Genomic DNA, 72,089 nt, shown 5'->3' on the forward strand with positions numbered 1-72,089 from the left:
TAGGTGGGCTTGGATCGGCGCAACATCGAGGGCCGAAGGGCCTGTACTGCGCTGTATTGTTCTATGTTCTATGTTCTATTATGAAAGGAGCCTGTGGAGCTGTGGCAGTGTCTCTATTACGAGACCCGAGGGAAGGTTTCAAATCACACCTTCACCTGAAATATATCAAGAGCTATCTGAATGGTGATTACAGAGTACCTAAGCACAGACTGAATTGCTTTTCAATCCAACATTAGATGTGCTTTTATCTATTATATCAATAATCACAAAATCTGATACTTATTTGTGTCAGGTTACCAAGAAATATGTGTTGGAAAATTCGCTTTAGCTACTTTGCTTTTACAAAAGACTTACATCTGTCCCTGTTTTCTCTAACTGAAAGAAATCTGAAGAGGATTTTCACTTTTACGAAAAAAGGGGAGGTGTTTCCCATATAAATTCATGCTTCTTCGATCTACGCCTTTTCAGTTTATGTAAGGTTTCATAATAACGCTCTAATTTCGGATAGTGGGGATACCTGTATCTAATTCTGTCGCTTATATGTTCCTGGAGAATATTTGAAAATGTTGCAGAATTAAAGATTACGATGTCTAAGTAATGAGATTGATCTTTTTTTGTTGCAAAGGGGCAAGTCCTAAAAATTGAAACTCATTATTCTCTCGTGCTATATATTTGAAATAAAGTTGATATCTTCTTCAGTAAAATAACAAATGCTCCCACCTATTACTTGTCAGTCAGCTGATTACCTACTTTGTAACCAAATGTTGTGATTCATCTAAATATTACTCTGTCCTTTGATCAAAGTGAATTTGTGATTGTTGTTCAGTTTATGAATTGTCAGAAACTTGTTTTTATTTTTCCATTCACCTGTTCATTTTGGCCGTAAGATTGAAATGCTTTGAACATATTGGAGTTTATTCATTTAAAAATAAGGTTTGCACATCTCTCACATATCTCACTTCTTATATTATGATTCAAGAATGTTTTCTGGTGGAATTCTAGTAAATTCCAAACATTTGTTGGCTTCAAACAGTTATCAATCTGTTGTTAATGTTTCAGCTGTTACATTGACATTGATTAGGTACTCATTCAGAGAGATCAACTGACAATTATAAACTACTTGCAGGATTATTGAATTGAGAAAAAGATACAGACGTGGAAACATTTTTTAGCAGGAATTGCTTTTTCATTCAAATGTGTAGGCTGTTCAAGAATTCTATATTGCCTTCCATTGGTATTCTTGTCGAGAACGCAAATTTATAATTCATGTGAATTTTAATGTGTTCTGTATTTTGAAATTTGTATCAGATTTAAGCAGAAAAAGAAGAGCAATTAACATGAAAACTTCAGTGAATAGAAAGCACGGTAAATTAAATTGACAGAGGTAACTTTTAGTATTGTCTCTGAATATTCAGTCAAATATTTCTAATGTCAAAAGAGCGAGGTGCCGGAAAAGCACAGCAGGTCAGGCAGCATTCGAGGAGAAGCGGAATCGACATTTTGGGCATAAGCCCTTCGTCAGGAATCTTTTCTGATGATGGCCTAATGCCCGACAGGTTGCTACTCCTGCTCTTTGGATGTGCCTGCCCTTTTCCAATGCTACAGCTTTCCTCACTTTCTCCAAATATGTTTAATGAACACGAACTGAAAATGTTCGCATCAGCAGTTGAACAAGACCAAATTAACACATTTTTTGCAATATTTATAGTGAAAACTTGTTTTCGAACAGGCAACAAATCAGATCGAACAACATCTCTTGCCGTTCGAACTCTTGGCCATTCATAATAAAGAATAACTATGCTTTGAACAACCAGGATGATGTATAACGACTGAACTGAAATACCAGAGGGACAACGATTGCATTTCTTGAAGGGAATGATAACCAGATCCTTCCTGTGATAGTGGGGATTGATCCCAGGAACAATAAGATATTTACCGTGATTATTCCACTGAACAGTAATTAGTTGGTCATGAAGATCTTTGTGTGGCTTTATGTGCAGTGTTTTGCTTGAACATTGATTTCAGTAACATTGAGATATTTTACAAGATTGACAATTGACAGTTAAAGATAAGTTTTAAATGCAACATTTTTTAAAAAATGTCAGTTTTGTTTAGCGAAACACAATTCTAAGTTCATGGAATCCCTACTGTGTGGAAACAGGCCATTTGGCCCAACAAGTCTACACTGACGTTCCAAAGAATAATTCAATCAGCACCATTCTGCTCTCAGCTTACTGGAAATTTACCCCTGACTAATGCACATAACCTACACATCCCTGAACAGAGCGTGCATCTTAGCATGGCCAATTTACCTAACCTGCATATCTTTGGATTGTGAGAGAAAACCAGAACATGCAAACTCCACACAAACATGTGGCCGAGTATGAATCAAACCCAAGTGCATAACACTGTAAGACACGAGTGCGAACCATTGATCCTCTGTTCTCAATGCCCAGCCCCCATGTTCAAGAGGTCTATGTAGTTGTTCATTGTTTCTTTTAGTCCAGATACTAATTTATAATTCATATTGCTTTTATTGTGCCCGGAATTTTGAGACTTGTCTCAAAGGTAAGAAGAAAACGAGGAGCAATTAATATAAGAACTTGAGAGAATAGAAAGCACAGTAAATTTGAATGACAGTCTGTGAGAAACAAAGCTCACTCACTTCAATAATTTCAGCCCAAGACAAGATCTGAAGCAATCAGTTTGTTTATTAGACGCTTAGAAGTGTGGTTCCTGGAATAAGGCACACAGAGTTTCGCAAATAAATATCTTATATTGGACTCACTACTCCAAACCCGGAGCCCATTACTATTGTTTCTCGCTTGCGTTATCCGGCCTTGTGCTTAACAAATTACAAGTTTTACTTGTCCATTTCACCACATCCTGCTGTGGTCCATTGTTATGTATATCCTCCATCACTGCTATCTAAATCCCCCACTTGTAACATTTCTTCCCTTTCCCCAACCATATTGATTCTAATGACCTTTTAATTGAGGTTTGTTTTTGTGTTTTTGCAAAAGTGGGAAACAGATGCTTATAACTATTGCTTGTACAAGCATATCTGGGTAACCTACATCCTCACGGCACCTTATCTCGTTGTCTGTAACATCTACCATTGGTTGCCGGCACGTTTCATTCTTGTATGCACATGTTAGCTAATGCAAAAACAATTATATATTTCCTTCACATAGTTTTCATTCTTGTTGACTCAGCTCTTGGTTGAAACAATTACACACTGGTGTGAGTGCATTTGCATGACATAAATAATTATGATTGCAGAAGTGACACTACTTTACCTATATCCCAAAATTTCCCCCTTTTTCTTTAATTATCATTTGTTATCTTCTACACTTTTCTGTTAAGCATTGCCCCCAAAATTCGCAAGCATCATTCTGGAGATTTCATCCATCTTGGTCTCACTCATCCCCTCATTATTTAATCGACAATGTTCCTCTGCCTGATTCTATTTTAGGGGTATCTGTTTTATTAAGGTTGTCTCAATCAGTCTTTGAGTGAGTCCTCGTATACAGGGAATGATACAACAGCCAATGGCTACCAACACCCTGGCTACTGCTATCAGGGAAGTAAGGATAGAAACCACCACCCCCTTCCATTTTCCAAAACATGACTCACGCCATCCCGTGAGAGATGTGTCTTCTCCTGAATTCTCAGCCAGTTCCTCTGCTAAGGTAGTTAATTACTTAAAGCCCGAGTAATTGAACCATCAGGTGCAGTGTTATTAGGAATAAAGATGCAACAGCTTCCTCCGAATATCTCTCTCATACACACTCACACACACATTTTTTTTCCGCTAAAATCATATCAAGGGCCATTCTGTTTTCCCATGCCATCCTACTTGGCGCATCAAGCTCTTCTGATATTCCTTTAACCGCATCTCTTGTATAATTTATAAATCGCTGTTGATTATAGAAAATGTAATTTATCCAATGTACATTTTTATTAATTATTGCCTACCAAAGGAGAGCTGACTCAAAGCCTCTGCAATCTGATGACGAGCCTTGAACTCATCAGGTACCCTCCGAGGGACTCCTACACAATCGGGATAAATCCTGTCATATTGCTTTTATTGTGCAGTGTCTAACAGTGATCGCTTACTCCTTCCCCTTTTCCCGACTACCTTTTCCTTCTCAAATGCCAGGGTAAATGGAATTACCAATTGTACAATTGCACATATTCCTCTCCAATCCGGTGGTAGAGTGGGTCTCAATATTTTGCCTCCACTGTACCACCACAGATCCGTTCGGGGAGCCTTTGGTGCTGAGTAGTTCCCTCCCTTGTCCGTTTCGGTGACATTCTTAATCTCTGTACATACTTTTAGGTCCCCCAAATATCTAGACTGACTTGTACCTCGTCTATGCACACACGTCGTGTGATTTCTGACTGCAGCTGAAAACGTCGGGGGGTGGGGGGGGGGGGCGGAGGCGCTTTTCAATCTTTCTTCTCCAAGGGTGCGAACATCAGAGATAAGGAGGTACAATTCCTATCATTCCATGCAGTCTTATCCTGTTACAGGGCTATTATACATTTCATGCCCTTCCTGTCTCACTTACACCCGAGTGGAAAGGGAACCACCTGGGCCACTGGCCAACCGGAGGCACATGCATAGCAATTGTTCTTGTTCAGACTTTTTACAGTATACTTTACCCATCCAAACCAGGCGTTTGCATCCCCGTACCCAGTTTCTATTTCGATAGTCTGTTTCAAGTCCTTTGTCTCTATATTTTTTACTAGTTTAGGATCATCGGGAGGGGTGAAAGGTTGTATCTTATTTTCCAGTAGTTCTGGCCGTTTTCCCTTTCCTACGCTAATTTGAAAACAACAGCCCAAGAAATAATTCCCGTTTGCTTGCATTTCTGTCCCAAATGTTTCATCTAATTGTATCTCATAGGTGACCCACCCCGACCCCGAGAATTGCTTTGTGCCATGTGGTTTTCTTTGTCATTAGGTTTATTGGATTACGCTCTTTATCGGGACAATCAAGAGGTGATCAGAAGGTTGCCCTGTGTATTGTGACAAGACTATTATACCAAGTACCACCCCCAAAGGACTTAAGATGTATCTCTGAGCTGCGGTACTGTCTCTGATTATCTACATCCCCACAATTTACTAAGCTACACGCATCAGGTCTATTACTTGCGGATTATCAGACTCAGGGACCGTTAATAACACATATGAAAATTATATTTGACAAAATCCCAATATTAAGAGAGCTCGCATCATAACTCTAAGCATCCCCAACATTCTAAAAATTGTGCTGAAGCACAAAAAAACTTAATACACAATCCTACAGATATAATCCCCCGCTCGCGTCGCCACTGTATAATCAGTTACTCTAAGTCTCTTCAATCTGAGTTTCAGCGGGTCTTGCGTTGATTCGGCTGTCCAGACTTCTTCCTCAACTGGAGATTTCACTGGCCCTTTGATCCGAGTGTAGTCAGTCCAGCCTTTCTCCGCTGTCCTTATTGTCGTTTCGGTAATCAAAGGATCCTGATACAGCACATCTCAGTCCGGCAGCAATTTAGTCTCTGTCCATGATTTTGCTAAGACCCAATCTCCTGGCCGCATGGGATAAACGGTGAATTCAAGGGGCGGAGTCTGTGCCAATAAACTCTGTTTCCTGAGGAGAGACAAAGAGGCGGACAAGCCCAGTATATATTTCTTTAGAACAAATCTTTAGTTTTGGGAATTGTCAATTCTCCGTTCATTCCCAGATCAGGTAATCCAAATATGATTTCATAGGGTTTAGTCCCAAATCTTTCCTTGGGGCTGTTCGTACTCACAAGAGAGTTATAGGTAAACATTTGGTTTCTATTATCAATTTAGAGAGCTGTCGTTTGAGTGTTTGGTTCATTCTCTCAAACCTTCCTGATGATGGTGGGTGCTAGGGAGCATGGAACTCCCAGGAAATTCCCAACACTTTCATTATCTCCTGTAACAATTTAGGGGTAAAATGAGTTCCTTGGTTGGAATCTATACGGTTCACTAGCCCATATCGGGGAATTAATGCTCTAATATTGTTTCAGACACCCCACTCGCAATGGCAGTAGCTAGGGGGTGTGCCTCAACCCAACCAGATAGATGATCTACTATGACCAGCATATATTTTAGTCTTCCTACTCTGGGTAGTTCAGTATAATCTGCTTGTATACTCTGGAAGGTTCTCAATCCCGGGTCTCTTCCTCCCGGGGTCTGTTTTCTCAAGACTTCCTTATTTACCTTTGTGCATATTATACATCCCTCACATATTTGTTTTGCATTTGTATGTATTCCTTTACATCCATATTCCCTAAGATCTAAATCACACAATGTGTGTACTCCCCAATGGCTGCCTTGGTGTAGGACAGCCATAATTTCTCGTATCATCATTTTGTTTAACATTTCCCTTCCATCAGGTAACATCCATTGTCCATCTGCTGTTTTTTTGTAGCCCCTAAATCTTTCAATTCTTTTTCTTCTCTTTCTGTAAATATAGGAGCTTCCGGGGATCAGGGACAGCAGGTATTAGGGAATGAATCAGCACTCCTTCTGGGTCGAGGCCTGCTTCCTTAGCCACTTTATCTGCTAATCTATTCCCCCTAACTTCTGGTTCATTTCCTTTCTGATGACAATTTACATGCACGACCGCTATTTCTCGGGGGAGTAATAGGGACTCCAAGACCCGTTTAATCAGCTCCTCATGTGCTGACCCCTTCCCCCGGCTATTGATCACTCCTCCTTCCTGTCATATCTTTCCAAAAGTGTGCACAACACCAAATGCATATTTAGAGTCACTGTATGCTGCTCCCTCTTTATTTTCAAACACCCGAAAGGCTCTTTCCAATGCGAAGAGTTCGCAGGTCTGAGCTGACCACCCATTTGGCAACCTTCCTGCCTCTACCACCCGACCTTTCGTCCCATCTACAACTGCATACTCATTATGTCTTTTCCCTTCAGTCACCCGGGATTATCCGCCTATAAAAAGTCAGGCCCTGCATGAAGTGGAACATCTCTCAGGTCCATGCGGACCTTAGTTTGGTATTCTATAACGTCAAGGCAGTTGTGCCCTTGATTCTGAGGAGATTCTCCTTCCCATTTCCAAAGAAAACAGCTGGATTGAAACAATTGTCTGTGACCAACACTAGATAATCCTTTTCTATTAATATTGCCACATATTTCAGAACCCGCGAGTCTGTCAACCATCGCCTAGCCTTTTGGTTTAGGATCGTTCTCACTTGGTGTGGGGTGCTTTCTATTAGGGATCCCCCAAATGTAAGTTTCCTGCTTTCCTCCACCAACAGTGCAGTGGCAGAGACGGCCTGAACACACTCAGGCCATCCCCGGGATACTGGATCCAATAGATTCGAAAGATATGCTACTGGCTGTTTCATCCCTCCCCACCTCTGGGTTAATACTCCCAAAGCCGCTCCCTTATCTACGGTAGCAAAGAGCTGGAAAGATTTATCTAGAGAAGGTAAGGCTAACATGGTGCATGATTCAGATCTCTTTTGAATTCTTAAATAGTTATTTTTCCTCTTCTTCACAACTCAGACACTTTGTTTCCTCCTCTAATAGTTTGAGATATAATTTCTTAGTCTGTTGAGCATAAGAATCAATCCACAATCAATATCCCGTTAAACCCAAAAAAGTACGTAATTCCCGTTTAGTCCTGGGCAGCGGAATCCCCACTGATCCCTCTAACCGTTCCAGGCTTATCTTTCGCTTTCCTTCACTAAATGTCCCAAGTATTTCACTTCTCGCTCCACATATTATATTTTGTTTTTAGATACTCGCAGTCCCTGCTGACCCAGGAAATTCAATTTTTTTTAGTGGCTTCTAATACTCTTTCTCTTCTCTTTCCTGTTACTAAGAGGTCGTTTACATACTGCAACAGTTCCCTTGGGGCTGTTAAATTTCTTCACTATTTGTTCTAACATCTGTCCAAATAAATTCAGAGATTGCGTAAACCCCTGGGGGAGCGCAGTCCACCGGTATTGCTGTTTCCGTCCTGTCTTGGGATCGTTCCATTCAAAGGCAAAAAAATTCCTACTTTCCTCCGCTAAAGGGACAAGCCCAAAAGGCATCCTTTAAATCTCTCACACTAAACCATTTGTGGTTATGAGGGATCTTACTTAATAACGTATAGGGGTTTGGCACCACTGGGTACCTGACCTGTTCTATTCGATTCAATGTTCTCAAATCCTGCACCAATCGATACTTTCCATCAGATCTCCGCACTGGTAGAATTGGGATATTGTAAGGAGGCATACATGGCTCCAACAGTCCATCTCTAGAACCTCAATTTCTAGCTGCAGTCTTCGTTTACCTTCTATGGAAATGGGATATTGTTCCTCATAAACAACGACCCCTTTCCTTTTTGAACTTATTTCTAGGGGACGGATCTGTACTTTTCCACGATTCCCTTCTCTAGCCCATATAATAGGGTCTCCCTTTCTCTACACATCTTCTGTCAACATTGCCATTTGTACAACTAATTCTTTTTCCTGAATTCAAATCTCCAGTCCTAAGAGGATAATTAAATCTCTCCCTAGTAAGTTACTTCCTATATCAGGGATATACAACTGTTCTCCTGTGACCCTATCCTTAGGATCTTCTATCATCATAGGTTCAAATACTGGAACAGTAAATCCTTCCCCTTTTACCCCTGAAACAGTAATTGACCGTGTCGACATTTCTACTTTCTTTGGTTTAAAATTCAGCGATGACCGTGCTTCCACCGTGTCGACTAGGAAGACTACCTCTTCACTACAGGGTCCCACCTTCAAGTTTATCAAGAGTTCCTGGTGGCAGGAACCCCTAACACACCTATTCTTCATTAAAATTCATAAGCCGAATTGCTCTTTCTTTCCTGTTTCGATCAGGACACTCCCGCTTAAAATGCCCGAGTTTCTGCAATAATGGCATCCTGCCTGTGGAGACTTCCATCTCTGCCCCTGTCGCCTGAACCCTCTATCAAATGCTCCCCCTTGTCCTCTCCCTCTCCCTCTTCCTCTCTGTCCTACATGCTGCCACCCACCGCTCCGGTTGCTCACTATTCGTTCCATTGTTTTCTTAACTACCTCATCAACCGTAGCTACCACCATTTTTACCTTCTGTTTTTTGTCTCCCATCCTCTCTCTTTACAAGCACTTTCTGTGCCACTCTTAACAATTCATCTTATGGTTTTTCGCTCCACCCTTCTATCTTCTGTATCTTTCTCTGTATAGCTGGCCATGCTCTTGTCACAAAATGTACTTTCAAAAGACTCTGTGCCACTGGGTCATCAGGGTTCATTCTCGAGTATTTCCGTATTGAGTCCCTTAATCTTTGCAAGAAAGCTGAGGGAGTCTCATCTTTCTCCTGTCTAACTTCAAAGGCTTTTGTCAAATTCTGCGACTTCGGAACTGCCTCTCTTATTCCTTTTAGAATCAGGTCTTTCAATTCCCTCATTTCTTCTCGATGCTCTGGGTTTTGATTTTCCTACTGTGGGGTCTCTGAAGGGAAACTACATCTCTCCGTGTCCAGCACCCCCATCTCCAATGGGATGTTCCCTGTCCCATATTTTAATGGCTGCTCCTCGTATAAGTCCTCTTTCTTCTCCAGTAATTGGTATATACAAAGTAGACATTAACTCAGCCCACGTATACAGATTGTGCCCCAAACATTGATCAATATGTTCAGACAACCCTACCGGATCCTCAACCAGGACCTTAATCTCCTTTTTGAATGTTCTGACCTCCCCACTGGTGAGGGTGGCACTTACAAACCCAATCTCTTTGTCCCCTATTGATACCTCCCGAAGGGGATAATTCGTTACGTTTTTCCCCTTTTTTCTGCTATTGTTTTTCCCCCTTAGGCTTTGGTTTAGATACTCCGGAGGCCTCCTCTACGTCTACTTTATCTTTCCTTTCTTTTGTTGAGGATTGAGGGTAGGGAACAACAACATCCCGGTCCACCGCCCCTTCGTCCTCCTCTTGTAAGTCATCCGTTCGCTGTCCCTGTGTGTCTGTCTCTCCTCCTCCCCCATTTTCACCTAATCTGATTTTATGGAGTGTGTGTGTGGGGGGTGGGGGGTGGGGAAGCAGCCAATAGGATCCCACGGGGCGGGGTGGGGCAGAGGGGGAATCTCTTATCTTTACTACCATCATTCCCAAACTGCCCTGCCAACAGGACGCATAGTCCGCCTCCTCTTGAATAAAAGGTTATTTTTTATTCACATACAAATCTAAATACTGACAGACCCAATCCTCGTCGGAACCATATTTTGGCCAGAAGACAGCCGGACAAAGGATTGGTTCTTTGGTCCATAATAAACAACAATATTTAATCATTTTCTTTTTATCTTTTGCCCTTGTACAATTATTGCTTGTTCATTCATGTAACATCCTCCCCAACGGACTTTCAGGTGGAATGTTTCCAGGGACTTTTTCTTCCTTTCCTCCGTGACAGTTACACTGCCTACCCCCCATTTCCCGGGCCCTCGCCTGTCACTCAACCATTACATACCCCTTTTCCCGGCCACCAAGGCAATACTTAAAAGCCATGTTTCTTACCTTGGTCTGTGCACAGAGTTGCCTGGCCCCTTTCACCGTATTTTCTATCGACCTCCTGTCACTGTCTGATTCAGATGTCTCTCTTGTGGGATTCATACCAGTCGCCCAAGGGAGCGGACCAAACCTGGACACAAGACCACTCCTTAATTGGGAACGGGACGCTTCTTTCCACTGTCCAGGTCCAGCCACTGCCCCCGGCGATGGAAAAACATCCCGGACAGCCCTCAATTGTGAAAAACACAGCTCAATCACTTCAATAATTTCAGTCCGAGACAAAAGCTGCATCAGTCGTGTACTTTATTTTACTCTTGCAAGAGGGTGTGATGTCCACTGTCGACATCACACTAATGAATTCAACTAATACACGATATTTATGTAATTTGGTTCCTTTTTTTATCCCATTGATCCTCCCCGTTTACATCTTCCACTTCTCTAAGACCGACACCCATTACACCTGATTGTCTCTTGCCTTATCCGGCCTTGTCTCTGCCAAAATAATTACTTCTGGCCTCAAAAGGCCATTTGACCACATCCCGCTATGGCCCATTGTTAGGTATAGCCTTTCTTCACCATTATCTACTCCCTCCATCTGTGCTTTCCCCAACCATACTGATCCTTATGACCTTTTAATTGGGGTTTGTTCCTGTGTTTCTGAACAAGTGGGAAACAGATGTTTATAACTACTGCTTGTGCAAGCATATCTGACATAACCCCCTCCCCTCACAGCACCTTATCTATTTGTCTGCAGCATCTATCATTCTTTACAGGCACATTTCAGCTAATACAAAAACAATTATGCATTTCCTTCACATAGTTTCCATTCTTGTTGACTCAGCTCTTGGTTGAAACAATTACACACTGGTGTGAGTGCATTTACCTTGCATAAGTAATTATAATTGCAGAAGTAACACTACTTTACCTATATCCCACACTAGAGGTTGCCTAATATGATGCCATTACTTAAATGATTTAAGATTTAAGGGTGATAGGGAAAAGCCAGTGAGCCTGATGTCAGCAGTGGGTAATTTGTTGGGGGGGATTATGAGGCATTGGATCTGCACGTATTTTGAAAGGTAATAACTGATTCGGGATCTTCAACATGGCTTTGTGCAAGCGATATTGTGTCTCACTAATTTGTCTGAGTTTTTTTGAAGAAGCGACTAAGAGGATTAATTGCGGCCGAAAGGTGTACATTGTCAATTTAGACTTTGGTAAGGCGTTTAATAATGTTGTGCATGAGCATCTGGTTAACACGGTTGGTTCATATGAATCTATGGAGAACTAGACATATGAATATAAATTTTGATCAATGGCAGGAGACAGACGGTAGTGGTGGAGGGTTGCAATTTACTGGCAAATGTTTGCAATGCTGAGCAGATAGTCCAGTTTAGAGAGTAATCCCTGAGCACGGTCTGCACAGCTCTGCATCCTGGCTGTTACCTTGTCCCAGTTTATGGTGTCAGGGCTGGTTCTGTGCGGTAGATTCAGACTTTGAGGCAATGGAAATTCCAGCTGATCTGGCAATGTCTTTATTCCATGTTTGCATTCTTGTGAGTTGTCCCATCGTTTTCTCTCTTCTCCGGTTACGTCCATTCCCATGCCTCCTTAATCATATTTTCTCGAAGTTATCAGTTTATTAATTATTTGTTTTATTTTTCTTTTTGTATCTTTCCCTGGATTTGGTTTTTGGCTACCTCGTATATCGAGTGCTGGCATTATGAAGCTCAAAAAACATTGAAATGGTGTGTGTCGGGCTGATGTTCACTTTCCGCTGTGTCCCATGTGGTGTTCCATGTCGGGCAGGGGAATTCCAGTAGCTTTGACTCACGCCTTTGAAACGTGGTCTGTGCCTGTCCACTGAACACCTGTTTTTGTCCCTGTCAGCTGATCGTGCGGTCAGTTACACGAGGAAGCCCCTCGAATATTATTGTAAATGAGCAGGCATCGAACTTGTAGCTCAGGGGCTTCTGACTGTCTCCTGTTATTGAAATGTTAGTGGACCTGCTGGGGATGGTTTGCGGAGATTGTGCTGTGAGCGACCTCAGACATTCAGGGAGGATTTGGTGACTCAACTCTCGATGGAGCATGAGGACTGTAGTTACAGCATCTGGATCTGCAACATGAATAACAATGTAGCAGAGGCTGCACAGAGGGGAAGCTCTGAAACCACGGAGTGAGTGTGTGGGGAAATGGATCTGTCAAATTTGTCTGTGTCTTAGTCTGGGCAAGCATACGTTCCCACTCTCGCATTTACATACACTGATGCACACTCTCCCTTTCCGCTCCACACACACGTATATTCATAATCCTCCTGTCTCACATATGCACACGCACACTCTGCTCTGTCACACCCATGACCACATTCACTCTGTTTCCCTCCTGTACTCACATACACATACCTCCTTAGTCTCACTCACTTATACACATTGTTTCTCTGCCATTCACACAGACACCCTCCTTCACACACATATGCATGCACGTATAAATTTGTGGGGTGAAATTGCATGAGCACGTTTGCATTTGCAGATACACTTTATTTTGTTCCAAAAACATACAATTTGGAGGCAGTCAGTCAATGCTGTATTTTATGAGCTCGTACTTTGGGAACAAGCCCAATCTGACTCCAGGCGAAGACACAGACAGACTCCAAACAAGACCTCTCGCCAGAAATACATTGTCTGGCTGGAGGGGTCACCTATTTTACATCAATAATGCCTGAAGGTATCTCCAGGCAGTGACCTGAAATAAATTCTGCGATTTGCATTTAAACAATCAAGACATGAACCTCAATTCTAAGTGATTCATGATTTAAGAGCCATCCTAGGTGCGTACCTTTCATGCGCATGAGTTGTACAATCCTTATAACTTCTCTGTTTAAGGTAGTCCTCTCTCTCTAATACTTAATGAAGGAGCAGAGCTATGGTAGCTTGTGTTTTCAAATAAACCCGTTGCACTAAAACCTACTGTCATGTGAATTTTGACCTTGTCTGACCCAGTCCCAGCGGCTCCATATCATAGCTTTTTATTGTTTAGCCAATCATCTCTCTTAGCAAATAAATCTTTCCTTTCCACATGTGATCTTCTCGTGCATATTAATGTTTTGTGAAGCACGTTCCACACTGCTATCTGGAAATCCAAATATAATACATCTATGTGATCCCCATTATCCACCTTGTTTGTCAATTTTTAAGAAAGTTAGTCAAATCATTCAAAAATGATTTATCCTTTATAAAGCTGTGTTGACTGTACTGGATTGTGTCTTGACTTTGAAAACATCATGCTATTAATTCCTTCATAACGGATTCTAACAATTTGCCTTCATTACCAATAAATTTTTCATTACTTTTCATTCCCTCGAGAAGCTGGTTATTCTAAGTTCGTGGCTTTCTATAACCTCTACGTTTCCTTTCACAATTCCCATATGACAAGCACAAGACTGTAAAAGATCTGCTCCAATTGCTGTGTAAAAGGCATGAGTGGCTGATTGGACTCATTCTGTTCTTGCTTCACACACTTACTAGGCTGAATGTCCTCCTGCTGTCCCTATATTATAGTCTCGATGGTTTGTATGTTCTGCTCCTGTTCCTGTTCCTGACCAAGCCGTTCAAGATCTCAATGCCCTCCTCCTGTCGCTCAACAACAGGTTTGGGGACTTATGGAATCTCCCTACTCAACTGTCACTTTTCAAGAGCTGAAATATGCAGGCAATTGTGTTGCTCACATTGGGTAGCTCAGTGGTTAACACTGCTGCCTCACTGCACCAGAGATTCATGTTCAAATACAGTCTCCAATTTCTTCCCACAGTCCCAAGATATGTAGGTAAGGTGGATTAGCCACGCTAAATTACCCATAATGTACGGGGATGTGAGGCTAGGTGCATCATGGAAAATGCCAGGTTATAAAGATTAGGTGGGGTGGGTGGTGGAGTTTGGATGGGATGGTCTTCGGAGGATCAGTGTGTTGTCGATGGGTCAAATGGACTACTTCCACACTGTAGAGATTCTTGCAGAAATCTATTGAGGGAACAATCCTCGAGTTAATTCCAACATCCTTTCCTCAGTGAGGAAATTAACTCTGTTCACACTACTCCAGATGTGATCTCACTGAGACCCTATACAGTAGCAGCAGCACTTTGCCAGCCTACTGTAAGGTTCCCACCCAGGTTAGAGCAGTCTCAGCTCTCTGGGGAATACACATCATTGCTGAAAGATCATTGTCCTTCTTAACTCCACAAGCATGACGGGAGATCTGGTGATAATGTCACAATGACACTTGAGAAGAACATGTCAGGTGTGTTGAGATGATATCAATGTTGAGATATGCCTTGCCAAACATCTCGCCTGAATCTACCGTTAATCTCCCCAGAGCCCACGTCACTCAGATTCCACGGAAGCTGGTAAGGTGGAGCTTTGAAACAGCAAACATTGATGAGACTTATTTATCAAAATCAAATTGTGATACAAATGTTGGGTATCTTATAAAACAGGAAATTAGATATACAAATTTGTGGGTACTGTAGTAATAATGGACAGCTTTAAGCTACTTCTGAACAAGTTAACCCAAGTGAATGTTAATGCTGAGAAAATGGATTTCATGACCGTGTATGAGATGGTTTGTTTTGACAATATGTTGACCACCGAGCTAGATATCAGGCTGTTTTGGAATTGCTGCTGTGTGATCAGAAGAGGTCATTAAAGACTTTGCTGTAAAGGAGCTTTTGGGAATAGTAAGCTTAATATTTTGAATTTAAATGACCTCTGAATACAAAGCAGTTTTTTTTCATTTATTACTGGTGTATACCTGAGTCATGCACGCCATTAAGTTACGAGGAAAAAGTTGGGTTCAGTGAATTTGAAAAGTATATTAAAATGATTTAATGAAAGACAGACAATGGCTGTTATTTATACAAACATTTTGAGGTCTGTAAGGACATTCTCGAGATTAATCCCTCAGGTAGCAAGATTGTCTGATGAAGGAAAGTTCCAGAAAGTTTCAGAGAATGAGAGGTGATCGAAATGAATCATTTTTAAAAATATCACACAGAGGGGAGTGATGAACACAGGGGCATTCACAAGTGAGAGCAAGAGTACCGAGAATCCCAAGGCATTCCAGAAGGACATCAAGCAGAACAGAATAACCAGGGAATGTTTGATCAGGGATAGTCAGCATGAACTTATCAGAGGGTGGTCATGTCGAACGAATTTTATTGATTTTTTTTTCAAGGAGGTTGTTAATATGTTTTTTTTTTCAGCAACGCCTTTGATAAATCCTCACATGCAAAACTGATAAAGAAAGTACAATTCCATGGTATCAAGGGTAACCTGGTAAATGACATTCAATTTTTCTTCTAGGCAGGAGACAGAGGGTGATGGAAAAATGTTCTTTGTGCGACTGGAGATCTGTGACCCATGGTGTACCCCAGTGCTGTATCCCTTATTGTTTGTGGCATTCATTAATGAAGTAGATGTGAATGTGTAGGGGGGAGGTAAAGTGTGATAAATAAGTGTATGTTCGACACGAAGATTGACCAGGTGATTTGCAGTGAGGAGGAAGGCCTTATCTTACAGGAAGATAGAGATGGATTGGTCAGATGGGCAGATCAATAGCAGATAGAATGCAACTCTGATAAATATGAGGTGATGCATTTTGGAAGAAGAAACCAGTCAGGGGTTGACTCAATGAATAGCAGCACTCTGAGAAACTGAGATGGTGCTTCTCTGCACAAACATTTCATTGAACCACTCCTTTATAACTAACTGGGTGTCGAAAAGCAGGTGGGTTACATCACTTGTCACACTCCCTTACCATATTATAAGGCGAGGAAATCTTCGCTGGGTGCATTGCTTTTAATTATCAGATGGATGTTGACCTCCACTTCATAATATTATAGAGAGTTCGAGGTGGGTCAAGTGAATGATATATTGGTATATGCGACACAGCAGGAATAATGTGTCTGTGTTTGAATAGATGGTGGTTTGAATAGAAAAACAGTGTATTATCCAATGGAGAGATTGCAAAGCTGAGGCACAGAGGAACCAGGCACCTGGATCATAAAACAAACACGTTGTGTGCACATCATAGGGAGGCAATATAAAATTTCAAACCTTTTGAAAGAGAATACATTCAGGAGTAGGGAAGATTTTCCACAGTTTTGCAGGGTATGGTGAGACCACTTCAGGAGAGCTGAGGGCACAATGACATGAAAAGCAGTCCAGAGAAGATTTACTCAACTGATTCCAGTGAGGAGCATTTATCTCTGGAGGAAACATTGTCAGATTGGCATTGGATCAGTTGGAGTTTAGGCAAATGACACGTGACCCCGTTTAAACCCATTCAAATTGAATGCTGAAACAATATTTCAATTTGTGCGAGAGATTTCCAGAAATGGATGGACTGCTGGAAACTGGAGAATACCGCAGTGAAGGAGTTGGTGATTGTTTTAACCATCTGAAAGGGTTCTGCGTCTGTGGGAACTCTCCTCCCAGAGAGTAAGACATTGAATATTCTTAAAACATATTTGACAGTTTATCGTCTAAGAATTATGAATTAAAGTTATAAGGCGTAGCAGTGTCCCATATGTCCTCTTCTGTTTGTTGTTAGTCTTAGCTGTAGTGGAATAAGTCGCCAACCCCGCCTCAGTCGTGTACTTGTGGACCTACCGCTCTGGTTCCCACTGTGCCCCCCCCCTCCCCCCAAGGGCCACACTAGTTTAAACCCTCCTGAGTGACAACAGCAAACCTGCCTGCCAGGAGATTGCTGCCAGTTCAGGTCCATCCCGTCCTTCTTGTGTATATCTTATCGTCTTGGGAATCCCAATGATCCACATATCAGAAGTGCTGCCTCCTCGACCAGCTCTTTGCCCATGTATTTAACTGTACTACCTTCCTATTCCTAACCTCATTGGCACATGGAATAGTCTTGTCGCACCAAAATTTAAATATAATTTCAGCGAAATTCTGGAAAGACTTTATTTCTTTAAATGGACAGACTTGACAATAAGTACTTAAGAAGGAGAAAGTGAGGACTGCAGATGCTGGGGATCAGACCTTAAAAATGTGTTGCTGGAAAAGCGCAGCAGGTCAGGCAGCATCAAATGAGCAGTAGAATCGACGTTTCTGGCATAAGCCCTTCTTCAGTAATGAGGAGGGTGTGCCAAGCAGGCTGAGGTAAAAGGTAGGGAGGGGGGACTTGGGGGAGGGGCGTTGGAAATGCGATAGGTGGAAGGAAGTTAAGGTGAGGGTGATAGGCCGGAGAGGAGGTGAGGGCGGAGAGGTCGGGAAGAAGATTTCAGGTCAAGAAGGTGTTGCTGAGTCTGAGGGTTGGGACTGAGATAAGGTGGGGAGAGGAGAAATGAGAAAGCTGGAGAAATCTGCATTCATCCATTGTGGTTGGAGGGTTTCTAGGCGGAAGATGAGGCGCTCTTCCTCCAGGCATCGTGTTGCCATGGTCTGGCGATGGAGGAGGTCAAGGACCTGCATGTCCTTGGCGGAGTGGGAGGCGGAGTTAAAGTGTTCAGCCAGGGGCGGTTTTGTTGTTTGGTGCGGATGTCCCTGAGGTGTTCTCTGAAACGTTCTGCAAGTAGGCGGCCTGTCTCCCCAATATATAGGAGGCCACATCGGGTGCAGCGGATGCAGTAAATGATGTGTGTGGAGGTGCAGGTGAATTTCTGATGGATATTGAAGGATCCCTTGCGGCCTTGTAGGGAGGTGAGGAGTGAGGTGTCGGCGCAAGGTTTGCATTTCTTGCGGTTGCAAGGGAAGGTGCTGGGAGTGGAGGTTGGGTTGGTGGGGTGTGTGGATCTGACAAGGGAGGAGCAGAGGGAGTGGTCTTTCCAGAACGCTGATAGGGGTGGGGAGGGAAATATATCCTTGGTGGTGGGGTCCGTTTGGAGGTGGCGGAAATGATGAAGGATGATCCGACGTATCTGGAGGTTGGTGGGGTCGTAGGTGAGGACTAGTGACCCCACCAACCTCCAGACAGAACCCCACTAGTCCTCACATAGTTCGCTCTAGAATTAGACTTGCCGAAATGCATCACCTCACATTTGTCCGGATTGAAAGCCATCTGCCACTTTTCCCCCCACTCTCCATTCTATCTGTATCTTTCCATATTCTCTGACAGTCCATTATGCTTGCTGCTACTGTTATAAATGATGTATCTTTTCAAATACTAGTTATTGCCTGTCTACTGGCAAAGCGTGTTGTGATTTGCCCAAGCCACCAACATGCCAACTCAGCCAACTTGTCACTCATACCCTCTTAGCTTCCTTTGCTGAAATTTTAATCTCTAGTTTCAGAATGAACCACGCTACAATCAGATCTCACGGACTCCAATATTACAACGTTCTGCTTGGCTGTTTCCCTGGAACACACACACACACAATATTACAACGTTATTAATTAGACTTTCTCATTGCATAGTGCAAAATCTAAAGTAACCCAATCTCTAATTGGTAGTGTTATGTTAAATTTCAACTGAGGATTTGTGGGTGGTATTAAATGCACATTTGTCATTGAACATTCCTACTTTTGAGCTTATAATGGAGGGAAGGATATTGATGAAGCAGCTGGAGATGGCTTGGCCTGGGATATTTCGCTGAAGAACTGGGCCCTTGCAATGAAGTACTTGGAGGTGCACAGTGAAGTAGGGCTGAGTCAGCATGACTTTGTCAAGGAGAGGTACCGCTGACACGTCTGTCAGAATTCTTTCAGATGATAATGTGCAAGTTTGACAAAGGAAGGATGTGATTTGATTGGCTAATTGGGACTCTGCGAAATATGAATCTGCCTTAAATTGAATTTTGTTCATCTATTGGTTACAAGTTGCATAAGCAGAGATATAAAAACAGTTAAAAATTAATAAAAAAACAAATTCAGCAGTAGCTAAATGCAATAACGATGGCGGGTGCTCGTGTTTGGGATACCCACCTCCATCCACCTACCATATTCTCTGCTACATTCTCCGCAAACCCACCCCACTCGCATTTATCTCGCCACGCTCAAGGCTCCGAAACTCATGCTGATGAAGGGCTTTTGCCCGAAACACCTGTTTTGCTAATCCTCGGATGCTGCCTGACCCGCTATGCATTTCCAGCACCATGCTAATTTTGGAGTATCTTACCTGGGCTGCAGAGGAAGTTGTAGTGGGAGTGTAAAGGTTCAGTGGTCGTGGCCCATTTATGGACCAACCACATGTATAAAACTATGGCACACCTTCTGCTCAGTGCTATTAAGAGCACGGAACAAAAACTTTTAAAAAGCAGAGCCAAAAAGGAAATGATCTCTGGATTACTGCTTTAGCTACGTGCTAATTGGCACAAGGTCAACAAGATTAAGCTGGTAGATGCGTGGCTCAACGATTGGTGTGGGAGAAATGAATTTGAAGTCATAGGACATTTGCACCAGTACCGGAGAAGAAAAGACTGGTACCAATGAGGTGGTCTTCATCCGAACCGTGCTTGGACCAGAGTACTAGGGGATCGCACATCCAGAGCAGTAGACAAGGCTTTAAACTTAATAGGTGCATGGCTGCACCACCAAACCATCATCTCCCAGACCGTCCATAACCTCATCACCTCAGGGGACCTCCCATCCACCGCCTCCAACCTCATAGTCCCACAACCCCGAACCGCCCGTTTCTACCTCCTGCCCAAAATCCACAAACCTGACTGCCCCGGACGACCCATCGTCTCAGCCTGCTCCTGCCCAACCGAACTCATCTCGGCATACCTCGACACGGTCCTGTCCCCATTAGTCCAAGAACTCCCCACCTACGTTCGTGACACCACCCACGCCCTCCACCTCCTCCAGGATTTCCGCTTCCCCGGTCCCCAACGCCTCATCTTCACCATGGACATCCAGTCCCTGTACACCTCCATCCCCCATCACGAAGGACTCAAAGCACTCCGCTTCTTCCTTTCCCGCCGTACCACCCAGTACCCTTCCACCGACACCCTCCTTCGACTGACCGAACTGGTCCTCACCCTGAACAACTTTTCTTTCCAATCCTCCCACTTTCTCCAAACAAAAGGAGTAGCCATGGGCACCCGCATGGGCCCCAGCTATGCCTGCCTCTTCGTAGGGTATGTGGAACAATCCATCTTCCGCAACTACACTGGCCCCACCCCCCATCTTTTTCTTCGCTACATTGATGACTGTATCGGCGCTACCTCGTGCTCCCACGAGGAGGTTGAACAGTTTATCCACTACACCAACACCTTCCACCCCGACCTCAAATTCACCTGGACAGTCTCGGACTCCTCCCTCCCCTTCCTAGACCTTTCTGTTTCTATCTCAGGCGACCGAATCAACACGGACATCTACTACAAACCTACCGACTCCCACAGCTACCTGGACTACACCTCCTCCCATCCTGCCCCCTGTAAAAACGCCATCCCATTCTCCCAATTCCTTCGTCTCCGCCGCATCTGCTCCCAGGAGGACCAGTTCAAAATACGTACAACACAGATGGCCTCCTTCTTCAAGGACCGCAATTTCCCCCCCGACGTGGTCGACGGTGCCCTCCACCGCATCTCCTCCACTTCCCGCTCCTCCGCCCTTGAGCCCCGCCCCTCCAACCGCCACCAGGACAGAACCCCACTGGTCCTCACCTACCACCCCACCAATCTCCATGTACAGCGCATCATCCGCCGTCACTTCCGCCACCTCCAAACAGACCCCAGCACCAAGGATATATTTCCCTCCCCTCCCCTATCAGCTTTCCGTAGAGACCACTCCCTCCGCGACTCCCTTGTCAGATCCACACCCCCCACCGACCCAACCACCACTCCCGGCACCTTCCCTTGCAACCGCAGGAGGTGCAACACTTGCGCCCACACCTCCCCCCTCACTTCTCTCCAAGGCCCCAAGGGAAACTTCCATATCCGCCACAGATTCACCTGCACCTCCACCCACATCATCTACTGCATCCGCTGCAGCCGGTGTGGCCTCCTCTATATTGGGGAGACAGGCCGCCTACTTGCGGAGCGATTCAGGGAGCACCTCTGGGCCACCCGGACGAACCAACCCAACCAACCTGTGGCACAGCATTTCAACTCCCCCTCCCACTCCACCGAGGATATGCAGGTCATTGGACTCATCCACCGCCAAACCACAACAACCCGACGGTCGGAGGAGGAGCGTCTTATCTTCCGACTGGGAACCCTCCAACCGCAGGGGATGAACTTGGACTTCACCAGTTTCTTCATCCCCCCTCCCCCCACCTTGTCTCAGCCGGATCCTTCCAGCCCGGCACCGCCTTCCTGACCTGCAGTCTTCTTCTTGACCTCTCCGCCTCCACCCTACTCCGACCTATCACCCTCACCTTGACCTCTTTCCACCTATCACATTTCCAACTCCCCTCCTCCAAGTCCCTCCTCCCTACCTTTTATCTTCTCCTGCTGAACACTCTCTGCTCATTCCTGAAGAAGGGCCTGTGCCCGAAACGTCGAATCTCCTGTTCCCTGGATGCTGCCTGACCTGCTGTGCTGTTCCAGCAATAAAGTTTCAACTTTAAACTTAATAGGGCGAGTATGGGGAAGGTGAGATATTGGCGAAATTAGAAAACCAGAATTAAAGGAGGAGGTAAGAGTGAAGAACTCAGGAGAAGTTATTAAAATCTCCAGGACAGACACAAATATGACAGAGCATATGGAGAGTGTTTACAATCAAACTTCAAGCACACTGAGGAAACGAATGACAATGTGAAGAGGAAAGGTTAATACAGGACTGGATGTATGCAATATAAGGAATAGGGTAAACGAACTTGTGGCACAGATTGACATTGGCAGGTATGCCTTGGTGAGCATCACGGAGACATGGCTGCAAGGGAATCAGGATTGGGAGCTGAATATTCAAGGATATACATCTTATTGAAAAGATAGGCAGGTGGGCGGAGGAGGTGGGGATGCCTTACTAGTAAGAAATAAAACTAAACCAATAGTGAGAAATTAAATAGGGTCAGATGATGGGGAATCTGTGTGGCCTGATGTGCCATGGTGGGGTCTAAGAAAAGGGTTGTTCTATGTTTTTTCTCTCACTTGATTCTTATTCAGGTTGGACAGCTATTCTGAATTTCCGTATCTCCATCAAGTGCAGACGACATGTTTTTTCTCGCCTAGTGTGGCGCCTCAACATTTCTTATTTTTTTTTACACTATGTGCAACAGTGGGCGTTTGTTCTAATAATTTACTTCCAATTCAAGGAAGACGTGAGAATATGATTTGAACTCCGGCAGTGTGTCCATTAGGTGCAATTTAATCGAATCTTTATCCTCATCACACTCACTCTTTTAAACAAACAATGAATTAGACTGTAAATTCTGCAGATTTTTATTTCAGCACTGACTATTGCTGGGGATGTTACAAAGGACAGAATTCAGTGTCACGGAAAATACGAATGTTCCAGTGCAAGGTACCAAATCCTAATCCATCCTAACTTGTTTACAAGTTGATGAATAATACATGCAGAGGTGGCAGAGCGTACGTAAAAGGAGAGTTCAACTCTGTATTCAAAATGCTATTTCTGGCTCCCTCATAAAAGACCTTAACTACATCGCTCTGTAAATTAACCAAAATAGGAAGAGACTGGAATTCTTAATTCTTCATCTGGGAATATCATCTGGATAACAGGAAAAAAAAATCAATGTTTGTATGTGATATTCATCAGTGATGATGGTGAGAATATGGAAGATGCTGGCAGTGTATTGATAAACAGTTTTGTGGAAGGCACAAAGAGTATTTGGGTGGTTCACAGTGAGGAAGAAAGGGTTAGTTTGCAGGAGGGTATAAACAGATTATTCAGCTGGCAAGAACAATGCCCAATAAAGTGTAACACAGATAAATGTGAAGTGATGCACGTCAGAAGTAACAAGACAAGAGAGTACTCAATCTATGAAGGGGGGATAAATTTGCTCGGTATTTCTTTGCAAAAGGGAATGTTGAAGAGGTGTATAAGGCCATAAGGGGTAGGGACAAGATGAATAGCTGTTCCATTCAGTGTAAGTTTAAAGAACAAAGGAAGACTACTGACAATATTCCAGCTGACTGCCACCATTATTACTGCAGCAATAAGATGGATACAGCTTTTCCTTCACTATAATACAGATTTCCAGCTATAATGGTCTTATTTCTCTGAAGCATGATAGGTTCCTTCACAGGTATTCCCTTTGACAAACAGCAAGTTTTCCAATGACTTCCTGCCAGTTGTTCATCACAGCATTCACCACCCCACCACAACCCAGCATGCATGGTCCGATGATTTTGCTAACTGTTTTGTTGATTCACTTCCATGTTTGTGTGTCTTGAACGTGTGATTCCGAACAGGATGTTAGTTTTTGATACAGGCTACTTTGAGTGGGTAGGAAAACACCAGTCTCCCAATTGAACTCAAACCCATTCTTCAGCACCTTTTTAAAATCCTCAGGTACTGGAACAGGCTGTGCCCCTCTTCCGAAATATTTAGATTAGATTAGATTACTTACAGTGTGGAAACAGGCCCTTCGGCCCAACAAGTCCACACCGACCCGCCGAAGCGTATACCACCCAGACCCATACTCCTACACTTACCGCTTCACCTAACACTACGGACAATTTAGCATGTTCAATTCACCTAACCTGCACATTTTTGGATTGTGGGAGGAAACCGGAGCACCCGGAGGAAACCCACGCAGACACGGGGAGAATGTGCAAACTCCACACAGAGAGTCGCATAGTGGGCGGCACGGTGGCACAGTGGTTAGCACTGCTGCCTCACAGCGCCTGAGCCCCGGTTTCAATTCCTGCCTCAGGCGACTGACTGTGTGGAGTTTGCACGTTCTCCCCGTGTCTGCGTGGGTTTCCTCCGGGTGCTCCGGTTTCCTCCCACAGTCCAAAGATGCGTAGGTCAGGTGAATTGGCCATGCTAAAATTGCCCGTAGTGTTAGGTAAGGGTAAATGTAGGGGCATGGGTGGGTTGCGCTTCGGCAGGTCGGTGTGGACTTGTTGGGCCGAAGGGCCTGTTTCCACGCTGTAATGTAATCTAAATCTAAATCTAAATCCCTGGATGTGACTGGCCAGGGTAATAGTGGAGTGAAGAAGGCATTGTGAATAATAAATAGCCTTGATTCATCGGGACATAGATTATTAGAGCTATACAGGACTTTGGTTCGGCCGAGATGGAATATTTTGTGGCGTTCTGGGAGCCAATTTACAGGAAGGATGTGGTTCCACTGGAGGGGGTGCAGAGGAGATTCAGATGGATGTTCCCGGGAATTGAGCATATCAGCCATGAAGAGAGGCTGGATAAGCTTAGATTATTTACTTTGGAGAAGAGAAGGCTGTGGGGGATGTGATTCAGAAAGAAAAGATTATGAGGGGCTTGGACAGGATGGATAAAGAGCAGCTGTTCCATTTAGTCAAAGAGGCAAGAACAGGGGAGCACACTTTTAAAGTGAAGAGTTTGAGGAGTAGAGAAGATTTACGGAATGTTTTTCACCCAGATGGTGTTGGGATCTGCAATGTACTTCCTGAGGTGGAGTTGTCCTGGTAACCTCATACCACCTAAATAGGACTTGGACAAGGTCTGGAAGTGTCATAACTTTCACAGCTATGAGCTTCATGTCGGAGAGTGGGACTACTGTAGAGCATGTTGTTTTTCTGATGGTACATGGACTATGCTCCAGTGATTGTATGGCGTTGACACGAATTGATGGGTTTCTGAAGAGAATCTTATAAGAATTATAAGAGTGAAATGTCAATGGAAACGTTCGAGAAAACACGTGCAGACTTCGTTACAGTCTGAACTCAGAGGAAGGAGAGTAGAGAACAAGGCAATAGCAGAACTATGAAGCAATTACTTCAGTTCAGTCTTCACAGACGAAAACAAACCAAACAGATCAAATCCTCCCGGCAAAACTGGAAAGCCTAAGTCACGAGAGAAAAAGAATGAAATTAGTAAATAAGTGTTTTGAGAGATATTAGTGGGACTGAAAGTATGGTTGAATTTAGAATACAGATGGAAGGTGAGAAGATAAAGTCCAATGCCAGGGGCCTGTGCTGAAACAAATGAGAATACAAAACGATGAGGGAGGAGTTGGCTAAGGTGGATGGAAGGAAAGACTTTAAGGTGGAACCATTGATGAACAGTGGCAGGCTTTCAAAGCAGTTTTTCCAAATGGTCAGCACCAACATATAACAGTGAAATGGAAGGATTGTCGGAAAAGGGTAATCTGCCGTGGATGTCTCATGAAATAAGGGAGCTATCAAAATAAAATAAAAGGCATAAATAATGGCAAAGACCAATGGGAAACTAGAAGATTGGGAAAACTATAAATGTTAAAAGAAAGCAACAAAAAAACTATCTTGAAACATCAGGTAGATAGATTATGAGAGTAAACTACCTCAGAATATAAAAAAACACAGACAGCAAAAGATTCTAAAAATATATGAAATGAAAAGAATGGTTAGGTTAACCATTGGCCCTTTAGAGGGTGAGAAGGGGGATTCAGTGAGGAAATGGCCGAGGAATTGATCAGATATTTATTCGGTTTTGACAGTGAAGGACACCAATAACGTGCCAGAATTGTCAAAGAGCAGAAGATATTTGAGGACGTGGAAACTGCCATTCCCAGAAGAGAGATCGTGTTGGGCAAGCCAATGGATCTAAATGTAGATAAGTCTCCCCGCCCTGATGGAATGCATCCAAGGGTACTAGCAGAGGTGGTGGAAGAAATAACAAATGCATTTGTGGAATTTTTCTAAATTCACTGGACTCTAGTGCAGTTCCAGCTGATTAGAAGACAGGAAATCAGACGCCATTGTTTAAAAAGTGTGGAAAAAAAGTGGGGAGTTATAGACCGGTTAGCCTAACATGTGTAGTGGGGAAAATACTTTAATCTGTAATCAAGGAAAAAATAGCAATGCATCGAGATAGAAATTGTTCCGTTGGACAGACACAGCATCAGTTCATGAAAGGCAGGTCATGATTAACAAATGTTTTGGAAATCTATGAAGACATTATGACCAGGGGGAGCCCAGAACATGTGGTGTACCGACATTTACAAAAGGCATTCGACACAGTGCCGCCAAAGAAAAAAAAAACTGTTGCATAAGGGAAAGATGCGTGGCGTTATGGGTAATGTATTCACATTGGTAGAGGATTGGTTAACTAACAGGCAACATAGAGTGGAATTAAATGAATGAGTTTCTGGTTGCTGATGAATGACTACTGGTGTGCCTCTGGATCAGTGCTGGGACCGCAATTATTCACAGCTCACATCGACGATATAGAGCTGGGGACCACGTGTAATGTCTCAAAGATTGCAGATGATATGGAAATGAGTGGCAGAGTAAATGTGCAGAGGACTGATAAACTTTACAAAACAACATAAATAGTTTAAGTGATTGGGCAAAGGTCTGGCAGATGGAGTACAATTATAATAAATGTGAAGTCATCCATTTTGGTCAGAATAACAGTAAAAAAAAGACAGCGTCTGTGCAGAGGGACCTGAGTGTCCTTGTGCATGAATCACAGAAGTTGCTCTGCAGGTGCAGCAGTTTATTATCACGTCGTTTGGAATGTTGTACTTCTTTGAGAAATGGATTGAGTTTAAACACAGGGAGATTATGTTGCTGCTGTACAGAGTGCTGGGGAGGTCACATCTGCAATACTGTGTGCAGTTTTGGTCTCCCTACTTGAGAAAGTATATCCTGGCACTACAGTGGATGCAGAGGAGGTTCGCTAGGTTGGTTCCGGAGTTGAGGCGTTTGGTGTATGAGGAGAGACGGAGTAGACTGGAATTATATATTGATTGGAATTTGAAAGAATCAGGGAGGATCGGATATAAACAGATATAATTGGGAAAGGAATCGATAAGATGGAAATACAGAGGATGATTCCAGTAGCAGGTGAAACTAGGACAAGAGTACAGCATCTCAAATTTAGGTGGAGCAGATTTAGCATTGAACTGAGAAGGAACTTCTTGCCCAAGAAGGTTGTAAATCTGTGGAATTCCCTGCCCAGTAAAATAGTTGGGGCTTTATCATTGAATGCTTTTGAAGCTCAGATAGATAATTGTTTGAGCAGTAAAGGAACAAAAGTTTATGGTGAGTGGGCGAGTAAGTGGAGCTGAGGCCGTGATCTTATTGACGCTCCTAGTTCTTATGTAATGGGTCAATATGAAATGAGAATCATATTTGAGAAACTGACTGATTGATACATATGGAGAATCAATGGATGCAATGCATTTGAATTTTCAGAAAGATAATGGTACAGACTCTGGCTTATTGTGCAAAGTCAAATGTTACAGGATTGGGGCTACAATACGGACATGGTTTTAGAATAGGAGAGCTGACAGGAAACAGTGAACATGAATAAAGCAATATGTTTTGAAGTAAACGATCATGGCGTGTTGTACGGATTGATGCTTGGACCCTTACTATTCCCAATGCATGCCAAAAATTTAGTTGAGGGAATCAAATGCAATATTTCCCAGTCTGTTGTCTGTACTAAATGAGGTCGGATTGTGAGTGGGTGAGGAGAATGCAAAAAAAGCTCCAAGGTGATTGAGACAAGTGGAGTGACTGGAAAAATACAAGGCAGATGGAGAGCAGTGGGGGTGGATGTGACGGTGTGTACTTTGGTGGTTGATCAATAGAACGGTATTTATCATTTGAAAAGGGATTAGTTGAAACATGTTGATCTTGAAAGGTATTTATGCTCTTTATTTGTTTCTTCTGTGCAACCTCCGAGGTCAGTGCAGGGCAGTGAGTCCTTAACCTAGAAATCAATGCTGGAAATGGCATTGTCATGCTGACCAGTGTGCGTAAACCCTCCAAGTGGGGACCTGTAATATTAAAAAGTATCTGGATCTCCCTGTACACCAGTCACTGACAGCAATATTACAGCAAAGAAATCAGGTAGGAAGATAAATGGTGCATTGACCATCACTTCCGGGGGATTTGAGTCCAGGAGTTTGGGTATCGTACTGAAGCTGGACAGGGCCTTGGTGAGACCCCATCTCGAACATTGTGCAGTGTTGTGTGCAATTTTCGTCTCCTCACTTCATAAAGGACAAACCTGACATTGAGGGAGTGCAGTGAAGGATGACCAGACTGATCTCTTAGGTGACAGGCTTGTTGTGGGAGCAGAATTTGGGGCGACTGGGCCTGTATTCCATGGGGTTTAGGAAATTGAGTGGAGATCTCAGTGAAATACATAAAACTCCGACAGACTGGAACTAGAGCTGATAATTTCCTTGGCTTGGACGTCAAAAACAAGGGGCCACAGTATTATGTACAGGCAGGTCACTCTGCATTGAGATGTGAATAAATGTCTGTACTCAGAGACTGGTGAACCTGGGGAGTTCTCTCCCACATAAGGTTGTGAAAATCAGGACACCGAATATAAATAAGAATTTCTGGACACTAAAGGGATCAGGAGACAGTTGGAATACAACTGTTACAAGCTCTCAGATGTTAAAAAAGAGATCTCTGCAGTGTCAACAGGACTGTGTTTTCCATTCCCTTTTCTGACACCGAGTTTTCTGTTGGTTTTATCCTTCCAAACCTCGGGGTACTTTGATACATTGGAGTGTCTTGCTTGACTGTTTTAGAGACCATTGAAGAGTTTATCACACGTCTGGAGTCACTTTTAGGCCAGACCAAGGAAGTGCAGAAGATTCACTTCCTGGAAGTAAATTGGGAAGGAAACTGGTGTTTCCAATCAACATTGGCTTCAAGGTCACTATCACTGACACCAGATTATAAATCTCGATATGTTATTAATTGTTTTTAACTTCCACCCGCTGCCAGAGCATTAGCCTGGTCTGGATTAGTAATCCAGTGACATTTCCACAACAGCACCATCTCCACATGGTGACCTATCGGAAACCACAATGAGCGCGTTATTTCTGTGCTGCTTGACAGCTCTGTCAGAAAAACAACCACTAATGTGACATTATGGCACTGAGGGTGTGGTAATGGGTCTATTGTAACTATTCTTCTCTTTGGGAATTGGATGTAGCTAAGTAATTTTCGGCTTTGTGAGGGAGATGTCAGAGTTTTCATCTTGGTGGTAATGGTAGACTGAGGGATTAACCCAGTCAAAAAGTTACAGATTGTGCTTGAATATAATACTGCTTCTACTATGGTCTACAGCACCACATCAATGTCAGGAATTCTGTATTTAAGAAAGTTCACAGAGTTATATCATTGAAGGTATTTACAAAGAGGTTTGACTTGGAAATGAATTGAGTGCAATGATGAATTAGTGCTGAAAGAGGAGTTTGCAAGTCATAGACTTTTAGTCATACAGTGTGCAAACAGACCCTTCGGCCCACCTCATCCATGCTCACCAGGTTTCCTAAAATGAATGAGTTCTATTTTTCTGCTGTTGGCACATACCCCTCCAAACCTTTCCTTTTAATGTACACATCAGATTGTCTTTCAATTGTTGTAATTGCACTCACCAATGCCAGGTCCTCTGACATCTCGCTACATGTCTCTATAGCGCTCTCTGTGAGAAACAGCTGTCCTTAGATCTCTTTTAAATCTCTTCCCTTTCACCTTAACCCGATCCTGCCTGAATTTGGACACGCCCACCCTGGGAAAAAATCCTTTGCTATTCATCCTCTCCATGCCACTCACGATTTTATGAACCTCTGTAAGGTCACCCCTCAGTCTCCTATGCAAAATGAATAAAATCCCAACCTCTCCATCTATCACAAAACCTCCCATCTCCGTCACATCATTTTAAATACTTTTGTCCCATTTCCAGGTTATAACATCCTTCCTATATCATGGCGACAAGAATTGTACTCAGTACTCCAAATGTGGCTTTAACATTCTCTTGAACAGCCACAAAATGATATCCCAATTTCTGTACTCAATGCTCTGACCGATGAAGGCAAACGTGCCTAATGCCTTCTTCACTGCACTGTCTAACTGCGACTCTACTTTCAAGGAACTATGTATCTGCAACCTGGGTCTCTCTGTTTGATTACACTTCCCAATGCCCTACCGTTAACGGTATAAATCCTGCCCTAGTTTGTCTAACAAAATGCAACATCTCACATTTATTTGCATTAAGCTCTATCTGCCAATCCTCAGCCCATTTTCCCAGTTGCTCAAGATCTCATTGGATATTACTCAAGTTAAATTGGACAATAAGGAAGTAGTCTAAAATTGAGATAAATTATTGTGTTACCTTCCTGAGAAAATTCGAAATGAACGAGTTATTACTATCACATGGGGAGATATGCGGAAATTAACTTGGAAGTACTTCCCTAATTGTGCATAGATATCGGAGATGCTGTTACGATTAAGAAACATCCTTATAGGCATAACCTTCTAAAGTTGGCACAGGTTCAGAAGGAGTTTGAACATATGCTCCAAGATGGCAGAATCGAAGTGAGTTACAGTGACTGGAACTCACCCTGAGCCATGGTGCCAAAGCAGAAAGCGCCCAACGGTTATGTGTGGACTATCGCAAAGTCAATGCAGTTACAAAATTGGCTTGACAGTAGGAGGTAGATGGTGTTGGGATGAATCCTCTGAATTGGTTCTTCCTTCTTTGTTGTTATCATTAGCAACTTCTCCTCTTGCTTTCCTTCTCTGTCAAAATACCTTTTGAGCATATTCACATGACACACTGTGAGATTTCTTTCTGTCTGGAGTTCCTATCAAATTACCCTCACTCAATTTCCTCTGCATTTGATAAGGTCCACTAAACCTTGCATTTCAAGGTTCACCTATTACTGGAATTTACACTAATACATTATCCCCAATAGCAAAATTGCAAATTTTTGATTTCCTATCCGCTTCGTTTCATCACATGCTGCAATACTTTTAAATTCTGACGAGTCAACTCCCCAGCGCTATTATTCGTTCCCTAAAATTTGAGACCTATTCCAAATGTGTGACCTTTGAATTCTGATTTACTAATTTCTCCTTCACCAATTTTAACGCTCCTCTCACTTGGTTCCCAAAAACTCATTCCAATGGACTAAATTTGATGCATTCATTTGATGCATCTCTGATCGCAAAAAGTACAAAGAGAATTCCCTTACCCGAATCATCAGGATAATCCTGACCATAAGCCCTCAACGTGGTCTTGAGTGTTTGATGTCACCTTTCCAGTGCTCCCTGCGATTTTGCATGGGACGCAGTAGATTTTAATTCCTTTATTCCTAAGCGGCCCTTATCTTCTTTGAATAGTTTGGATGTAAAGTTTGAACTTTGATCTCACTGAATCTCTATTGGTAGACCGTATCTCTTTTTAAAAGAGTAATTCCTCTACAATCCTTTTAGCTGTGATATTGCATCTGGGATTGGCCTCTGGAAATCTCGTCGATACATCCATTATTGTGCAGAAGTATGATTCCCACTTTATTGTTTGAGGTTGGCGACCTAACCAGTCAATTAAGACTCTTGTAAAAGGTTCCTCAAACGCAGGAGTAGTTATTAAAGATGCAGGTTTTATTACGACCTGTGATTTTCCAATTTCATGACATCTATGCCACACCTGGCAAACTTCAACGACATACTGGTGCAGTCCAGGTGTGTAAAAATGTCTTTGTATTTCAGCCTGGGTTTTCATCACTCATAAATGACCTCTAGGTGGTCACTCTTGCGCCACTCACGCCACCATTCTATACTGCATTAGCAATACAATTTGATGCATTAATGCCCATTTCTGCTCTCCTTGGTTATGTGATAGTCTCCATTTCCTCATTAGGACATAATTTGTAAGCTAATAACAAACAGTGATACATTCAGAATACCTAATGTACAAACTTCTTTGTTATAACAGCTTTAGATTTTCATCTTTCTGCTGTAACTTAATTAGTTTAGCTGAGCTAAAAAATATTGCTGAGACCCTGTTTGCTTCTGTTTTGTCTCAACTAACTGATGGAATAAAGTATCTGCTAATGCCACTTCAGCTTCCTTAACTTTACATTTTTGATCTCGCTTGTTTCAACTGGTGACATTGAGACCTTGTTACCCACAATCAGGAAAGATTACAGGATAAGACTCCTGCAATGCTTCAGTTGCCATTGTCTCTGCTGGCTTTTCAATCAGAGTAGGTAGTATTTCTACAGGTAAATCAGCTATATACTTCGCAAAGACAATTTGTATTCCTGGAGCTGACATTGTGTCCAAAACTCCTACCACAATTTCTCCACACTCTTCTTGACATTCGGCACTTGCTTTACGTAATTTTGTGTTTTCAGTCTCACCATGAGTTTCCTTTAGCAGTACCTTTTCTGGAAATATTCCTTCCGGAGTACATATCTCCTCATCTTTCAGCATCACAGACTGAGAGGATCCTGTGTCCCTTAATATCGCATTTTCTTTACCTGCTACTTCTGGACTATGTGAATAAACTTGGTCGGGACATTTTATGAGCAGTTCCGGCACTTCCTCGTTAACCAACCTCCAATAAGCTGGACACGCTGATGCAGCTTTCTTGCTTCCAGTGTGCTTTCTCTTGCCGGTCCAACAAAACTCCCAGGCTTATCCTGTTTTCCTACATCTGTTTTATTTTCCCTAGCCAACCAACAGAATGATTTCATGTGACCTAACTTATTGCAATAAAAACACTAACTTCATTGTGCTCTTCACGGGTTTCCTTTTTATCCTGTAGTAAGTTGTTCTTATGATCTTCACTGTGATCTTCCTTTCCCTTTCCACGTGAGGATTCATCATTGGCCCAATTTCTATCCCTCATGGGCTGAAATTGATTCTGGAAGCCAAACCGTGTTGTATGGGTCAATTCATAATCATCAACCATTTCAGCTGCTAACCTCGCTGTTTTAACTCTCCGCTCTTCCAAGTGAGTTTGCACTATATCAGGCAAGCATTTTTGGACTCCTCCAAACTAATTGTCTCTCGACGAGCATCGTAGATTTGCTTGATTTTTAAAGCTCTTATCCATCTATCAAAATTACTTTGTTTGTTCCTTTCAAACTCAAAATAGTTTTGACCAGGATACCACCTTAGATTCTTGAAACATTGTCTATAGGCTTCTGGCTTACAGGTTATGAAGTCAGAAGGGCAGAAGGAGGGGAGAGCATCCAATTTCAACAGTGACCCTCACTCAACTAATAGGAGAAAGTGAGGACCGCAGATGCTGGAGATCAGAGCTGAAAATGTGTTGCTGGAAAAGCGCAGCAGGTCAGGCAGCATCCAAGGAGCAGGAGAATCGACGTTTCGGGCATGAACCCTTCTTCAGGATTCCTGAAGGGCTCATGCCCGAAACGTCGATTCTCCTGCTCCTTGGATGCTGCCTGACCTGCTGCGCTTTTCCAGCAACACATTTTCAGCTCACTCAACTAATCGCAGACTGAACCGACCTGTCCAACTAGACAGCTGGCCACGTCTTCTTGATTATTCAAACTTCTTTTTAAAGACGTAAAAGTTGTTTGCCTACGGCATTATTGTTATGTATAAACAAAAGGACGTCAATAAACCTTTTAGAATTCAGACATATTGGTCATTCAGAACCTCTTTAAAAAGAATCACCAACAACATAACCTTGTAAAGGGACCAGCTTTGTGCCAACATGCCACATTTCACTATGGACTGAATTCAATAAATGTAAGTCTGACTGTATTGAATCCAATAAAGTGTATTAAGGTGAAGCGCATTGTGCGTTGAAGATACGAATTTGCCTTATGAGAGCAATTAGAGGAACGCCAAGGCAAATCCAAACTTTCTGCCCACTGCACATCTATTGCTTGGGGCCAGTTCTAGTGGAGCGGAGCACGGTAACCCCAACATCGAGATTGTGTTTTTGGAGGTGATGGTGGGAGGTTCAGGTGGTTACAGCATTGAAAATGAACAACACGCCAGAATCATCTAGCCTGCGAAAAGATAATATCCATCATTCTCCCTCTTAACTAACTTCACTTGAGCAATTGGTGATGAGAATGTGACCAATATCCTGCAATGCCAGCATTCAATCCAGTCCAGTTGTTATTGTGATCTGAATGTACCACACTGAAAGGAGCTAACTGACCTGTTTGTTCAGTGACTGTGATTATTGACAGTCTCCATGGATTCCAATTGTGTTATTGGATGGTTTCCCTTTTCTATTAGTAAGGGGCTTCTTGCAATGCTTTGTCCCATTGTAGCAGCACATGCATCACCTCCAACACTAACGGGGATCAGCAGCTGCAGAGACGGGAAAAGGAGTGATAAACATCTGGGAATATTTTGGATTGCTACACTAATGGATCAGAATCTGAGAACATTAGACTGGAATGCTGCACCAATGGACAGGAGTTTATCCTTGGGTCTTTTCTATCTTTCGTGGTATTGGTCAACATTACCAGATCGGATAGGAGCCGTACTGATGATTATCCAGGCGGGTTACTATCCCATGCTCGGTATTGTTGGTGTTCCTGGTAAGTCTCTCCATCTCTATCCATTTATTAATCCGATAAACTTTGCTGAACTTCATTGCTATTTCTGTTACCTATATTTGACAAAGACAGAAACTACTGTCTTCAGTTTTCAATACAAATTCTATTCATTACCATAAACTTCCGAACCACCCAACACCCCGGTCCTCACAAACATCTGAGAACTATAGTTGATTTGGAGATGCCGGTGTTGGGCTGGGGTGTACAAAGTTAAAAATTACACATCACCAGGTTATAGTCCAACAGGTTTAATTGGAAGCACACGAGCTTTACGAGCCACGCTCCTTCGTCAAGTGACAGTGATTATCACCTGATGAAGGAGTGTCGCTCTGAAAGCTAGTGTGCTTCCAATTAAACCTGTTGCACTATAACCTGGTGTTGTGTGATTTTTAACTGAGAACTAGACTGTTCACCATCACAAATTATCTTTTGCTTTGAATTCATTTATTTCCCCGTATTCTCTCCATCACCAAATATCCTCAATACCAGATACATAATATTCACAGTCTCCACCTTGACGTCAGTGCAGTCCCTAAATAAACCATTATCTATGCCTTGGTAAAATTCAGATTTTATGTTTCCAGTTCTCTTCTCAGCACTCTACTTGTTACAAATATGTCCATCAGAGCCTTGTTCTTGTCTCTAAAGTAAATTCATGACAGGGATAGTGTGTCAGAGAAGCAATGTCGCTGGACATGTAACTCAGAGGCCCAGGTTACTATACGAAATACATTGTTTCAAATCCTATCTCAGATGATGTCAGAACTTAAATTCAAATGAGAAGAATTGGAAGTTAAAGCTAATTTCAGTAGTATCAACAATAACAGCGCAGGTTTTTGTCAATAAGTTTGTCTATATCACTGATGTTCTTTGGTAAAAAAAACTAACATCATTACCTGGTCTGGCTTCATACTGATGTCAGACCCACAGCAATGAGCTTGGCTCTTTACTGCCTAGAGGAATGACCTCACAGTAAAGAGCATTCAGTGAGGTCATTAAATGCTGCCCTTACCAGCGATGCAGACTTCCCATGTTATAACAATATGGAAATTTAAATAAAATAAAGAATGATGCAAGAGATCATAAACGTCGAAAAACTGCCACAGAAACTGAGCAGATTTTGCACCCTTGGGTCGAGGGAAAAATAGAATTGACATTTCGAGCCCACTGCCCATACATCATAACTGAACACAGCTTGAAAATATTGTGATTGATGTTGGTGACAGTGATGTCTATTATGAATTGAGAAGGAGAAAGTTGATTAGATAGAGAAAGAGAGAGATAAAAGAGCATTTGTTGTATAGGGGAGAAGGAGTGAGTTGAATAGATAAAGAGAGGGAGAGTGAACAAGAAGCAAACATTCTTTGAGAAGGTGACCAAACAGGTAGATGAGAGTAAACCAGTTGATGTGGTGTATATGGATTTCAGCAAAGTGCTCGTTAAGGTTGCCCACAGTAGGCTATTGTACAAAATGCAGAGGAATGGGATTGTGGGAGTTATAGCAGTTTGGATCAGTAATTGGCTTGCTGAACGAAGACAGAGGGTGGTGGTTGATGGGAAATGTTCATCCTGGAGTCCAGTTCCCAGTGGTGTACCGGAAGGGTCGGTGTTTGGTCCACTGCTGTTCGTAATTTTTATAAACGACCTGGATGAGGGCGTAGAAGGGTGGGTTAGTTATTTGCAGACGACGCTAAGGTCGGTGGAGTTGTGGATAGTGACGAAAAATATTGTAGGTCACAGAGAGGCATAGATAAGCTGCAGAGCTGGGCTAAGCGCTGGCAAATGGAGTTTAATGCGGACAAGTGTGAAGTGATTCACTTTGGTCGGAGCAAACGGAATGCAAAGTACTGAGCTAATGGTAAGATTCCTGCTAGTGTAGATGAGCAGAGAGATCTCGGTGTCCAGATACACAGATCCTCGAAAGCTACCACCCAGATTGTCTGTGTTGTTAAGAAGGCATACAGTGTTTTAGCTTTTATTAATACAGGGATCGAGTTCCGGAACCATGAGTTATGCTGCAGCTGTAAAAAAAAACTCTGGTTCCGCCGCACTTGGAGTATTGTGTACAGTTCTGGTCACTGCATTATAAAAATGAACATAGAACATAGAACATAGAAGAATACAGCGCAGTACAGGCCCTTTGGCCCTCGATGTTGCGCCGATCCAAGCCCACCTAACCTATACTAACCCACTATCCTCCATATACCTATCCAATGCCCGCTTAAATGCCCATAAAGAGGGAGAGTCCACCACTGCTACTGGCAGGGCATTCCATGAACTTAAGACTCGCTGAGTGAAGAACCTACCCCTAACTTCAGTCCTATATCTACCCCCCCCTTAATTTAAAGCTATGCCCCCTTGTAATACCCGACTCCATACGCGGGAAAAGGTTCACACTGTCAACCCTATCTAACCCCCTAATCATCTGGTACACCTCAATCAAGTCACCCCTAAACCTTCTTTTCTCCAATGAAAACAGCCCCAAGTGTCTCAGTCTTTCCTCATACGATCTTCCTTCCATACCAGGCAACATCCTGGTAAACCTCCTCTGCACCCGTTCCAGTGCCTCCACATCCTTCCTATAGTATGGCGACCAAAACTGCACACAATATTCCAGATGCGGCCGCACCAGAGTCTTATACAACTGCATCATGACCTCAGGACTCCGGAACTCAATTCCTCTACCAATAAAAGCCAGTACGCCATATGCCTTCCTCACCGCACTATTTACCTGGGTGGCAACTTTCAGAGATCTGTGTACATGGACAGCAAGATCCCTCTGCTCATCCACACTACCAAGTATCCGACCATTAGCCCAGTACCCCATCTTTTTGTTATTCTTCCCAAAGTGAATCACCTCACACTTAGCTACATTGAATTCCATTTGCCACCTTTCTGCCCAGCTCTGCAGCTTCTCTATATCCTGCTGTAACCTGCCACATCCTTCCTCACTGTCAACAACTCCTCCGACTTTCGTATCATCCGCAAACTTGCTCACCCAACCTTCTAACCCCTCTTCCAGGTCATTTATAAAAATGACAAAAGCAATGGTCCCAAAACAGATCCTTGCGGAACACCGCTAGTGACGGCACTCCATGAAGAAACTTTGCCATCAACTACTACCCTCTGTCTTCTTCCATCCAGCCAATTCCTAATCCAAACCTCCAACTCACCCTCAATGCCATATCCCCGTAATTTCTGCAGTAGCCTACCATGGGGAACCTTATCAAATGCCTTACTAAAATCCATATATACCACATCTACCGCTTTCCCCTCATCAACCTCCTTCGTCACCTTTTCAAAGAATTCAATAAGGTTTGTGAGGCACGACCTGCCCTTCACAAAACCATGCTGACTATCCTTGATCACATTATTCCTATCCAGATGTGCATAAATCCTATCCCTTACAATTCTCTCTAAGACTTTGCCCACAACAGAAGTGAGACTCACCGGCCTATAGTTACTAGGGTTATCCCTACTCCCCTTTTTGAACAAGGGAACCACATTTGCTATCCTCCAGTCTTCTGGCACTACTCCAGTAGACAAAGAGGACATAAAAATCAAGGCCAATGGCTCTGCAATCTCCTCCCTTGCTTCCCAGAGAATCCTAGGATAAATGCCATCAGGCCCAGGGGACTTATCTATTTTCACCTTTTCCAGGATTTCCAACACCTCTTCTCTACATACCTCAAAGCCATCCATTCTACTTATTTGTGACTCAGTATTCACATCAACGACAATGCCCTGTTCCTGAGTAAATACTGAAGAAAAGTATTCATTCAGTGTCTCCCCAATCTCTTCCGCCTCCACACGCAACTTCCCACTACTATCCTTGACTGGACCTATTCCTACCCTAGTCATTCTTTTATTCCTAACATACCTATAGAAAGCCTTAGGGTTTTCCCTAATCCTACCGACTAAGGACCTTTCATGTCCCCTCCTTGCTGCTCGTAGCTCTCTCTTCAGGTCCTTCCTGGCTACCCTATAACTCTCAATCGCCCCAATTGAACCTTCACGTCTCATCTTGAGATAGGCCGCCCTCTTCCATTTAACAAAGGATTCCAATTCCTTATTAAACCACGGCTCCCTCGCACGACCCTTTCCTCCCTGCCTGACAGGTACATAATTATCAAGGACACTCAATAGTTGTTCCTTGAACAAGCTCCACATATCATTTACACTCTTGCCTTGGAGTCTACTTTTCCAAGCCACACATCCTAAGTCATGCCTCACCGCATCATAATTTCCCTGACCCCAGCTATAACTCTTGCCCTGTAGTACACACTTATCCCTCTCCATCACGAGAGTAAAAATCACCGAATTATGGTCACTATCCCCAAAGTGCTCACCTACCTCTAATTCTAACACCTGGCCTGGTTCGTTACCCAGAACCAAATCCAGTATGGCCTCACCTCTTGTTGGCCTGTCTACATATTGTGTCAGGAAACTCTCCTGCACACATCGAACAAACACTGACCCATCTAACGAACTTGAGCTATAGCTTTCCCAATCAATATCAGGAAAGTTAAAGTCCCCCATAACAACCACCCTATTACTGTCACTCATCTCCTGAATCACCTTCCCTATCCTTTCTTCAATGATTCTATGACTATTAGGAGGCCTGTAAAAGACTCCTAACAGGGTGACCTCACCTTTCCTATTCCTAACCTCAGCCCAAACTACCTCAGATGGCAAGTCCTCATCCATCGTCCTTTCCACCACTGTAATACTATCTTTGACAAGCAATGCCACACCTCTCCCTCTTTTACCCCCACCTCTGATCCTACTAAAACATTTAAATCCTGGAACCTGCAACAGCCAATCCTGTCCCTGTTCTAGCCATGTCTCCGTAATAGCCACAACATCGAAGTCCCAGGTACCAACCCACGCTGCAAGTTCACCTACCTTATTTCGTATACTTCTTGCATTGAAGTATACACACTTCAAGCCACTTTCCTGTTTACAGACACCCTCCTTGGAAATTGATGCCATGTTCCTAACCTCCCTACACTCCAGGCCCTGCACCCTGAAGCTACAATCTGGGTTCCCATGCCCCTGCAGAGTTAGTTTAAACCCCTCCCAAGAGCACTAGCAAACCTCCCCCCAAGGATACTGGTGCCCCTCAGGTTCAGGTGTAGACCATCCTGTTTATAGAGGTCCCACCGTCCCCAGAAAGAACCCCAGTTATCCAAAAACCGGAATCCCTCCCTCCTGCACCATCCCTGTAGCCACGCATTTAAGTGTTCTCTTTCCCTATTCCTCGAATCTCTATCACGTGGCACGGGTAACAAACCAGAGACAACAACTCTGTTCGTTCTAACTCTGAGCTTCCAACCTAGCTCCCTGAAAGCCTGTCTAACATCCTCGGCACTCCTCCTACCTATGTCGTTGGTGCCAATATGGACCACGACTTCGGGCTGCTCCCCCTCCCCCTCCAGGACCCGGAAAACACGATCAGAGACATCACGTACCCTTGCACCTGGGAGGCAACATACCAAACGTGAGTCTCTCTCGTTCCCACAAAACCGCCTATGTGTGCCCCTAACTATCGAGTCCCCAATTACTACTGCTCTGCTCTTCTTCACCCTTCCCTTCTGAGTAACGGGGACAGGCTCCGTGCCAGAGACCTGAGCCCCGTTACTTACCCCTTGTAAGTCATCCCCCCCACAAGTATCCAAAACGGTATACTTGTTCTTGAGGGGAACGGCCGCAGGGGGTCCCTGCACTGGCTGCTTCCTCCCAGTCCCCCTCACTGTCACCCATCTATCTGCCATCTTTGGAGTTACTACTTCCCTATAACTCTGATCTATGACACCCTCTGCCTCCCGAATGATCCGAAGTTCACCCAACTCCAGCTCCAGTTCCCTAACACGGTCTTGGAGGAGCTGGAGATGGGTGCACTTCCTGCAAGTGTAATCGGCAGGGACGTCGATGGCATCCCTCACCTCATACATGTTGCAGGAGGAACATTGCACTGCCTTCACTGCCATCCCTCTAAAGCTAACTTTTACTTAAAAAAAAACTGGGTCTAAAGAATACAACAAGCAAAATTCAGCACTTACCTACTTACCAAAACAGGTGTTATTATTAGGTTAGAGGAGGAGGGCGGGTGGGAGGCACTACCCGTGTAGTGCCTCGGGTCCCTCTCCTGCGCGCTTTTAAAGGGGGAAAAAACCTACCCAGGTAAGCTTACACTAACTGCTTCCGGGTCTCGGCTGCCCCTCTGGTCGTCGTCACTTCCCCCTGGTGCTCCCGCTCTTTCTGTGAAGAGAGAGTGAAAGAGAAAAAAAAACACCGCTGCCCGCTACCGGTAAGCACTTTTAAAACCAAACGGTCTTACCTTCGCTGCTGCTCGCACTGGAAATGACCGACCGCTTCGAAGGGTGAGTATAAATACTCACCGCTTTCCTTCCTGGCTGCCCCTCTGGTCGTCGTCACTTCCCCCTGGTGCTCCCGCTCTTTCTGTGAAGAGAGAGTGAAAGAGAAAAAAAACACCGCTGCCCGCTACCGGTAAGCACTTTTAAAACCAAACGGTCTTACCTTCGCTGCTGCTCGCACCGGAAATGACCGACCGCTTCGAAGGGTGAGTATAAATACTCACCGCTTTCCTTCCCGGCTGCCCCTCTGGTCGTCGTCACTTCCCCCTGGTGCTCCCGCTCTTTCTGTGAAGAGAGAGTGAAAGAGAAAAAACAACACCGCTGCCCGCTACCGGTAAGCACTTTTAAAACCAAACGGTCTTACCTTCGCTGCTGCTCGCACTGGAAATGAAGTGGAAGCTTTGGAAAGGGTGCAGAGGAGATTTACTAAGATGCTGCTTGGTATTGAGGGAAGGACTTACGAGGAAAGGCTGAAGGAATTGAGGCTGTTTTCGTTAGAGAGGAGAAGGTGGAGAGGTGACTTAATAGAAACATATAAGGTAATCAGAGGGTTAGATGGGGTGGACAGGGAGACCTTTTTTCCAAGAATGGTGACAGCAAGCACGAGGGGGCATAGCTTTAAATTGATGGGTGATAAATAGTAAGACAGATGTCAGAGGTAGCTTCTTTACTCAGAGAGTAGGAAGGGTATGTTCGGAATGCTTTGCCTGCAACCGTAGATTCGCCAACTTTAAGTACATTTAAGTCGTCATTGGACAAGCATATGGACGTACATGGAATAGTGTAGGCTAAGTGGGCTTCAGATTGGTATGACAGGTCGGCGCAGGGCCTGTACTGCACTGTTATGTTCTATGTTCTATGTTCAAACAAAGGGATTGTTGATGATCAGCTGGAATGGAAATAAAAACGAGATTAATCTTATTTATTTTTATTTTGTTCCCATATTACTGAAAGTCATACCCATGCTGGGTAAACACCAAAGTCACTGTATAAAGTGAGCTATGTCTCTGTCTCTCTTCCCTGTGTGTATTCATTATCTTCATTTATTCATTAGTGAGATGCTGCGCCAGTATTAAATTTCCTTTCCTCATTGTCCATGAGATGGTGTTGGTGAGATGCCTTTCTCACCCACTGCAGTCCGTGGGCTGTAAATAGTGAGTGCTTAGGACTGAACATCCCCACTTCTGATCGTATGATAAAGGGAAAGACATTGATGAATCAGCTGAAGTTGTTTGTGCCGAGAACGTTTCCCCGAGGATCGCCTACAGAGATATCCAGGAACTGAGAGGATTGATCTCCACCAGCCACATTGTGTTCTGAATGACTCAAACAGTGGGGATTTCAATTTTGTTCAGGCTCCTTGACACCTTGCTCAGTCAAATCCTGCCGTGATGTCAGGGCCAGTCACTCTGACGTAGTGTTCATAACTTTTGTTCATGTCAAGAGGCCAAGGTATATGTGTGGGGAGTGTTTCCTTCTCTCAGAGGGTAGTGACTTTTGGGGCCTCTCTATTCCAAACATCTACATTAATGAAACGTTTGAGGCCGTGGAGTGGTGTTAATGGATGTTGACACATCAGGGAGTTGAGGGCGACAAAGAATTGGGCATGAAAAAGAAATTCCGGCCAAGAGCATATCAGCCATGACCTTACTGAATTGAAGGTCAGGCCTGAGGGGCTATGTGGTCTGGTGTTTTCCAGTATACACAATAATCCTGTCATTTTGTGGCCTCTTCCATTTCCTATATTACTGACTTGAAGTAGCTGAATAGACTGATACTGTCGCTACGTGATCTAAACTGGTTCTAGTTCTATCGACCTGAGGGACTAATAAGTCTCCTTCTGTTACTGTATATCAGGCTCCATGGGCTAAAAAGGTTCATCTTGTTCTGGTGTAACTGAAATCCAGATAATACAATTCTACCACCATTGGAGAAAGTGAGCACTGCAGATGCTGGGGATCAGAGTCGAAAAGTGTGACACTGGAAAAGAACAGCATAGCAGGCAGCATCCGATAAGCAGGAGAATCGATGTTTTGGGCATTGCTGATGATGGCCTTATGCCCGAAACGTCGATTCTCCTGACCCTCCGATGCAGCCTGACCTGCTGTGCTTTTCCAGCACCACACGTTTTGACGTCTACCGGCCCGCCCGAGTCAGAATTCCTGATCATGTCATCAAAGATCTTTAAAAAATTCATCAGGCTTCCACTCATGCTTACTATTCCTAATCAAACCCTATTTTCCAAATGCATCTTATCCCTCAGAATCTTCTCAAGTAATTTACCTTCCACAGATGTTAAATTTACTGGTCTATAGTTCCCAGGCTTTATATTTCAGTCCTTCTTGAATAAGGGTACAACATTTGCAATCCCCCAGTCTTCTGGGATCTCACTTTTGGCAAATGATGATCACAATTATCAGCCAGGACCACGGCAAATTCTTCTCTAGCCCCTTGCAGTGTTCTTGAATATATCCGGTAAGGACGATGAGATTTATGCAACTTCAAAATTCCAGTACATTCTGTACCTACTCTACTTGATATGGACTGTTCCTAAGATATCATATTCAACTTCCTCAAATTCCCAAGTATTCATGTCTTTCTCCACGTTAAACACGGAGAAGAAATATTTGTTGAGGATATCGCAAATCTCTTATGGTTACACACATACGTGTTCACAATTGTCTTTGAGTGGTCCGATTCTCTCAATAGTTAATGTTTTCCTTTAATATACTTAAAGTACCTTTTTGAATTCACCCTGTTCTTCTCAGCCAAGGTTATCTCATAGCCTTTTATTGCTGTCCCGATTTCCGTCTTCAGTAAAGTCCTGTATCCCTTACATACCTCCAGGAGTTCCCTTGATCGCAGCCACTTGGACTTGAGCCACACCTCCACATTTTTTCAGGTCAAAGCCTCAATAATTCTTATCATTCAGGGTTCCCCGTTCCTGACAACTTTCCTTTCATGCTCACAGGAACATATACTGTAGATTTTGAACTGTAGCCGTCTCCTATTTGCCAGAGTGTCCTTTGCCTGCAAACAAACTACTCCAATCAACCCTACAAACTCCTGTATAAATCCATCAAAATTAATTTTGCCACAATTTAGAACTTGAACGTGTGGAGCAGTTTCATCTTCACTCTCCATAACCATTTGAAAATTAATAGAACTATGGTTATTTGTCGCAAAATGCTCACCCACTGTCACCTCCGTCACCTGTCCTGCCCTATTTCTTAAGAGTAGGTCACATTTTGCCACTTCTCGAACAGGACCCTCTATATAATGCTTGAAGAAACTTTCTTGACACACTTAATGGATTCCATTCCATCAAATCACTTAACGCTCTGGCAGTCACAGTCTGCCCTACTAAAACCCCTATTATGACAACACTATTGTTCCTGCAAGTCTCCCCTCCCTCCCTGCATATTTGTTCCTCTAATTACCATTGACTATTTGGGGACCTTTCGTACAAACCCAATAATTTCACCATCCCCTTCGTATTTCTTAGCTCCACCCACAAACCCTCACTTGTAGATCATTTATATATATCATTTCTGATCACTGCTGTGATACTCACCTTAAACCAAAATGCAACGTCCACTCCCCTCATTCCACCACCTCTGTCCCTCCTAACGCACGTTACCCTGGTACATTAAGCTGTCAGTCCTGTTCCTCCTTTAGCCATGTTTCTGTAATGGCTAGAATATCCCAGCCCCACGTACCTGTCCATGCCCTGAGTTCACCGGCCTAACCGGTCAGCTCTTTTGTATTGAAATAAATGTAATTTAATCCAGCAGGAATTCCTTGCTCCCTATCGTGTTCCATCCTTAACTGTCTCTCCAGCTTACTGTTTCTGATTACTGTATCGTTCCAGCCTTGCATTTTCCTCCATGATCTTGAGGATAACTCACCCTTCCCCACCCCGCCAATCTAGTTTACACTTTCCCGTATAGCACAGTTAAATCTGGCTGCCAAGTTGTTGGTCCCCCATCCAATGTATGTGCCACCTGTCCCTCTTGAAGAGGTCAACTCTGTCAAAGAACAGATCATAATGATCTAAAACTCTGAATGCCTCCTCACTGCATCGATTCGTTAGTCACATATTTATCTGTCATGTCCTCCTATTCTGACATTCACGAGTTCAAGACATTGTAAATAATCTGGAGATTACCACTATCAAGGTCCTGGTTTTTAACTTTTCTCCAAGCTCTCAGTAATCACTCTGTAGGACCTCATTCCTATATCTACCTGTGTCATTTGTGCCAACGTGCACAATGATGTCTGGCTGATCACCCTCCCCTTCGAGAATATTCTGCAGCCGATCGGAGACATCCTCGACCCTGACACCTGAGAGACAACACACCATCCTGGTTTCCCGTTTGAGGGCACACAATCTCCGATCTGTCCCCCGAACAATCGAATCACCTATACCTAAGACCATGTTTGCCTTTATCATTTCCTCCTGCTCCCCAGAGCCAATCATAATGCGACCAACCTGGCTACTGCTGCTTTCCCCTGAACGGTCATTTCCTGACACCCATCCCCCATCTCCCAACACAAACAAAATCAATATCCTAAATGATATACTTGTTTTCGAGAGGAATGGCCACAGCGGATTCCTGCACTCCCTGCCTACTCCCTTCGCCATTCCTGGTGTTCGCCCAGCTACTCTCTGCCTGGAACATGACAGGAAGCAAGGAACGCCTATTGGATTAAATTGCGTTTATTTAAATGAAATGGGGCTGACAGGTAAGACTAATGAACTCAGCGCGTGGAGCTTTACATGGGACTGGGATATTATAGTCTGAACAGGAACTTGGCTAAGGAAGGGACTTAGGTGTGGCCACTTCGCTAAAGCTCTTATCTTTGAAGTGCTCTGTATCTGGGTGATCCAGACAGCAGCCAGGTCCAAGTCCCGAACATGGTCCCCCAGGAGCTGCAGCTGGCTGTACTGCCCATACGTGTAGTCATCAGGGACGGTGGAAATCTCCCTGAGCTTCCATATCCTGCAGGAGGAATGTGCAACTGCCATAACTGCCAGCTCAACTGTTGCCAGACAAGCGTTAAAAGGACGTTACCTGAGCTTACCTGTATTTCGTGGTGAGCTGCTGCTCACTGAACCATAAGACCATAAGACCATAAGACATAGAAGCGGAAGTAAGGCCATTCGGCCCATCGAGTCCCCTCCGCCATTCCAGCATGGCTGATGGGCATTTCAACTCCACTTGCCCACATTCTCCCCGTAGCCCTTAATTCCTTGTGACATCAAGAATTTATCAATCTTTGCTTTGAAGTCATTTAGCGTCCCAGCCTCCACTGCACTCTGCGGCAATGAATTCCACAGGCCCACCACTCTTTGGCTAAAGAAATGTCTCCGCATTTCTGTTCTGAATTTAACCCCGCTAATTCTAAGGCTGTGTCCACGGGTCCTAGTCTCCTCACCTGACGGAAACAATTTCCTAGCGTCCACCCTCTCCAGGCCATTTATTATCTTGTAAGTTTCTATTAGATCTCCCCTTAATCTTCTAAACTCCAATGAATACAACCCCAGGATCCTCAGCCATTCCTCAATGTTAGACCTACCATTCCAGGGATCATCCGTGTGAATCTCCGCTGGACACGGTCCAGTGCCAGTATGTCCTTCCTGAGGTGTGGGGACCAAACCTGGACACAGTACTCCAAATGAGGCCTAACCAGAGCTTTATAAAGTCTCAGTAGCATAACGGTGCTTTTATATTCCAACCCTCTTGAGATAATTGACAACATTGCATTCGCGTTCTTAATCATGGACTTAACCTGCATGTTTACCTTTAGAGAATCCTCAACTAGCACTCCCAGATCCCTTTGTACTTTGACTTCACGAATTTTCTCACCGTTTAGAAAGTAGTCCTTGCTTGTATTCTTTTTTTCCAAAGTGCAAGACCTCGCATTTGCTCACATTAAATTCCATCAGCCATTTCCTGGACCACTCTTCCAAACTGTCTAGATCCTTATACAACCTGCGCACTTCCTCAGTACTACCTGCCTGTCCACCTAACTTCGTATCATCGGCAAACTTCGCTAGAATGCCCCCAGTCCCTTCATCCAGATCATTAATATATAACGTGAACAGCTGCGGCCCCAACATTAAACCCTGTGGGGCACCGCTTGTCACCGGCTGCCATTCCGAACAATAATCTTTTATCCCAACTCTCTGCCTTCTGTCAGACAGCCAATCCTCAATCCATACCAGTAGCTCACCTCGAACACCATGGGCCCTCACCTTGCTCAGCAGCCTCCCGTGTGGCACCTTATCAAAGGCCTTTTGGAAGTCTAGGTAGACCACATCCACTGGGTTTCCCCGGTCTAACCTACTTGTCACCTTTTCAAAGAACTCCAACAGGTTTGTCAGGCACGACCTCCCTTTACTAAATCCATGTTGACTTGTTCTAATCTGACCCTGCTCTTCCAAGAATTTAGAAACCTCATCCTTAATGATGGATTCTAGAATTTTACCAACAACCGAGGTTAGGCTAATTGGCCTATAATTTTCCATCTTTTGTCTTGATCCTTTTTTGAACAAGGGGGTTACAACAGCGATCTTCCAATCATCCGGGACTTTCCCTGACTCCAATGACTTTTGAAAGATCTCAACCAACGCCTCCGCTATTTCCTCAGCCACCTCCCTCAGAACAGTAGGATGTAGCCCATCGGGGCCAGGAGATTTATCAATTTTAAGACCTTTTAGCTTTTCTAGCACTTTCTCTTTTGTAATGAACACTCTCGGACCAAAGCATTACTACCTACTCTGCTACTAACAGAACGGTAATAGACCAGTCCACGTTTAGTTTGGGTTAGGGAAGAAGGGACACACTAGACTGATGTAACATTTGGGCCTTATGCACTCTTTGACATCAGGCCCATACTTGGACATGGGGGGTGTCTTGCTGACGTCTTCCTTCCAGTAGTGGTCACTGCGCTGATGCAAATATTCGCCCCGACAGCTAATCCGCATTGTTGCAGTCCTCTGGTCTTTTCTGTCTATTAGTATTGCATTTATGAATTCCTTGAATCTATCGATTGCATTCCAAACTGTGTCTCACTCCGGAGGGAGAGAGGTTGATTGTCCAGTGAACACAAGCTATTACAAAAAGTTTGCCATTAGACATATTGGCGACAGCATATCCATCCGCTCGCTGAGACTGCTTTTCCTTTCATTTAACATATATATATTCTGATAACCTTCCATTCCATTTTCCTGCATTTTCCACATAACCATTGTTTAAAAATCTGTCCAGCTCAGCCTTAAAGATATTTAGTGATCCAGCCTCAAAAACCTTCACAATTTTCTACAATCGTTCCCTCCCACTGATGTGAGACTTAGTGGTCTTTAGTCCTAGGCTTTTTTTTCTAGCACTCTGTGTGGAAGTTGAACCTGCATTAGATGTTAGATTCCGGTTCGATCAAACCACCTCTTTGGCCAGAGACAAAACAATAAACAATACTTAGCTTAAGTGCCTGTAATCTCCTCCCTCATCTTCCACATACAGTTCATTGAGATCGAGGGATTTGCCCACTTTTTATCCTGCATCAACCTTCAATCCTTCCTCAGCTTCTGTGTCAATGTTTTTCAGGTTACTCTGGCAGGAACAGACAGCAAATCCACGAACTGCTTCTCCAAATTGAAGACCAATATATAGTATGCGTTTAACATATTATCTGGCTCTATGCGAAGGTTGCATCCTCGATCCCTAATACTCTCTATTCTTTCTCATGTTACCTTCTTACCCTTAATAAACCGATAAAATGTCTTTGGATTCTTGAAAATATTGCCCACTAATGCTTTTATCAAGCCCCCTCCCCGCTTTTTGCTCTTCGACTTACTTTCTTGAGTTTTGCCCTACATGGTCAACGACTCTTCTGGGACCTCCATTGACCTGCTCACTTTATTTCACCTTTAAGCTTCTCTTTCATTGTTAATTCCGTATTGAATATTTGTAGACATCCAAGCTTCACTGGGCTGGTTTTCCTAAATTTCATCTTCGGTGTAACATGTTGCGGTGAAATTCTCATCAATTCCATTTTGAGCATGTGACACCCCCCAACCCCCACCCCCTCCCCCACGCTGTTCTGCTACAGTTTCACCCAGAAGTAACTGTCCTGTGACCAGATCCTGTCTTTTTTTTGATAAAATCTGCCTCCTTCATCCAAATTATTCTTATTTTTCAAACATTTACCTTTTGGTCTTTTCTTTAAGAAGCTAAAGTACATGAGTCACGGTCACTGATCCGACAATGTTCTCCCAATTCTGCTTGCAACACCTGACTGGCTTTGTTCCCCACAGTGAGGCCCAGCACAGCCCCGCCTACTGTTGTATCTGCTACATGTTGATAGTAGAGGCTCTCTGGAATAAAGATCAAGACATCTGCCCCCTCTTTAAAAATTATCACTGCCCGAATGAATGTTTGGAATTGAAATGCCTGAATACAATGATCCTATTATTGTATTTACACACATCAGTGAATTGGTTATATATCTGCTCCTGTATTTTCTTTTATCTGGGGGTCTATAATATCTCCGCAGCAGTGTGTCTGCCATTGTTTTGATCCTAACCTCAACCCAGAAGGCGTCATTTGAATACGCTTCCAAGATATCATCCGTCCTTACTGCACTCATTGACTCCATAACTAACAATGCAACACCACCTTCTCTTTTACCCCTCTCCTGTGCTGCCTATTGTTCTTGTACCACAGAATATTGAGTTGTCAGCCCTGACCTCCCTCAAACACATCTATGTGATGGCAAAAATGTCCACTTCTCGATGTCACCATTTTCACATCAGTCGGTCCCATAATATTCCCTGCATTACGGTAAAGGACATCCAGTCTGGAATATTGCACTGGAATACTCTGTACCCCCGAGTTGTTCTGTCAGTTACTGTTTGTTATCAAGCTGAATTTCCATGATCGAGAACTGCAACTTTGGGACTGAATGAATAATTGTTGTGTTGTAATTTCTTTTTTAATTAATCAAATTCAACGTTCGAGAACTGAACAGTTAGCTCCACATACAATGAACCTCTGCTGATTAATTCCCTGCTCAGTGTGCAGAGGAGTCAGCCCGCAGTAATGGAGAAAGCGAAGACTGCAGATGCTTGAGATCAGAGTCGAAAGGTGTGGTGCTGGTAGGTCACAACGGGTCAGGGAGCATCCGAGGAGTGGGAGAGTGAAAGCTTTGAACATAAGCACTTCATCAGGAAGACATTGGTGTGGTCACATTTCTTTTCCATTCCATGATTCGCAGAGTATTTGGAACTGTGTTTGCTCAAGAAGGCAGCAGTGTATATTGCCCTGAAATGGAAAGCAGTCAATCAGTTGTTTGGACAGGGAGTAGACAAAGTTAAGTGAAGTACAGACTGATTGAAGTACAAACATAATGATAAATAAGCCCCCTGGACCAGACTGGAAGCACTCGAGGTTACCAGAGGAAATGAGGGAACAGATTGCTGCGCCTTTGTAGATGATCTTTGCGTCCGCACTGTCCAATGAAGTATTGCCTGATGATTGCAGGGTTGCAAAAGTTATTCCCTTGTTAAGGAAAGGCAATAGGGATAATCCTGCGAAATATACAGGCCAGTCAGTCTTACTTCTGTCATGAGCAAAGCATTGGAAAGGATTCTAAGAGACAGAATTTATGATTACTTGGAAAATCATAGTTTGATGATAGATAGTCAGCATGGCTTTTGAGGGGCAAGTCATGCCACACACATCTTATTGAATTATTTCAGGATGGGATCAAACACATTGATGAAGGTAGAGCAGTGGATGTGATGTGTATGGATTTTAGCAAGGTGGTTGATGAGTTACCCTAAGATCGGCTCATTCAGAAAATAAGGCGGCGTGGGATGTAGGGAAACAGGGAAATCTGTCTGTGTGGATACAGAATTGTCTGACCCATAGAAGACTGATGGTGGTAGAACATGGAAAGTAGTCAGCCTGGAGCTCGGTGACCAGTGGCGTTCTGCAAGAATCGGTTCTGGGACTGCTGTTCTTCGTGATTTTTTAAATGACTTGGATGATAAAGTGAAAGGGTGCTTTAGTAAGTTACACAATGTAACAAAGATTGTTGGAGTTATACGTGGTGTGGAGGGCTGTTGTAAGTTGCAATTGGACATTGACAGGATGCAGAACTGTGCTGGTATATGACAGATGGAGTTCAACCTGGATACGTGTGAAGTGATTCATTTTGGAAGGTCGAATTTGAATGCAGAATGCAGGGTTAAAGTGAGGATTATTGGCAGTGTGGAGGACCATAGGGGTCGTGTGGTCTATGTCATAGGACGCTCAAAGTTGTCACCCAAGTTGATAAAGTTATTAAGATGTATGGTATTTTCATTAGTCTGAGATAGAGTTTAAGAGCCGCAAGGTTATGCTGCAACGCCAAAAAGTTCTGATGGGACTACACTTACAATATTGTGTTCTGTTCTAGTCGCCTCATTACTGGAAAGACGTTGAGGCTTCGAAGAGGGTGCTGAGGAGATTTATCAAGATGCTGCCTAAACTGGAGGGGATGTCTTACAAAGTAAAGTTGAGAGAGCTAGGGATTTTCTCCTTGGAACAATGAAGAATGGGACGTGACTTGATAGAGGTGTACAAGATGATGGGAGGCATGGATAGAATGGGTAGTCAGAGACTTTCTTGCAGGGTGGAAATGGCTATCTCGAGCGGGCATAATTTTAAGGTGATTGGAAGAAGGTTTGGGGAGATGTCCGAGGTAGGTTCTTTACTCAGAGTGGTGGGTGCTTGGAATGCACTGCCAGCGGTAGTAGAGTTAGCTGCATTAGGGATATTTAAGTGACCATTGGATAGGCGCATGAATGATAGTACAATGAAGGATATGCCAGTTAGTCTTATCTTCGAGTAGGATAAATGTTCGGCAGGAAGTCAAGGGTCGAAGGGTCTGCAATGTGCTGTACTGTTCTGTGTTTTATGTTTCACCCAGCCTGTGCATTCTTATCAGTTGTTGAATGTGAGGGAGTGATGTATGTGAGATCAGGAAGCTAGGGAGGGCCGTTAGCCCAGATCTTCAAGTTATGTTGTTCATTGTTACATTCACGTGAATGCCATTACAGTATATGTAGTGTCCGACACCAGGCAGGCTCCGCCAAGTTCAGTTATTAACGTGATTCTTGACTTGTCATTTGCTGCTCTTTTCTTCAGGTACAATCTGTTGGGTGACCCATATATTGATTAGATGTTTGCTAAGTTGCATGAATTGGGTAAAAAATAAGACATCAACTATGATTATTCAACTGAACTATAATCTCTGAAAACTATTAGGTCGATTCTATATTTATGGAACTATAATATAAACTCCTGTCAAGATTTTCCAACACAGAAATAAAGAATGCACATTTTATTTTCTATCGAACAAAGAACATGGATGTAACTCTTTTGGCGATCAGAATGACACACACAATGTCAGGATTCAAAACAATACATTGTCACTCCAACATTTTTAAAATGGTTGGCTTCTGAACGACTACATGTTCAGGGTGAGCAAACAAATGAACAATCAAATTGAATTAGCGTTCTTATACATTTATAAATAACCAATCAGTTTAATTTCTCACTGAAATGTACAAGCTTCAGCTATTTGTCAGCGAATTAAAAATGGCTATAGTTCAACATGCTCTGTGAATATTAAACTAAATAAATGATTTGTGCTATCAAATTTTAGTGAACAATAATTTGAAAACGGTTAACTTTTAGAAAGAATTTTATTTAATTTGAAATGCAGACAGTGAACAAAAACGATGAATATATTAATGTGTGCGTGCAAATTCAAACCTTTTCAAAGAGATTTGTGCCAAAGCAATGACAGATTTGTTTGAGTAATTGGAATACAACATTTAAAATATTCATATTCTGAGCAACACTTAGACTATATAGTGAAGCTGGCCTTGCAATACTTGCATTTTAAATGCTTATGCTGCACTAAACAATCAAATATTCGCGAGCATTTACATTGGGAAATAATCGGATACTGAGTTGTATTCACATCAGACACATGATGGAGTGCAAAACTTTAAAGTACAGGAGGAGGCCATTGGCCACTGTGTGTGCATCAGCTCCAGGAATGCCTCCCAAGCCCCTCCCATTTGCCAGCCCTATCTCTGCAGCCTGTTAAATTCATATTTCGAAATATATATCCAGTTCTTTAGTTTAATGTTCATCCACAACTCTCCCAGACAGTTCCATTCCAAATCCTAACAACTCTCTCAATAAAGAAGTTTTTCCTTATCTCATTCCTGGCTGTTTTGCTAGCAAGCTTGAAATTAGAACTCCTTGATGCTGTAATGCCAACTAACAGAAACAGAGTATTCCTGTTTACTCTATAATTTTTTTTTCATACGTTTGAGCACCGCAATTAGTTCACATCTTTGTCTGTTCTGCATAAGGAAGAATAAGCCTTGCAAGAACTGGAACAAGCACTACATCGGAAAAACAGTCAGAAAACTAGCCACCTGGATACATGAACAACAATTAACCAGAAAAAAAAAGACATGACCCACTATCACTATCCTTACATACAGATGAGGAAGTATAAGATTTAGACTGGTCAAAGTTTGTGAGACGATTTGTAGCTCGGGTGCTCGTTGTTGTGGTTCTGTTCGCCGAGCTGGGAATTTGTGTTGCAGACGTTTCGTCCCCTGTCTGGGTGATGTTTCCTCTGGCATTTATAGTGGTTTTAATCTGCCGCTTCCGGTGGTCAGTTCCAGCTGCCCGTTGTAGTGATCGGTATATTGGGTCCAGGTCGATGTGCTTATTGATTCAATCAGTGGATGAGTGCCATGCCTCTTGGAATTCCCTGGCTGTTCTCTGTTTGGCTTGTCCTATAATAGTAGTGTTCTCCCAGTCGAATTCATGTTGCTTATCATCTGCTGTGTGGCTACTAAGGATAGCTAGTCGTGTCCTTTCGTCGCTAGAAGGTGTTCATGGATGTGGATTTTTAGCTGTCTTCCTGTTTGTCCAATGTAGTGTTTTCTGAGGTCCTTGCATGGGATTTTGTACACTACTTTGGTTTTGCTCATGCTGGGTATCAGGTACTTCGTTCTGGTGAGTTGTTGTCTGAGAGTGGCTGTTGGTTTGTGTGCTGTTATGAGTCCTAGTGGTCGCAGTAGTCTGGCTGTCAGTTCGGAAATGCTCTTGATGGATGGTCGTGTGGCTAGCCCTTTGGGTTGCGGCATGTCCTCGTTCCATTGTCTTTCCCTTAGGTATTTGTTGATGAAATTGCGCTGGTATCCGTCTTTAGTGAATACATTGTATCGATGTTCTTCTTCCTCTTTTTGCAGTTCTGGTGTACTGCAGTGTGTTGTGGCCCTTTTGAATAGTGTCTTGATGCAACTTCTTTTGTGTGTGTTGGGGTGGTTGCTTTCGTAGTTCAGTACTTGGTCTGTGTGTGTGGCTTTCCTGTATACCTTTGTGGTGAATTCTCAGTTAGGTATTCTCTGTACGATCACGTCTAGGAATGGGAATTTAGACTGGGTCTGCACATCCGTCTAGGACAAGCCATACAGGGACACGCGCGTGAATTCCTAGAAGAATAGCATTCCAATCTGAACTCTATCAACAAACACATCGATTTTGATTCCATCTAACACTCTCTGACAAAAAGTACCGGACATAAAATCACCAATACTGGAAATTACATTACTGACTCAAAGAAACCTAAACACATAAATAGCAACCATGACATAACACTAGCACTTCTTCAGAGGCTCACTGATAATGTTCCCTAGTACAGTGATGAACCATCTGAAAATGAACTCTGCAGCTCAGCGAGCAAACTGACATCCAGAAGAAGTGCAATTTCTCTCATCCTCTCTTTAACTAAATACTTCATTCCACTTGTCATTCCGATTATTTTAAGGTTATTTGTATTCTTCTTCAAAGTAATATCATGTCTTTCTGTGTGTGTTTGAATGTGTGTGTATGTGTGAGAGAGAGCGAGAGAGAGAGAGAGAGAGAGAGAATAATCTGTAATCTCTGGATTACTCCCCGTGCCATGTGGAAAAGAGGGAAGGATGACAAAGACAGTAAAGCTTAACATGTTGTTAAAAATCTCGTTCAGAGGTGAGGGTTCCAGATTGTTGAATCATTGGGATCTCTTCCAGGACAGGTGGGGACCTGTACAAAAAAAAGACAGGTTGTATCTTAACTGGACGAGCACCAACATCCTTGTGGGGAGGTGTGCTAGTGCAACTCAGATGGATTTGAATAATCGAGGAGAGTGAGAACCAAAGCAGATGATCAGGAAGTGAGCAGAAGGTAGAGGTGAATAGGACATCAGGCACAGCCAGTCTAATGACCATGCCGAAAGAAGGAATCAAAACAGTGAGTTGGGAATTGGAATAAATTATCGAGATGAGGCGCAGGTTTTTCAGAGATTAACAAATAAGGATGGAGAGTGTGGGGGGTGTGAGGGAGTGAGGTGTGTGTGATCAGGGAGACAGTGCACAAGAAAATGTTAAAGGGGAAAGAAGTTGGGCTGGGGAATTCTGTGATAAACAACTGGCAGCAAAAAATGGGAAAACTTGCTGTTTGTCAAAGTGAATACCTGGGAAAGAATTGTTTTTCCTTCAGATAAATGTCACCCTTATTGCTAGAGTTCTGTGTTATAATGGAGGAAAAGCTGTGTTCATATTATGGCTGTAGCTTTAATAATGGTGGCAAACAGCTAGAATAGTGTCAGTGCTGTTGTTGGACAATGCTTTCACCGAGCATATTAATTACACTGTATATTCCCAGAGATGGCTGGACTGTCTTTGGTTGAGTGAGTGCTGAATTTGCATGAGATGATGTTGGTTTGTAATATAGCCACTTACTGAGTACAGTCAAAGGAACAAAGCAGCAACTGCCATTGTTTATTGTTTCAGAATACACCAGAATGTTCATGGTTGCATTTGCAAAGAATCTTGCAATGAAAAACAGGCCTGTCACGTCTGTGCCAGCAAGTGCATATCCGAAGACATTTTAAACCTTTGTGGGTTTACCTGCCTCAACGACACACCTAGACACGTCTGTGCCAGCAAGTGCATATCCGAAGACATTTTAAACCTTTGTGGGTTTACCTGCCTCAACGACACATCTAGACAACGCATTCCAGATTCATACCATCCTCTCAGTTCTAAACACATTCCGCAAATCCTCTCTTAATCCCCTGACGTTCACTTTCAATGTGTATACCTTTGTTTTTGATCCTTTGACTAAGGAAAACATATGCTGCCTGTTCGTCCTCCCCATACCCCTTTTGCTCTGTACACCTTACCATATTCCCTCCTCAACCTTCCCTGCTGCAAAGAAAAAACGAGCAAATTTAGCCCTCCTCTTTCATACTCACTTTTGAGTACCCACTTGTCTTGCTACTTCTGACTTGCATCTTCCCAATTTATCGGTGTTACATTTCATCAGGCCATTGATCTGACTATCTGAATAATCTGTTTCTATCCTTCTGTAGCCTAACACCTTCTTCCTGGCTATGACCCAACCAGCTCATTTTTATGTCATCCACAACATTGGTCATCATCCCACTGCTCCCCACCTTCCACATTCTCACAATCGTCATTTCTGAATATCACAAACAAACCGTGATTTCCTTCCTGTTCTCCAGATGTTAGTCAGAGGATGACTTGACAATTCCAGTCTCTTGATTTTCCTATTTTGGTGAATTTGAGTGATGTAGTTAACATATTTTATGAGGGAGCATTTTCGACACAGAGTTGAAGTCACCTTTTACACTCTGCCCCTCGGCATGTTTTATTTATAGGCATTGTAAATAATTTAGGATAAACTAGGGTTTGGCACCTTGCAATAGAACATTAGCATTTTGCGTGGTACTGTTCTTTGTAACATTCCCTGCAATAGCCAGAGCTGAAGAAATTTTTCATCTGCAGGATGGACATGGACAAACATTCATTGCTCGTTTAAATCAGCGAGTGTGATGGGGATAAATATTCAATGAAGTTCTATGTTAGGGGCAAACTGCAGAAGATAAAACCATATTGACTGATGACAAATAGCAATCTGTTTTCACAGATTGGTCTAAAGTCTACAAAAAGTAAGATCTTGCTGCTTGAGTGTCACTCCAGTGAAATCAGGACGTTACAATAAGATTACCTTCCTAATTATTTTCAATCAGTTACTTTGTGAGGACTGATCGTGCGATATCAGTACCACTGAGATCAACATTTTCTCTGTCCAGCAGCATCGCATCATATTGTCTCAAGGCTTTACCACTCCACAATTTTAATTTATTCACCGGCTTTTTCGTTGTGCTAACCAGATGTATTGGGCACACAATTTGCTGCAACGTGGAGATGCCTTGACCCTCCGGAAACTTCCTCCCCTCCCATAACCTGCCCTCTGACTCCATGCACTTCCCCAACTCCACCTCCTGTCGTTTATTCACAATCCCTCCTGAACGTCCACTCTCTGATGCTGAATGTTCTGTAATTAGTAAATATCTGATCTTTACCTCTCTGTGCCCCCACTTTAAAGAATTTTTGGCATGTCATTAAGTTGAGCCCTTCCGCTGTCTTCGCCTCAGTGCCCATTTCTTTCGGTGAGATTCCTCCCTCTGTCCCATATATCCCGTTACCCAGCTGCAACACTCTCCCTCCACCTGGCCCACTCGCTCTTGCCTTTACCTGAACTAAATCGGTTCATTGAGACATCTCCACGTGACATTAGTTGTCTTAATTTCTCTGCACTTCCCTATCCAAATCCAACCTGTTACTGTCCGATTAGCCTACACTCCAATGTGCTTAGATCCAACCCTGAATGTGTTACTCAGCCTGTCCCGATAAGTCTGGTGGACTAATTTAGAAATTGCAGAGGTTGAACGCCCACTCTCAGATACCTCTTCTAATCTCGCCCTGCATTATGACCCTACCATGGCACATCATGCCATTGTATAAATTATGATTACTGACCATATTTTATCTGGAGATTTCTGCCCCACTCACCCTTCCCCTAACTGCACCCGAGCTGATGGTCCTCTGATAGCAGTGCTCGCTTCTATCTCCCCCCAAAAATTCACAAACATAACTGCCTGGGCAGACCCATTGCTTCAGCCTGCTCATGCCACACAGAGGAAGTGCATGGATACACACGTATGCCTGTTTCTTCTTGGGGTACGTCGACCATTCCCTGTTCCAGTTCTATTTCAGCACCCATCCACAACTCTTTGTCCTATACATAGATGATATCATCAATGCTGCTTCTCTCTCTTGTCTGGAATTGGAAAAGTTCACCGATTTCGCTTGGAATTTGAACCCTTCCATCACTTTCATCTGGCCTATCTCTGAGTCCTTCCTTCCTTTCCTCAACATCTCTGCTTCCATTTCTAGGGATAGACAAGCCATTGATATCCAGTATTATCCCACCGACTCCCACAGCTTCCTGGAGTATACGTCCTCACACCAGGTTTCCTGCATAGACTCATTTCCATTCCCCCAGTTCCTCCATCTCCATCGCATTGCTTCTGATGATACTAAATTCAACAAGGAAGACTTTGAAATGTCCACCTTGTTCATCAATCAATAGATTCCCCATCACTGTTGTCAACAGGGTCCTCAACCGAGTCTGGCCCATCTCTTGCACTTTAAGCCTACTCCTCCCCCTCCCGCTAGCAACGGAGTTTCCCTTGTCCTTACCTACTATCCCAGTAGCATTCACATGCAGAGGATCATCAGCCCGCATTTCCCCCACCTCCAGCGAGATGCTCCCACCTGCACATATTCACCTCTCTTCCCTTGTCCACCATCTAGAGGGATCATTCCCTCCAGGACACACTGGTCTACTCTTTATTCCCTCCCACCACAGGGCCACTTCATCTCCCCTGCCGGAGGTGTAACACTTACCCATTTACAACCCTCCTCATTAGTATCCAAGGGCACAACTGAGCCGTCCAGGTATAGCAGCACCTTATCAACATTTCCCAGAATCCAGTCTACTACATGCACTGCTCACAATGTGGTCTCCTCTACATCGGGAAAATGAAGAGTAGGCTGGGTGACCGCTTCACAGAACATCCAACTCTGAGCTTTCAGTTGCCTGCCAGTTTAACAGCCCATCCTATTCCCTGACCAATATTTCTGTGTCAGGCTTGCTGCAGTGTTCCAGGCAAGTTCAGCGCAAGCTGGAAGAACACCTCATTTTCCATGTGCGGACCCTGCAGCCCTTTAGACTCATAATCAAGTTCAATAATTTTCGGGGCCTGAACTCCCCAATGTCCTCGTCCCCTACCCATACACCAGGCCGAGTTATCACATAGCCTTCCATCACTCACACCCATTAGCTACTAACAGTCTCCATTTAGAGCTATCCAGTCTCTTCTGCATATACATCAACATTTTCCGTGTTACCATCAGTTCTGAAAAAGGGCACTTGACCTGAAACGTTAACTATGATTTCTCTGTACAGATGCTGCAGGACCTGCTGAGCATTTACATCAACGTCTCTTTTGTTTCAACATTTTCATGGCAAGTTCTCACAATGCACGACGTCATCGATATTTAGAACCCTGTCAAACAGTTGGATGTAACAATTGGCTGTTAAATGGATAGGAGAAAGTGAGGTCTGCAGATGCTGGAGATCAGAGCTGGAAATGTGTTGCTGGAAAAGCGCAGCAGGTCAGGCAGCATCCAGGGAACAGGAGAATCGACGTTTCGGGCATAAGCCCTTCTTCAGGAATGGATACCCTTCTTCAGGTTAAATGGATACCCAAGTTCTGTTGCTGTTTTGACAACAATTGAAATTTAACCAATAAATTTAAATTATGTCCAAGATAACAAAACACAATTGAGTTTATTTTATTGCCAACATCCAACCAAAGAGCCATCACATGTTTCAAAAAAATAGAGAAGCCATCACTATCATAATGAGGGAGAAAGAGATAGACACGTATAAGGAGAGAGACAAAACAGAGAGTGAAACAGAATGACAGTCAGTAAAACAGAGAAAGGAAACAAAACAAGAAACAAACAGCCACATGGACAGGGAGAAGGGGAGATAGTAAGTTCATGGGAAAGAAACAGAAGACAGAGAAAAGGAAAATACAAGGAAACAGACAGTGTGAGAGATACAGTGAGACACAAAGCAGACAGTGAGCTGGGGATGGGAAATGGGGATGCTGGGAGTGAGGACCAGAGAGAGCTCGGAGTGAGCGGGGGGAGGAAGATGAGGATTTACTTTGACCTGTACCAAAGTGTAGAGGCAGATCATAGTAAGCAAGCATGTGCAGAACGATGGCTATAAAACATGTCGGAGAGGCATATAGGTGACGCTGCACAGCGCATGCGCTAGGCGAGATCAACATGAACAAGATCAGCATTATCTGAGATTAGAGAGTACATTCATCAGTCTAATAACAGTCAGGAAGAAACTTTTAATGAACCAGCTGCTCTGTGTTTTCAAGCTTCCATATCTTTTAGCCTGATGGATGAGGTTGTAGGAGACCATTACTGGGGTGTGATTGGTCTTTGATAATGTTAGAACAAAACATTCCAGTACAGAAACAGGTAATTCGATGGTCCAAGCCTGCGCCGATCCAAATCTTCTATCTAAATCTGTCGCCTATTTTCTTAGGGTCTGTATCCATTTGCTCCCTTCTCATTCATGTATCTTTCCAGAAACTTCTTAAATGGAACCACTGGTCACAGTTGACCATTTTGAGAAACTCCCTCCCCCTACTGTTCAATGTCTCATGTTGCCCAGCCAGTTCTTTATCCACGTAGCTAGCTCACCATGTGACTTCACTTTCTCCATAGCCCGACCATGGGGAAACATACCAAACGCCTTCCTTAAGTCCATGTACGTGACATCTACAGTCTCTCCCTCATCAATCAACTTTGTCACTTCTTCAAAGAATTCTATTGAGTTGGTAAGACATGACCTTCCCTGCACTAAACCATGTTGTCTATCACTGATAAGACTACTTTCATCCAAATGAGAGTAGATCCTATCCCTCAGTATCTTCTCTTGCAGATTCCCTACCTCTGACAACAGTCTCGCCGGTCTATAATTGACTGGATTATCCCTACTACCTTTTTTAAACAAAGGGATTAACAATTTCCCAGTCTTCCGTGACCTCAGCCGTGTCCAAGGATGCTCCAAAGATATCTATTAATGCCTCAGCTATTCCGTGTCTCCCTTCACTCAGTTATCTGGGGTAGATGTTGGCAGCCTTTCTGCATCAACGAGCCATGTAAATGGAATCGATGGTTGGGATGTTAGAGTCCGTGTTGGTCAGAGCTGTGCACCCAACCTTGTGTAATTTCTCACGGCCCTGAGTAGAGCAGTTGCTGTACCAGGCTGTTATGCACCGGGACAATACACTCTCAATGGTGCATCTGTAGATGTAGCGCATGCTAATTTCCTGTATCACCTCAGGAAGGAGAGGCATTGTTGAACCTTCCCAACTGTCGGACCTATGTGAGAAGTTCAGGACAGGTTGTGAGTTATCATCACTCCCGAGGCACTTGATGATCGGCACTCCCTCAAACGGTTGATTTGGATGGGGTATGTTCCCCTCCTTTCTTCTTAAAGTCAGTGAGCAGTCCGTGACGTTTACCGGATTGAAGAGAGAGGTAATTATCAACAGATCATGCCACCAAGCTCTCTATCGCCTATCTAGATTCTGACGCGATATTGTTTAATATCCGTACTGCTATAGTAATGTCATCATAGAACTTGTAGCTGGTGTTGTTTGGAATTTGGAAACTCAGCCGTGGTTGTACAGGGAGTACGTAGGGGGCTGACGACACAGCCGTGGGTGTACATGGAGAACATTAGGGGGCTGAGGACACAGCCGTGGGTGTACAGGGATTACGTAGGGGACTGAGGAAACAACTGTGGGAGTACAGGGAGAAAAGTGGTTGGCTGAGGGCACAGCCATGGGTGTACAAGGGAGTACAGTGGTTGGCTGAGGACACAGCCGTGGGTGTACAGGGAACACACTAAGGGGCTGAGGTCACAGCCATGGGTGTAGCTGGAGTACCGTAAGGGGCTGAAAGTACAGATGTGGGTGTGCATGGAATACAGTAAGGGGCTGAGGGCACAGACGTGAGTGTGCATGGAGGACAGTGGGGGGCTGAGAGCACAGCCGTGGGTGTACAGGGCGTACAGTAAGGTGCTGAGGGCACAGCCGTGGGTGTACAGGGAGGACATTACTGGGCTGAGGGTACAGCCGTGGGTGTACAGGGAGTATTGTTGGGTGTTGAGAACACATCCTTCAGCAGTTTTAGTGTTGATTGTTATTGTGGAGGAGGTGATTTTATCTATCTTCATGATTGTGGGTCAAAGGCCTGAGGAGCCAGTTGCAGAGGATCGAACCGAGACCAAGGTCGCAGAGTTTTGTGATTCGTCTGTAAGGGATAATGATTTTGAAGGTGGAGCTTTAGTCAATGAGCAGGAGTCTGGTGTAGGTGTCCTTGTTGTCTAGATGTCCCAGGGATGTGTGCAGGCTCGGGTATGGCATCTGTTGTGAACCCGTTACATCCGTCGGCAAATTATAGGGCAGCAGGTCAGACTGGGAGACTGAAGTTGGTGTAGGCCATAACCAGCCTCTCAAAGCACTTCATGATTATTGAGGTCGAAGCCACTGGGTGGTCGTCAATAAGGGCACGTTCCATTTGCTTTCTCACTTACGAGGATGATGATGGCCTTCTTGAATCAGGTTGGGACTTGGGCTTCTGGAGGGAGAGTCTGAAGTTGTATGTGAATACCTCTGCTAGTTGGTATAAACAGGATCTGAGTGCTCAGCCAGGAACACTCTCCAGGTCCATCATTTTGTTTGATTTGACTCACTGAAAAACTGATCATGCCTGCAGCGGTGACAACAGACACAGGTACATCTGGGGCTTTCACGGCAAGTGTCAGCCCTCAGTGACAGTCACACAGTCATTTATGATCGACATCCCCACCCCCACCTCCCTCTGTCATCTTCAACACACAATGACATTGGTTGGTGTGAACACCACACATTCAGCACTGAGACAGATTGCCATTAATAGACTGGGATCATGCGCCATCAAGTTCTGCATCACCATAATGGGGTCAATTCATAATAAAAGTTTGGGCAGGGTGCCAGTGCCAGTGGTGCAAGGAGTGAAGACTTTGCAGGTGTAATTCCAGTTAATCCACTGTTTAAACCTAAATGGAGTCAAGCATCTTGAGCGTTGTGCCTTTTCAATGGTGGACAGACCTTAGGTAGTCAGGAGGTGCCATTTACTTGAACCATCTAACCTGATGGCAGTTTTGCTAGGTTTGCAAATGATACAATGATGATTGGATGGGCAGGTGATATTGAGGAAGTGGGGAGGCTGCAGAAAGACTTGGACAGTTTAGGACACCGGGAAAACACATGGCTGATGGAACACAATATGGGAACATTTGAGATTATGCACTTCAGTAGGCGGAATACAGGCAGGCACTATGTTCTAAAAGGCTTCATGAAAACTGAAGCACAAAAGCAATTTGGAGTCCTCGCCCTCTCTTACGGTTAATGCACAGGTTCAGTTGGCAGTTAGGAAAGCAAATGCAATGTTAGCTTTCATTTCAAGAGAGTGAGAATAAAAAAGCGGAGACATACTGATGAGAATGTAATGAACTATGGTCAGACGGCATTTGGATTATTGTGAGATATTCTGGGAAGGATCTACGGTTGTTGGACATGATTTATCCTGGGAATGATGGCTTGTCATATGAGCGGCAGTTCAGGACTCTGTGTCTGTACTCAATGGAATTTAGAAGAATGGGGGGCGCATCTGATTGGAACTGACCGACTACTGCAAAGATTGATACAGTTAGAGTATAGAAGATTTTTCCTCTCTCTTAGAGACTAAGACAAAATGGCACAGTTTCAGAGTGAAGAGATAGGCTGAATAGTCTAAATCTATTGCTATATCTCATGCCCTTATGGTCATACAGTCTATTATTCAGTGCAGAGCTAAAGGCTCAGGCCTGCTCTTGTAACCCTTGTATCTGGACGTTGATTTGACTTCACCTTCTGGTCAATGGTAACCCCTGTAATACGGACAGTGGGAGAATTCAGTGCCAGTCAGTAGCGCAGTAATATGTTGAATATAAGCTGATATCTGTGAGTCTCATCTGGCGGGAGTACATTGTCTCTACGATGATTGTCATTTTCAGTTTGGTATCTTTGAAGGATCGATCCTGTTATGCTAATATTGTTGAATTTAACAAAACTGGTGCAACTTATCACAGCGCTCAGCAACAATACGTCATGGAACACTGAACACCTTTCTAATAACAGAATGGTCTAAAATGTTCAATATCAGAAACACTGCTTTACTGTTCATGTTCAAATCAGACTACTTGTCCCATCAAGGCGCTCAACTTGGAAATTTTTACATTTTTTTTTCAGATATGAGAATCGATGGATGGGCCCACCATTTCTTGTCCGTCCCTAGTTGTCCCCTTGAGAACGTGGTGCTGAGCTGCCTTCTTGTACCGCTGCAGTCCACCTGCTGTGCTTTGACCCACAATGCTATGAGGGAGGGAATTACAGGGTTTTGACCCAGCAACAGTGAAAGAATTGTGATATATTTCCAACTCAGGATGTTGACTGGTTTGGAGGGGAGTTTGAATGTGATGGTGTTCACAAAAGCCTGCTGCTCTTGTCATTCTAGATGGAAGTACTTGTAGGATTGGAAGGTACTGTCTGAGGATCTTTGAAGAATTTCTGCAGTGCATCTTGTAGATAGTACACACTGCTGCTACTGAGCGTTGGTCGTGAAGGGAGTGAATGCTTGTGGATGTGGTGTCAATCAAATGGGCTGCTTTGTCCTGGAGGGTGTCAAGCTTCTTTAGTGTCATTGTGGCTGCACTCATTCAGGCAAATGGGGAGTATTCCATCTCACTCCTGACTTGTGCCTTGTAGATGGTGAACATGATTTGGGAAGACAGGAGGTGAGTTACTCACGCAATATTCCTAGCCTCTGATCGGCTCTTATATTTACGTGGCGATTCCAGTTGAAGTTCTGGAACTGAGATGACTGACCTCCAACAACAAGGACCGTTTTCCTATCTGTCAGTTATGACTCCAATAACAAGTGTTGGCCCGCGATACCCTTTTCTCTGGTGCGCCTTGATGCCACATTTGGCAGAATGCAGCCTTGATGTCAAGGGCTGGAATTCAGTTCCTTTTTCTATGTTTAAACCAAGGCTCTGATTAGGTCAGGAGCTGAGTGTCTCTGGCAAAACCCAAAAGGGGCGTCACTGAGCAGGTTATTGCTGAGCAGGTGCTGCTTGATAACACTATTGATGACAATTCCATCACATTACTGATGATGGAGAGTACATTGATGAGGCGGTATTGGGCCGGGTTGAATTTGTCCTGCGTTTTCTGTACAGAACATACTTGAGCAGTTTGTTTCCCATTGTCGGTTTGTAACTGTACTGGAACAGCTTGTCTAGGGAAGCGGGAAGTTCTGGAGTACAAGTCTTCAGGACTATTGCTGGCATGTTATCAGGGGTTATAACCTTTGCAGTACCCATTACCTTCAATCGTTTCTTGACATCAGTCAATCGAATTTGCTGAAGACTGCTATCTGTAATGATGGGGACCACCGGAGGAGGCCGAAATGGACCATTCACTCGAAACTTCTGACTGAAGATTTCTGCGAAAGCTTCAGCCTTACCTTTTGCACTGATGTGCTGGGCTCTTCCATCATTGAAGATGGGAATATTTATGGAGACTCCAGTGAGTTGTTTAATCGTCCAACACCATCCACGATCGGATTAGGAGGACAGCAGAGCTTAAATACAATGCATTCGTTGTGGGATAGCTCAGTTCTGTCTGTCCCTTGCTGTTTATGCTATTTGGCATGCAAGTATTTCTGTTTGGAAGCTTCAGCAGATTAACATTTTATCTTTGTATATTCCTGGTTCTGCTCCTGGCATGCCCTCCTGCACTCTCCATCGAACCAGAGTTGATCCTCTGGCTTGCTGGTAATGGTTGAGTTGGGGATATTTTGGGCCGTGACATTACAGACAGTGCTTGAGTATAATTCTGGTTCTATTGATGGTCCACTGTGTCTTATGGACGCTCAGTCTTGAGTTGCTAGATCTCTTCGAAGTCTGTACCATTTAGCATGGTGATAGTGCCACACAACAGAAAAGAGTTTATTTTGAATGTCACCATGAGACTTTTACCGATACTGTCATGGACAGATATATCTGCAGTTGGTAGATTGGTAAGCATGAGGTCATATATCATTATTTGCCTTTTATTCTTTCCCTCACCATCTGCTGCAGACCCAATCTAGTAGCTATGTCCTTTTTGGACCCGACCAGCCTTATCAGTAGTACTGCTGCCGAACTATTCTTGGTGGTCGACTTTGAAATCTCCCAGCTAGAATACACTTTGTACCCTTGCCACAGTCAGTTCTTTCTCCAAGTGTTGTTTAACATAGAGGAGTGCTGATTCATATGAGGAACTACGTTGCGTGGTAATCAGAAGAGACATCGTTGTCCATGGTTAATCAGAAGCCATGGGACTTCATTGGCTCTGGAGTCAATCTTGGGGACTTCCAGAGCAACAACCTACCAACTGTACCTCACTGAGCTGCTCCCTCTGCTGGATCGGTCCTGCCTTTGTGGCAGGACATATCCAGGGATGGTGATGGTGGTGTCTGTGTTATTTCTGTCAGGTATGATTCCGTGAGTATGACTATGTCGGGCTGTTGCTTGAATAGTCTGTAAGGCAGTTGTCCCAGTTTTGGCACTACCCATTAGATGATAGTAAGGAAGACTTTGGAAGTTCTACAGTGATGTTTCTAATGTTGACTTTTCCGGTGCAGGGTTGGATGACAGGTGGTCCAGCCGGTTTCATTTCTTTGAAACTTTGTAACGATTGGTACAACTGAATGACTCAATGGACCATTTCAGGGGGCGATTGAGAGACAATGACATTGCTGTGCGTCTGGATTTGCATGTCAGCCAGACCAGGTGAGGATAGAAGATTCCTTCATTGAAGGATATTAGTGATCCAGTTGGATTTTTTTGAAAATCGGCAATGATTTCATTCTCATTGGTAGATTCATAAATCCAGCGATATTGAATTGAATTTCCACCATCTGCAGTGGCGGGATTTGAACTTGGGTCCAAAGAACAGGAGCTGATTTTCTGGATTGATAATTTATAGGTAAGACCATGAAGCCTATTTGGAACCATATGATGTTCTCAACTGCCATTTCTTGTGTTGCCCTGTTTTTCATTAATTGCTTATGTTATTCTGTAATCTCATCCTTCATTAAATCCTGATTGAAATACACAGTCATGAACGTCCTCTCGACTTCTTGAATTTCATTTAATCCATTCGTTTGAACAGACATTTCAAGGCAGCTGCCCATCAGAAAATACCAGGAAGTAAGAATGGCTGACTGTGCACTATAGTCACCGGACCAGCGTGTCTGTCCAGGCACGTACAGTATTTATTGTGGGTCAGAGAACCTCTGAATTATTAGAGTACAGATGGAGGCCATTCAGCCCATCGAGGAGTCACAAGCTCTCCAACTGAACAAACGGAGATAGAGAGATTGTGTGGAGATAGATGATGTGTGAGAGAAATAAACAGAGGGAAAGAAAGTGAAAGAAGATAAACTGAGAGAGGATAGAAAGGGGAGTGACTGGCTGAGTGGAAAAGGTGTTAGATGATTGTGAAGTTAGATAGATCAGGAGACCGCATTAGGGTATATAAATATGCACAGACAGTAATTAGAAGTATTATTTAGAAATTCCTCTGTACACCATACCATGTGTGCACTATGCCGATACTGGCTACCATCCCAGAGTATTTATTTCCAATAATATCACAGAATTTACTGACAAATAAACAGAACCCATTAGGCCAATAGATTGGTTCCTTGCAGAAAGCAGAGTTTTTAAATAGACTGTGCCAAGAGCAGCAGGAAATGATGACCGCCCCCCCCCGCCCCCCAAACTGTGTGAGAGACCACACAGTTTGAGAGGCCAGAGAATCACAGTGAGGGGCATCACTGACAGAGGGGAATCAGCACCTCAGCTGTGGGTGAAATAATTATTGATAAAGTTTGAACACCACTTGCCTATTTTTGTAATCCACATTTCAATTTATATAGCACAGTATCAGGAGGGCATTTTAGTAATCTTATCTCTTTGTACTTTGCATATATTGGTATGTGCAGAAAATCATTTCGTTTCTGGATTTTATATTGCATGAAAAGCATAGTATCAGGAGTGCATTTTATCAACCTTATCTCTTTGTACTTTGCATATATTGGCATGTGGAGAAAATTATTTTGTTTCTGGATTTTATATTGCATGAATGCATTTCATTAATATTGTCTCTGCCAGTTCCTCATTGTAATTGCATCCTGGAATCTGTTACATATATGAGTTATAAAGAGTAACGTTCCAATACTGGTGACTGGAGAACATCACTGTCCCTCCATCCAGTCTAAACAACCATGTCACCCAGTTCTCTCCATCTTCTGTCTTTCGCCAATGTCATAATCACAATGTAAATGAAGTCCATTAAATGACACTTCATCACAGTTCGTTAACATGGATACCATCAACAACATGACCCACACCTGCCCTGTCTGATTCTGGAATAACAATCTGAATTGTGTTTGTCACGTCCAATTCTCTGTTAACATATCCATGCCATTTGTTTGTTATAACCTACGTTTTCTTAGGCACATTTTGCCATTGGGTCATGGACGAAAGATGTTCTGTCAATGTTTTACAGATATTGCAATGAATGATCTGTAGTTACAGGATTTATTTCTCTATTTATGAGCAGAGAAGCATGTTAATGTTCCGTTACACACTATTTCTTCCATTACTTCCATATCCAAGGCAGACTGAATGATTACACACAATCAACCTGCCATCTTCAACATTCCTTCCTTCAGTCACACTCACATATCGCATCCAGAATGCACAAATGTTCAAAGTTATTTTGAACTTTAATAAAACAGTTTTGATTCAACGGTTAACAGATTCAAATCGGTTAACTGGAGCAATTTGTTCAGCGGTTGTGATTATGTCAGTCTCCATGGATCCTAAACGTCCCTAGAGAGTTTCTCTCTTCTATCAATAAGGGAATGCTTTCAGGTTTTTATCCCATAGTATGAGTGGGAGCATCACCCACACCAGTAACAGGGATCAGCAACTCCAGAGACAGGTGGAGGAGAGATCAGTCTGTGAGAACATTAGACTGCAATGTTCCAACAATGGGCAGGAGTTTATCCTATGGTATTTACTGGCTTTCCCAGCCTTGCATATCATTATCATATCGGATTGAAGATGTACTGCCGGTTATTCAAGCTGTTTACTATCCTATTCTTGCTATAGTTGGTGTTCCTGGTAAGTCACTCAGTCTGTCGATCGAACTGCATTGATACTGATGAGATGTAAATTTTGGAAAGGTGCAAGTCAACTTTTTCAGTTCCAATCAAAGATTCCATTCATTATAAATAATAACTAGCAAATTATTATTTACAAATAACTCCCCAATTTGCGAGGATGAAACACACTGTTCTCAATCATCGTGATTCATTTTCTCCTGCAAAGTTTACATCTCCATATCAATCCTGTCCAGAACAAACATTAAGACGTCCCAGTTTCCTCCTCAGCCGCAGTGCAACTCCTGAATAAAGCATTGTTTGCGCCTTTGTTAATTCTGGATACATGTTTCAAGTCCCTTCTTACCACGTGTCCATTGCAAAATAATTGAACTTGAGATGTTTAACTTGTTCTCTGTACAGAATCTGAAAGATGGGAAGATAGTGTATGGTGGTCACGTGATTGGCTCGTAATCTAGATGCAAAGAATAATAATCTGTTGATATCGGCTTGCCTGATGCACATTTAAGAAGGCAGTGGGTCGTACTTCTCTGGTCAGGTCTCTGTTTAAATGCAAATTCACAGCAGTTTGTTTTACTATTTACTGTCCTGTGGAACAGCTGAACCAGCCACTCAGTTCAAGATCGGTATAACATGCTGGCCTGACCAGGGCTGCACACATCCCGTGAGGGAAGAACAGAAGTGAAGGCAGCGCCCTTCCTTTGCCTATTTCCCATAATCCAACAGCTGATTTCCATTCAAGTAGGTGACAATTCACTGTTTTTGGTGCATTCTTTGTCATTGAGTCTCTCCCGAGAGTGATATCCATCTCGATAGGCACCTCTAGTGCTGGCTTTATTGATGCTGACCTACAGATGTAAGGATGTTTTACATTCCACATCAGTGACAAAGGATTGTAAATGAATGGTTTCCTTTGTCGCATGAAGGAAATGGAACCAGCTAAGTGAGGGAAAGGATTTATTGTGATCAAACCTGAGAGTGTTGTTGAGGCAGTATTTGGGGCATTGTGGACAGATTTTCTCTCCTTTATAAGAAGTGATCTCCTTACCACAGAGAGTGTGAAAAGGAGTTCCACCAGATTAATCTCTGGGATAATGACATCATAAGGAATGAGTAAAGTTTGATCTGGGGTGCTTTCGGAGAATAAGAGGTGATTGCATTCAACACTGAGGAGGGAGGGACAATCACTCCTTATTTTCTAAACAGATAATGAGAAGGTGATAAATTCCATGTTTGCTGTTTCACTCAGGATGCATGATTCTGGATAATTTTAGTGCCTCTGAGGACGTTACGCCCACCCACCCCAATCTCCACTACCCAAGGTGACTGAGAGAGACAGAGAGGTCCAGGTTTTGAATAAACTATCACCACATTAATATAGTGCAGTTGTTGTGTGATCCTGCACTGAATGTCATATTGTCCACTACCCTGACAGCAGCCATAATACCTTCATTCTAAAGCAGTTAACTATTCCCATCAGCTTCTGACATTCATGAAGTACATGAATCCATCTACTCAGAGACGTCTATAAGACACAGGAGCAGAGATTAGGCCAGTTAGCCTGTTGAGTCTGCCCACCATTCAATTATCGCTGATAGGTTTCTCAAATCGATTCTCCAGCCTTCTCCTCGTAATTTTTCATCCCCTGGTTAATCAAGAACCTATCTAAAGCCGTCTCAAATAGACGTAATGACCTGGCCCCCATTGCCTTCTGTGGCAATAAATTTTAAAGATTCGACATTCTCTGGTTAAATACATTTCTCCTTATCACTGTTCTAAAAGGTGTTCCCTTTCATCTTTGTCTCTGCCCTCGAGCTCTCGTTCAATGGAAACATCTTACCAACATCACCTCTGTCCAGGTAATTCAGTACTCGGTGCTTCCATTGTATTCCGTCTCATCTTTCTAAACTTTACCGAGGATAGACCCAGAGCCCACAAACATTGTGGGCCCAGGAAATTATAGACCAGTTAATCTGACGTCAGTGGTGGGAAAGATACTGGAGTCTATTATAAAGGATGAAATTACGGCACATCTGGATAGTAGTAACAGGATAGGACAGAGTCAGCATGGATTTATGAATGGGAAATCATGCTTGACTAATCTTCTTGAATTTTTTGAGGATGTAACTACGAAGATGGACGAGGGAGATCCAGTAGATGTAGTATATCTGGACTTTCAGAAAACTTTTGATAAAGTCCCACACAGGAGGTTAGTGAGTAAAATTAGGGCGCATGGTATTGGGGGCAAAGTACTAGATTGGATTGAAAATTGGTTGGCAGATAGGAAACAAAGGGTAGTGATAAACGGCTCCATTTCGGAGTGGCAGGCAGTGACCAGTGGGGTACCGC

Source organism: Chiloscyllium plagiosum, unplaced genomic scaffold (genome assembly GCF_037043375.1).
Source record: "Chiloscyllium plagiosum isolate Xiang-an unplaced genomic scaffold, Cpla_swu_hap1 HiC_scaffold_14, whole genome shotgun sequence".
Taxonomy (NCBI): Eukaryota; Metazoa; Chordata; class Chondrichthyes; order Orectolobiformes; family Hemiscylliidae; genus Chiloscyllium; species Chiloscyllium plagiosum.